Source organism: Panthera onca, chromosome B1 (genome assembly GCF_046562875.1).
Source record: "Panthera onca isolate mPanOnc1 chromosome B1, mPanOnc1 haplotype 2, whole genome shotgun sequence".
Lineage (NCBI taxonomy): Eukaryota > Metazoa > Chordata > Mammalia > Carnivora > Felidae > Panthera > Panthera onca.
The window spans coordinates 8,985,390-9,057,478 of record NC_138342.1 but is presented as its reverse complement, the minus strand read 5'-3'; the positions used below and the strand labels follow the sequence as shown (position 1 = coordinate 9,057,478).

General features: G+C 39.6%; 1 long non-coding RNA gene across 1 annotated transcript; it reads left to right on the top strand.

The window, feature by feature from the left end:
• The first annotated feature begins 22,153 nt into the window (after positions 1–22,153).
• On the top strand, positions 22,154–48,021 carry LOC132693360 (uncharacterized). Its single transcript, XR_009616758.1, has 4 exons — positions 22,154–22,410; positions 25,613–25,779; positions 47,120–47,178; positions 47,946–48,021. It is a non-coding gene; the product is annotated as an uncharacterized LOC132693360 (long non-coding RNA).
• The last annotated feature ends 24,068 nt before the right edge of the window (positions 48,022–72,089 follow it).

The window sequence follows — 72,089 nt, the reverse complement described above, 5'->3', positions numbered from 1 at the left end:
CTCTCCAGTCGTGGAGTGTGAGCAGCAGTACGATATCATCCATCCTTGTGAAGGGACTCAGGGTGGACTTCCTGGCTAGGAGGACTGACTTTCTGAGCAGGAATCATCTACCAAGTTTCTATCATTAATCCAGGCTGCAAAGAGAACACCAGCCCAGGTCACTCACACGGACTGCCTTGCTTTAAGAGAGAAGAAGGTTGACAACCAAAGTTTCTTGATATTAATCACCTCCTAATTAAAGCTCTAACTTTCCAGCTGACATAGTACCTCATTATTTTTCTAGTTATGTCTCTTTGCCTCTCAACATCCCCCCCCCCACCCCATCCCCATCTCCAGCTTCAGAAGTCACTCTACACTCTGTCCCTGGAATCCCAGTGAGAATGAATGATGCTTCAGTGTAGAAAATGAGCAAACACGAGGATTCAGTAACTAAGACATATTATTCTAAGGAGACCGAGTCAACAGAGTCTGTTTCCTTAAGCTAAAAAGCTTCAAGAGATAATTAGCACCCTAAATTGAAATAGAACATGATTTCTAGAGATTATCATGCTGGTGAGGTTGCTGGAACTTGAAACATACATTCAGCGTAAAATTTACTCTTTTATGACTTATGGCTACTCAGAGATATTGTTGAAAAGACAATGAAATTCCCCAGAGCATTTTTATAAAGATGGAGAAGGAAATTCTCCCCTATTTGGGGTACACGGCTTCCTCTGTTTTCATCGCCTCCGATGCCTCCCGTTATCAATGAGCTTATGCTGTCACCCTGAAATGATCTATTTATAACTGCTTCCCCCACTGGTCTATGAGTTAATAGGACCCCATCTGATTCATCATTGTGTCTTCCGCATCTATCTCAGTTGCTGATATAGAAAACGTGTCTACATAGTGGCTGTGATATTGAACTCAACTGAAGCGGCATGAGGGGTGTTGGGAAAAGAGGTCCTTCTCGGATTAAGAACATTATAAATGCTTGTGGCAATCCCACTGGCTGGGCAGGTGTATACCCACTGCATATCTCTAGGGCTTATGATTATTGACTCTCGTAGTAGCTCATGTAAGTACTCAAATGTCAGTTATCCAGGGTCAGGCTGATGGGTGTGCAAATTCTCGCTGGTTAACATAGAGATGTCCTTCCCATTCAAGAAGGTGGGTGGAGTCATGATTAAGCAACCTCTCATTTCCATTCTCTCTAACTTCCATACACAGTCCCCCCTACCCTGCATCACCCATCTCCACATGCTACTTTATTTTTTAAGGTTTATTTATTTATTTTGAGAGAGAGAGAAAGAGAGATAGAGAGAGAGAGTGAGAACGAGTGGGAGTGGAGCAGAGAGAGAAAAGGAGAAAAAGAATCTCTGGCTCCGTGGCTCTGTGCTGTCAGGGTGGAGCCCGATGCAGGGCTCAATCCCATGAACCATGAGACCATGACCTGAGCCAAAACCAAGAGTCGGACACTTAACCAACTGAGCTGTTCAGAAGCCCCCCCCCCCATGTGCTGCTTCAAATCAAGTAGCTTAAACTGGGTCTGGTGTACAGTATTTAGCAGATAAGGAGCTTGGGTTTTCCAGATAATTAGGATTGTAGAAGGAAGAAGTTGGCATTTTAGCTGATGGGGATCAGGACGAGGGGAGGCATAGAAGCCTTCATTGACTGGGGTCTCTCCATATGTCTCCTCTTCTCTAAGCTTTGTGAGCATAGAAGACAAGCATGACATCGGGAGGTCCTTAGATGGAAAAGAGGAAGAGAAGAGAATCACACCCACAGTGGGGGAGCGGGGCGAGCTATCAACAATTAGATCAGATTTGGTGCCAGCTCGGTCATCCCTGCGGTACCCCCCGCTGGCATAATTTTGGGTTATTCATGTCCGGTTCCCTTTCATTCCTTTGTTATCTGAGAGTCAACTATCACTTTCAGTATAAACTCAAACTTTCACGAACCTTGATGGTCAAGGCCTATTTCTCACATGCAAATTAGATACCTGGGAGATCCTTTTCTCTTCTACTTTTGAAAAATGTATCTCATCTTTTCTTTTTGTCAAAGACAATAAATTAAGGACAAACTCGAAACTGTCAGCTCTGATCCAAATTTTTTCTTGACCCCCTGATGAGACTAAATTCAAAACCAATTAGCGATTTCATGACTTTCACCTTTGATGGATGGCAGCAGTTGCCTCTCTCCCCCCTGGAGTAAAATAAGAGGCAGAGAGCTGAAAGGGATAAAATAGCTTTTGGATCAGAAATCCTCAGTGTCTACTGTTTTAGTGATTACCTAGGGCAACGTTGTAGCATTCTTCTGGCTGGGGATGGCCTTGGAGAGCAAGCATTTCTAGCACCTCTCATAAAGGATGAGAAAGTAGTTTCAAAGTTAGGTGACAGGCTCCAAGTCACTGATGCAGTGAGGGAAGAACGATGGATGAACTAGAAATCTTAAGATTCCCCATCCTCCATCACTGAGTTTCCTCTTCCCCAGAAAGCTGCCTCCTTGGTGAATAACACGCAGAACTTCTTTGACACTATGGAAAAGGGTTCCGTTTTGCGTCTTGAATTTGTAGTATTTACTCCGAGCCCACAAGAAGTCTTTCCAAGGCCCCCTGTTGTCTCTTTTGTTTTGGGAGATTCCACTGCCTGCCGTGAACCCTTTCCCCAAAGGTGCTTCTCTCACATTCAGCGGAAGGAGGTCACCGCTGGCAGTATAGTCAATGAGGAAATATTGTGACTCACCACTGTCTCAATATCGCTGTTGGCCTTTGCTCATCCTGGAATTCATGACTTTCACCTTTGATGGCTGACAGCAGACCCATCCACAGGTAATTTCCCTCTGCCTGCCTGGGATTCCCTCGTTCTCTTGTTCTTTAGGGCTCCAACTTTGTCCACTTAAGACTTCCTAGGTGTGTCTGAGTGGCTCAGTTGGTTCAGTGTCCAACTTCGGTTCAGGTCATGATCTCGCAGTTCGTGAGTCTGAGCCCCGCGTCAGGCTCTGTGCTGGCAGCTTAGAACCTGTAGCCTGCTTCAGATTCTGTAGACACAGAATCTCTCACAGGCATCTCTCTCTGCCCCTTCTCTGCTCACACTCTATCTCATAAATAATTAAATAAACATCAAAAAAAAAAAAAAAAAAAACCAACCTTCCTAAATATACCTAACCCCTGGTCCCTGTAACTCCGGTGGTTGTGGTTTATTGACATCTATGGAACACCCCAGTTAGCATGATATCTAGGGAATGATTTTTGCCTGGGGGGGGGGGGGGACATCAGGCTGAGCAGTGGACAGAGTTACCATATCCAACATCATGTCTCAATTATGCTGATCCAGAAATAATAACAATAGTGACCACTCATCAATCACTTACTTAGTAGAATGTGCTATCTTAGATCCTATGGTGAACACTTGTTAGACATCATTATTTAACATTGCAGCATTCACGAAAATGTGACTTGGGGACCTTCAAAAACAGGGTGCTTACTTGACCAAAGGCCCTACCTACCATGCTCTGAAGTCTATTGTCACATTTGCACTGAGGCCACTCTTTTCGTGGACACACTCTTAGCCAGTGACTGAGATGAGTCCACTTTTGGAGACATAGCTCTCATCTGATGGCTGACCTTGACTGGAGGACTCCTTGACAATGGCCTTGCTGAACATTCCTGAGACTGCCTGTTAGTCAAGGATGGTGCCAACAACTTTCCTTTCCTCTTGCCTCCACTAGGATTAGGGCTGTTCCAGATCAGTTCCCAGTGTTTCCAGCTTCTATTTTTCTAATGGAGTTTCTACCTACTAAATCCTTGGACATTTATTCCAGTTGTGGCATCTGCAACTTGGAGTATCCAGACTAATACAAACCCTTACAATGACTCTGTGAGGCAGGTGCTATTTTCCTCATATTTGGATAAGAAAACAATAAGCCCTGAGAGTCCTGCTTTCATATTGGTTAAAACAAAACAAAACAAAACAAAAGGACTAGTTGTTTTCATAAATACTACACAGGTAAAAGACTCAAAACTTACTGTTGTCGTTGTTTGAAAGTTTAGTAGAAGAACTTTCTAGTTTGTTTCATTTGATTATTATTATTATTATTATTTTTAATTAAGTAGGTTCCATGTCCAACATGGGGCTTGAACTCATGACTCTGAGTTGTATACTCTACTGACTAAGCCAGCCAGATGCTCCTCATTTGATTATTTTTCAAGTTAAATATTCATATTACTGGGGAGCCGGGGTGGCTCAGTCGGTTGGATGTCCAACTCTTGATTTAGGCTCAGGTCATGATCCCAGGGTCATGGGATCCAGCCCTGAATCGGGCTCTGCACTGAATGTCAAGCCTGCTTGAGATTCTCTCTCTGTCTCCCTTTGCCCCTTTCCCACTTACTCGCTCATGCTCTGTCTCTCTCTCCAAAATAAATTTAAAGAATTTATATCACTGACACATTTTTAATTTTTACAAATTGAAATATACGTTACATGTGACAAAATTTACCCTTTTAAAGTGTACAATTCAGTAGTTAAGTGCATTCACACAGTTGTACCACCATCATCATTAACTAATTCCATAACATTTTCATCAATCCCAAAAGAAACCCATACTTAATAGCATCGCTACCCATCCTCCCCTTCCCCTAACTTTTATCAACCAATGTACTTTGTTTTCAAGGTTCCTATTGGTAAAACTTTAATTGTAAACTTTCTTTCTATCAATCTTTGTCATAGAAAACTAGGCATGTTTCCAAGTCTAAATACTTTTTTATATTTACCCTGAATTCCAATGTAAGTAAGTAGCGGACCAGTGCACAAATCCAAATTAATGGTGGTTACAGTCATCAGCTTTTAACTCAGAAAACTAATTTCCCCCCTTCAACTTCAATTCGACTTTTATCAACAGTTTGGGGAGGAAAGATGAAAGAAATCACTGATGATAATTACACAGAATGAATATTTCTGTGAAATTAATAGAGCTGGTCATATCTCCCACTTTGCTGTACGTTTCAGGAAGCTCAAATTGCAACTTGAATGTATATTTAGCAATCAATTAAGGCATTGTAATTAATATATTTAAATTATTTATTTTTCTCTGGCTTTGGACACATTAATATATTATCATTATTCTTGTTTTGACAAAATTATCTGGTTTCTGATTTTCATGTATATTTCACTTTTCATTCCATTGTACAGATTTTTGTAAGCTATTTGTTACAGTTTGAATCTTGAGGTAAGGTATAAACACTTTCTAGTAAAAACATCCTAGGGAGAGGTGAATTGGGGCTAGAAAAAATAGTATATTATGGCTAAGTGTGTTGTCGAAAATTATTTCTCTTTAATAATTTTGTTTTTCTTACCTAAAGTACCCTACTGAGTTTTTGGTGAATGTGGCTGATAAGAATTGGAAAGTGTTAGAAAGAGAATGGAAAAAAGCAATTTCTTTAGAATGGTCAGCACATTCCATTCAATGTTTTATCCTCTAGACCTGTCATTATCTCAGACCATGGGATGTGATCAGTCAATATTTGTATAGGATTCGATACCGGTTTCTGTTTTCTTTCTTTTGTTTAAAGCATTTTTATTTATTTTTGAGAGACAGAGAGAGACAGAGCGTGAGCATGGGAGGGGCAGAGAGAGAGGGAGACACAGAATTGGAAGCAGGCTCCAGGCTCCGAGCTGTCAGCACAGAGCCCGATGCGGGGCTCGAACCCATGAACGGTGAGATCCTGATCTGAGCCAAAGTGGGACACTCAAGCGACTGAGCCACCCAGGTGCCACTGATACCAGGTTTGATTCCGGGGTCTGGAGTAGACTCCAGAGATTTTGTTTTTTTTCTTTTTTCTCTAAACCTGATTGTCATCCTCGCTAACTGTATTTTCTGCCAGCATTAGTTGAGAACCTGTCACTGCTAAGAGTTTCAATGGTTCTTACTGGGGGTCATTTTGCCCTTTGAAGACGTTTTTGGTTGTCACAGCTGGGGGTGGGGGTTATGACTGATGTCTAGTAGGTAGGATGATGTTAAAAACATCACTGGGTGCACAGGAAAAGTCCTCGTAATAAACAATGGTCTGGTTTACATTTTCAATAATGTTGAAGTCAAGAAACTCTAGGCCGAAGACTTATTTTAGACGATTGGTAGGCATAGTCTTGGAAATGATCTGTCATACTTTCTCTTGGATCACTTCCTCTGTGGAAAGCCAGGTCGATAAGAACACTCAAACAGTCCTGTGGAGAGGAGGAACTGGTACCTCCTGTCAACAGCCAGCATGCCCTTAACCGCTAGATATGTGAGTGCACCATTTTGGAAGAGGGTCCTCGAACCCAGTCAAAACTTCAAATGACACGTCTGGTTAATACCTTAACTGTAACCTCATGAGAGACCTTAAGCCAGAGACACGCATTTAAGTCACTCTCAAATGCCCCACCCACAGACTCCCTGTGCCATCATAAATGTATTGTTGTCTCAGGCTTCCGTGTTCTGCAGTAACTTGTTTTGCAGCAATTAGTAGCTAATATTCTGCTCCAATGACATATTTCCAGCTTCCTCACTGTTCCTTCACCATCTCTGGGAGGTGACAATTGTTTAAATTTCCTTCTGAAGTGTGGCACGAAGAATCTAGGCAACATTCTTTCCATAATCAGAAGGAGTTAAAAGAGTTGTGGAAAGAGCGGAGTTTCCTCCCACGACCGCAAGATAACGTTTTGGAGAAGTGAGCCCATTGTTTTCCTCAAAAGCATCTGGAATTGTGGATGATTGGATTATCAGCTAACTCAATCAACCTGCATCGTGGAGAAAGCCTATTTTAAAGAATAGATCAAACTTTGTTATTCCACCAAAAATTAGCTTTTTATCTTATCCCTTGTGGCTTTGTCTGTTCTGAACAGGATGCCAAACCTTGTAGATATTTCATTACCTCAAAAGCTATGTTACTGCATAGGCATTTTTGTTCTCCTGGAACTTTAGTTGTCTAGAAAAAGGGATTCTACTTTTCCTCCTTATCTCAAACAGTAAGTATTTTCATTCAGATGACTAGTTCTTATTTTAACCACCTTCAAATGAACCCTTCTGGGATACGGCACATTGTTAACATTTGTAGTATAACTTATTACTTAATTAACAACCAACACATTGCTGATAATTACAATACACTGGGGACAAGATGACAAGACGATAATAGTGATTTGATGAATGCTGTGGTAATAATAAGACGAGAATTGCTTAAAAGTCAGCAGGCCAGTTTAAAAAAAAACATGAAAACATAGACTTATGAGGAAATGATTTCCTTGTATGAATCATGAAGGACAGCTGTCTGAAAAATATAAGAAAGCGTGTCAACCATAAAACACGACCAAAGGATTTTGACATACAATTTGTTTAGAATTCCCTTAGACAGTCTACAATTAAGATAATGCCATTCAAAACTCCCTGAATTGGAATACCAAAAGCTCTGCAATTGAATTGCTGGGAAGATATGGAGGCTGTCAGATTTCAGTTTCATGTTGGTGACATCAATCTGGGCATGATTTAAGTTGATCTGACTCTTTATTCAAGTATTTCTGTCTTCTAGTAAATTGTGGTTTCCTGAATGGTAACAAATAATGCTTTATTCATTATTTTTTTTCCCATATTGCATTGTTGAACAAATAGAAGGCACTCAGCTAATATTAAAGTTAGAAAGAAGGCAGGGAAGGAGGGAAAAAATGGAAAAGAGTGTCATCAAATAAGACATAAAGTGTCCAACTTCGTAATAGATCTTGAGGGTGTTCTGTCACTAATTTAGCAAACACTGAAAGCTTACAGTTTCAGAATCCAAGTACCAAAGAGAACTTTCGATAGTTCCAGTCTTGAGTAGTTTACGGTTAGACAGAGGTAATAGAATATCAATCAGTATGAAATCATGGTAGCAATTTATTAATTTCATAATAAAGGCTTAGGAAAACAATTTATGGAAAGACAAAGAAGGTACCAAATACCTTCCTCAGGAAAATAAGATGGAGAAACTTGATTGTGGGGATTTCATAGAAGATGCCAGGTGTCAAAGCACAGGAGGATATTAGAAAGGATATCCTTACGGAAGGAAACAGGTGGTATATGAAAGGCAGGAAGATAAGTAAGAGACGGGTTCTTGTAGAGACAGTAGCATGGATGTGGCAAGTTGTTTTATTTTTATCTTTTCTCTCCTACTGTAAGAGAATCTTCAATGCCGTGTGTTGACATGTGACTTCTGGGGCCACTCGCCAGCATCTAGAGATGGCTGCACATCACTGATATCAGGACTGGCCCTATGCCTTGCTGCAGGAAGGAGAAGGAAATAAGCAGTGACCTTATCCTACTCACACAGAAGCTTTCAGATCCTTGTGTGGTTTGGATGTCGTTTTCCTTTCTTTTTATCCTAAGGTTGAGGTAAGGGCGGATTCTTAAGGCTGCGTTGTGGAGTGCAAAGAGGCTCTGAGCAGAGCCACGGCAACCTGCAGCTGCTGACACGTAACACAGGAAAGAACTAAACCTTTGTTATTGGAGGCCGGTGAAATAGCAGATTGCTGTTGATTACCGCAGCATAACCCAACGAAAGCTTACAAAAGTGGTAATCAAAATGATTAAACTTGACATTGCCAATGGCTGTGATCACTCTAAGTATACGATTCTGCACACCGTGGCCTTCATGATCAGTGTGAAAACTCACAAACACGCACACCACCTTTGGAAGTGATGTGCAGTGAAAGTACAAGCCAAATTTCTTGAATGCTTCATTCAGATCTCTCTCTGGGATCTCATGCTCACATGCTGTTTGCTCTGCATGGACTGTGCTGGTCCCACATAAGTTGTTTCTGTTATTTATTAAGAAGCATCACGTAGCGGTGCCTGGGGGGCTTAGTCGGTTAAGTGTCTGACTTCGGCTCAGGTCATGATCTCACGGTTCGTGGGTTCGAGCCCCACGCTGGGCTCTGTGCTGACAGCTCAGAGCCTGGAGCCTGCTTCGGACTCTGTGTCTCCTGTCTCTGACTCTCCCCCGCTCTTGCCCTGTCTCTCTGTGTCTCTCCAAAATGAATAAATGTTATAAAAAATTTAAAAAAGAAACATCATATATGGTAGGAAATTCATTGATTTACACATTTTTAATAGAAGCATAGTTAATATACAATATTGGATTTGTTGCAAGTGTATGACATAGTGACTTGACAGTTACATATAATGTAGTTGAGGCCACCATGATAAGTGTGGTTATCATCTGTTACAATACAAAGTTATCACAATATTATTGATTATAGTCCCCATGCTATCCTTTTTATACTGATTTTAAACTTAATTTCTCTTATCCTCAATCACAATATAATTATGGATTAGATCATAACGATATTTATTTTAGATTATTTTAGGCCAATAACTAAACTTGATGACCGTGAACATCATATTAAGAACAACGGTTAGGGTATGCTGTGTCATCAAGGGGGACGAGCCGAGGGTATCCGACTACTGGCTTGTGATGGTCAACCAAGTTCATGGAACATGATAGGGTGGGAGCATAGGAGCAAGTTAGTGCCAACAAGGAAGATGTCACACACTCATGTTTATGGCTTGGGTGATTTGAATTATTTCCAATAAAAATAAACACATTTTCCCTGGACAACTCATTATGTATCTACTAATGTGTATCCAGATGGTGCATTCCATAAGTAAGTGACAACTGCCCTCATGACAGTCTGTTGAGAGGCCAAAGCTGACTGAAGCAAGAGGTGAGACAAGCAAGTTCAGGCATGATGTGACAGGCGGTATCCACGGCATTCCTAGAGTATATGACATGTGGGGCAGATCCTTTTCTTCTCTTTCTCTTTCAATTCCCACAGAGTAATATTCACCCTTTGAAAGTGTAACCATCAGTATAATCTAATTCTAGAAACTTTTCATCGCTCCAAAAAGAAACTACAGAAACTACTACATAGTCATTGGTTGTCACACCCCATTCCCCCCTCTCCCAACTCCTGGAAACAACTAATCTACTTTCTGTCACTAAGGATTTGCCTATTCTGCACATTTTCTGTGAATGGAGTCATACCAGGTGTGACCTTTTATGTCTGACTTCTTTCGCTTTGCATAATGCCTTCATCGTTCATGCACAAAAGCAGGCACCAGGACTTTATCCTTTTCTATAATGGAATAATACTCTATTTTGTGGAGTTTTTTATATGTTGTTTATCTATTACTCCGTTGATAACTATTAAGATTGTTCCACTTATCGGCTATTATAAATGATGCTTCTATGTGTCTGTGTACAAGTTTTGGTGTGGATGTACGTTTTCATGTATTTTGGATATACACCTACAGGTGCAATTGCTTTCAGATAGTACCTCTATGTCTAGTATTTTGAGGAAATGCCAAGCTGTTTTCCAAAGTAGCTGCAGTTTTCATTCCAAAAGTCTTTACAAATTTTATTTCAAATTCTTTACATCCCCTCCAACACTTGTTAGTGTTCATCTTGTCCATTGTAGTCATTCTAGTGTTCATGAAATGGTATCTCATTTTGGTTTTGATTTTCATTTCTGTAGCAAATAATGATGTCAAGCATTCTTTCATGTAGTTCTTGGGCATTTGTGGATTTTCTTTAGAAAAATGTCTATTCAACTCTTTGCCCACTTTCTAATTGGTGATTTGTCTTTTTATTCTTGAGTTTTAAATGTTATTCATATATATTCGGGACACTAGATGCTCATTAAATATATAAGTTGAAAATACATTCTTTAATTTTGTTTGTTATCTTTTTGCCTTCTTGATGTTATCTGTTCAAGCACTTAAGATTTTAGTTTTGTTAGAGCCAATTTATCTAGTATTTTTTTTCCTTTTTGTTTCTGACGCTTTAGTATAATAATTAAAAATTTATTTCATAAAACCCAAAGTCATAATTGCTGTCTAGAACTTCCAGTACAAAGTGGAATAGAAGGGATGGGAGCAGAAATCCTTGTCTTGATCCTTATGGTGGAGAAAGATCTCAATCTTCTACTGTGAAGTCTGATGTTAAGTGTGGATTTTTCATAGATGCCCCTTATCAGGTTAAGGGAGTTTCCTTTTATTCCTAGTTTACTGAGGGGCACCTGCGTGGCCAAGTTGGTTAAGCATCTGACTCTTGGCTCAGGTCATGATCTCATGGTTTGTAGGGTTGAGCCCCATTTGCGGCTCTGCAATGACAGTGTGGAGCCTCTCTCTGTTCTCCCTCTCTCTCTTTCTGCTCTTCCCCTGCTTGTGTTTTCTCTCTCTCTCTCTCTCTCAAAGTTAATAAATTAATTAAAAAATTTAAAAAATCCTAGCTTACTGAGTATTTTTATCATGTATGAGTATTGGATTTTTCCAAATGCTTATTCCGTGGGTATTTATATGATTGTGAAAGTTTGTCCATCTTTCTCTTAATATGGTGACTTCCATGGGTTGATTGACTTTCACATGTTGAACCAAACTTATATTGCTAACATAAATCCCACTTGGTCACGATGTATACTCCTTTACATATGTTGCTCAGTTTGGTTTCCTCCTAAATTTTTGAAAATATTTGCATCTATATTTATAAGGGTTATTGGTCTGTAGTTTTCCCTTATGTGATACGTTTATATATTTCGGTACCACAAAAGAAGTTGGAAAGTTTTACCTTCTCTTCTATATTTTGGAGGAGGTAGTGAATGATTGATGTTAATTCTTCTTTAAACGTTAGGTGGATTTTTACCAGTGAAACTGTCTGATCCTAGGCTTTTTTTTTTTTTTTTTTTTTTTTTGGTGGAAAGATTTTGATTAATAGCTGACTCTTTTTTGCTTGTTATAGTGTATTTTTATTTTCTGTTTATTCTGGAGTCAGTTTTGGTAGTTGGTGCTTTTCTGGGAATATGTGTGTTTTACTTCAGTGCTAATTTGTTGACGTTCAAATGTGTATAGAATTTACGTGTTGAGCAAGGGTCGCCTGTTGTCTTCCATAAAGAACATCAGCCCCAGGATAATAACCCAGTGCATGGCTTGCAGGTGTCAGGGTCACCAAGACAGACATGACTCACACAGGCACTTGATGGAACACATAGAGGGGACAGAGAAAGATCAGTGAAAATAACAAAAATTGATCCTCCTGGCCAATGGGTCCCATCTTGCCTCTATGCAGGGAGATAGCACTGTAAGAACCCTTTTTGTGCTGCAGGCAAAGAAGCCCTTTCCTTCCCCCCAAGAATAGATGCCTCAGTGGGGTTGGCCAGGTGCCATATGATACATAGACATTGACTAGAGCAGAGCAGTATACATCAAGTCCAGAACAGGGACTGATAGGCTCAAACGTGGCAATGAGCACAACATAGATGTGAGGGTTCCTGTGTCCATGGACAGAGTTATTCCAGGTCTGAGGTTCACTTCATGCAGCTATACAATGGCCAAACAAGTCTCACATAACTGCTTTTCATAAAACTTTATAATCCTGCCTCTTTCTGTAAGGGTCCTAACAGGGGATCATCTTGTATGCCTGATTTTAGTAATCTCTTGTTGTTGTTGTTGTTGTTGTTGTTGTTGTTTCCCCCTTAGTCAGTGTAACTAGCTTGTCAAATTTTTAATCTTTTCAAGGAACAAATTGGGTTTTTAACCTTCTCAAGGAATAAATTGGGTTTTGTTGATTTCTCTCTACTATTTTTCCATTCTCTATTGTGTTTCCATTCTAATGGTTATCTCCTTCTTTTTGTTTGCTTCGAGCTTAGTTCTTTCTTATTTTCTAGTTTCTTAAAATGAAAGGTTAGGCTATTGATTTGGGTGATTTCATGGGCCAGACATTTCTATGTTAAATCCTATCACTGCCTGCCTCAGATGTGACTGTGTTTGGAGAGATCTTTAGAGAGGTAATTAAGTTAAGATGAGGTCATCAGTGTGGGCCCTGATGTAGTATGACTGATGTCCTTACAAGAAGGACGAATTTGGACACGAGCACGTCCATAAAGAAGACAACGTGAAGACACAGGGAGAAGGTGGCCATCTACCAGCAAGGCGAGAAGCCTCAGAAGGAAACAACCATGTGAACACCTTGAACTTGAAGTTCTAACTTCCAGAGTTGTTGAGAAATAAATTTTTGTTGTTTGAGTCACCCAGGCATGTTCTCATGGAAGCACTAGCAAACCAATCCCGGTATTATTTTTTATCATTTTTAATATAAGCATAAGGACCTATATATTTCCATGTAAGCCCTGTTTTCATTATGGTCCATGAGTTTTATTTTTAATATTTTTATAGCCTATGAGTTTTTATATGTTGCGTTTCCTTCTTCATGCATCTCAATGTATTTTCTAAGTTCCTTTGTCATTTCTCTTTTGACCCATTGGTCATGTAGGAGTGCATTGTTTCATTTACACATATTGGTGAATGTCCTAAATCTCCATCTGTTGTATATTTCTAATTCCATACAATTTTAGTAGGACAATATACTTTGTGGGAATTTAATCCTCTAGCAGTTATTGATTTTTTTTCATGGCTAATATATGGTCTATTTGGGAGAACATTCCATGTATTCTTTTCAACACTTTGGATGGCATTACATTGCCTTCTGCCCTGCATATTTTTGTTGTTGTCAAAAAAATCACTTGTTAATCTTACTGAGGAACACTTGTACATGATAAGTGCTTTTCTCTGGCTTTCAAAATTTTCTCTGCCTTTGATTAGACGTAATGTGTCTAAGTATGGATTTCTAAGTTGAATTTCACTGACCACTGTGGGTGTGTAGGTAAGAGTTTTTCATCCAGTTTAAAAAGTGGACTTTATTTCTTCACACATTCCCTTCATTTTCTTTCTCCTTTTCATTTCCTATGAGACTCTGGAAACTCCTTTCTATGAATGTGGTGTGCTTGATAATGTCCCACATGTTTCTGTGTCTCTATATTTTTCTTCATCCTTTTTTTTTCTTTCTGTTCTTCAGACTGGATAATCTCCATATAACATCTTCATGGTTGTGGGTCCTTTCTTTCACTTGCTACAATATGTTGTGGAGCCCCTCTCGTGACTCTTTCATTTCAGTTACTGTATTTTCAACTCCAGAATTTCTGTTTAGTGCTTTTTGTTTTCTAATTCCTATTTTTTTAGTGATTTTTTATTTGGTTAAAACATCATTCTAATACTTTCTTCTAGTAATTTCTTTATTTTTTTAGAGAGGGAGAGGGGCAGAGGAGAAGAGCAAGAGGGAGAGAGAGAGAGAGAGAGAGAGAGAGAGAGAGAGAGAGAATCTTAAGTAGGCTCCACACCCAGTGTGGACCCCAATGCAGGACTTGATCCCATGATTCTGGGATCATGACCTGAGCTGAAATCAAGAGTGGGACTCTCAACTGACTGAGCCTCCCAAGCACCCTTAACTAGTTCTTTAGACAAGGTTGCCCTATGTCATGTCTGTCTAGTGAGTCCAATGCCTGGACTTCCTCAGGTACCATTTCCACTAATTGATTTTTCTTTTCTTGTGGATAGGCTATGCTCTGTTGTTTCTTTCATAGCTCATAAATTTTTGTTAAAAAATAAAACAGATGTTTAAAATAATATAAGATGGCAATTCTGCAAATCAGACCCTCCTCTCCCCATGATGTGTTGTTGCTGTTGTTTGCTCTTTGTTTGTTTAATGATTTTTCTGAGCCAATTCTTTAAAAAAAAATTTTTTTTAACGTTTACTTTTGAGACAGAGAGAGACAGAGCATGAACGGGGGAGGGTCAGAGAGAGGGAGACACAGAATCTGAAACAGGCTCCAGGCTCTGAGCTGTCAGCACAGAGCCCGACGCAGGGCTCGAACTCACGGAACGTGAGATCATGACCTGAGCCGAAGTCGGCCGCTTAACCGACTGAGCCACCCAGGCGCCCCACTGAGCCAATTCTTTAAAGTCTGCATTCTTTGTCATGTATGACCACTGAAATTTCTCTTCTATTAACTTAGTAGTCAGCTAGTTATTGTACAGAGATATCCTTAAAGGCCTGTAACCAGTGAGTATCCCAGACTTTGTCAAGAAGCTCTGTATGCATGTTTGTGCATACCTTAAATATTCAGTTAGACACTTGACACTTTTGCCTTATAAATCACTCCCTTACTTCTGCAGAGCCTCAAATGTAGGTAAGATGAGAGTTGGAATCTTTCCAGAAGAACATGTGGAAATTTCCGAACATGAACACAGCCCTACACATGTCATTTCCAGGAATATGTCAAAGCTTTTCAAGGCCCCCTGCCTATCTCATTCACCAGTCTTTCCTTTTAAAGCTTTTTCATTAGTTTTTTGTTTGCCTCAACTGTTACCCACTGCCCTAGGAAACTGTGAAGTTAAATGTAGGAACACTTCCTTAGGAAGTTACACAATTTCCTGTGTATGTTTTTGACAGTCCTCAGGGAAAAGACTTTTTCACACTGAGGAAGCTCTGAGTGCGGTCAAATGAAGGCAGTTCACGTAGGGTCTTCTAAGGAAACAGTAGACTAGTCAAATGTCAATACTTTGAGAAGGAGGTTGAAGGAATTCCAACCCAATTCCACTACCACGATAGCAAGCTGTTGATTTTTAAGATCATCATAGAACTGGACAACAGAAAATAGGACAAGGGCAAGTTAGGACACCATGAGTCTCACAGTTCCTAAAAAGAATGAGCCCTTTTTCTTGAATAAACAATCTGATATTCCTGAAAGCTTTTGGTTACTTTCCAGAGTCCTGAAAAATTTGATTATGACAATTTATGCCAGTTTTGTGTTGCCTTAATGAAGGAGTGAATTTTGGAAATCTGCCATTTCCACTGACATCATCCAGAGATCATTTTCAGCATCGTATATCCTCTCTGCAATTATTTTTTTCCAGGTAGAGGTAATGATCATTAAAAATCATTATTTACTTTTTTTTTCACTGAATAAAAAAAGTTCTTACCAATTTTAAAATCATACACTTCAGTGGAAGAGATAGTTTTCATTCACATTCTGCAAAATAATTTTCTGCATGAACTAAACTGGATTTACCACATAAAAACATTACACGTTGTGTTTCGCTGTTTCCAATACAAACAAATATCCCAAATGTTTACATGGAATGATAGGATTGAAATGAGCCAAGTGGAGTTTCTGCAATTTTATAATCCATGTGCTGTTGTTGTTTATTTTGAACATACCTTTTTGTGCAGAATTATGAAGTACCAAAGACCTTGGAGGCCCAAAGTCTCCCAGGTGAGCTTGAACTCTTCTGCACCCTTATGAACTTTTGTACTTACTCTCAAATAGAATACATTTCCCTAAGTACGCATGGCAAGGGGCTGATGGTACCAACTGGTGTTATCCAAATTAACTTCTATGAGGAATATAATGTTTACTCAAGGATAAGTGTTAACGTACCAACTTGAATCTCACATACAGGCTATTAAAACTCAGTGATAGCCACAGCAATTCTTTGCGCTAACGTTGTTCACAGTTCACAACTTTATTGTCTGAATGTGGGGTGGACAGCTTCCGCCATCTTGCCCTGCCGTGTCGCTATGATACGCATTTTCCTTTCCATCTTTTAGGCATAATATGGGCATGCTGTCTGTCATCTGAGCTCTTCTCCCTACTCTTGTCTCCGCACATTCTCCTCATTATAATATTTGTCTAATTCCTACTAGCCTTTCATGCTTCTGCTACAGTATCACATCCTCAGAGAAGTGTTCTTGATCTCCCTCACCTCCCTCCCAAACCTGTTTAGGCAACTGTGCTTTCGTACCAAGCATCTTGTATATACCTGTATTCTAGCACTTGCCATGCTCTGTTGTCATTGTCTGTATGCTTGTCTCTCTTCTGCAGGCAGGAAGTAAATCTTATTCCATTTTATTACCCACAACCAGTGGCGCTTGTCACATATCAGTAATACAATAATTATTTTTGGAAGGAAGGATGGGAAAATGACCACTGTGTCTCACTGAAACGATTTTATAGCAATACAAAGTGGAGGGACTTGAGTAGTTGATGTAGCCAAGTATTGGTGGCCAGCATACAAAACCAATTTCTACTCTTTCATTATGTATTTATTCCCTAAGGGTGACTTTATCATTCAAAGGCATTTCTCAAAGTGTGGGCAATAACTCCCTTAAGGAAATATTTCTTCATAAAATGTGTAAGATGCATGAAACTTTTATAACTCTGGTGGCAGTAGGCAGACTGCCACACTAGAAATATAAGGAGATTATTCAAAGATGGGGCATTAAGTGGAACACAGTTTGAATTATCTAAGGCTGATGGCATGAATATCTTTGTACACTTAAAATAAAACAATAAGTAATACTTTGAGTATATATTATTGTATTCTTATAATATGGTTACATTAAAATGCTTATAAAATTTTATTCAGATCATCAACATGTGTAAGATACCATTCAGATCATCAACATGTGTAAGATACCAGAAATGTAAATATGAAAAGTTTAAGATACTGATAGCCGTAATATTCACTGTTAAATTTTCCTTTTTTTAATTTCAATTTTCCCTCTCTTTGTAACTAGACATTGTATGTATATTTTAATTTAAATTTGTATATATATATATATATATATATATATACACAAATGTATATATATACAAATGTATATATATATGCATTTATAGTTTATTTAAAAATTATATCACATTATATACATTAGTTTGCTCCCCACTACCACATTGTTTGCATTTGTATATATTACTTAATATTCTTTTTATTTACTTATTTTTTTATATTACTTACTCTTCTTGAAAAATATTATTTAACTGTTATCATTAGCTTGGTATAATACAATATGTTCAATATTTCCTCTTTTGCAGGTTATGGATTGTTTCTTTTTTTCTTTACTTTTAATTTTGCTAATACAGGCAAGCAGAAATATTATTTTATGGTATATTTTGTATACATATATGTGTACACATACATATGATTTAATTCTTTTTAATGTTTTAATTTTTTTTTTTTTTTTAAGATAGAGAGAGATAATCCTGAGCAGGGTCCATGCTCAGCGTGGAGCTCAACACAGGGCTTGATCCCACGACTCTGGGAACATGACCTGTGCTGAAATCAAGAATTGGATGCTCAACTGAGACACCCAGGTGCCCCTCGACTGCACGATTTTATGTGCTGTCTTAACCTTGATGATTCCAAATGTAGATCACAAGTCCTACTTTCTCCCATGAACTTCACACCCATTTGTCTGTCTGTGGCATCTGTCCACTGCCTCATATACACCTCAAGCTTAACATCCCCCAAACCTAATGTTTGTTTTCCACCTGCACTCAAATCTGCTCTTGTCTAAGTTATCCCCATGTCACTAAATGACGAGTCAAAACTGTAGCAGGTGTGTGGGCCCAAAACTTAAAATCATTCCTGAATAATTTCTCTTCCCATGTTTACAGAGAACCAATCACCAAGTAAATATTGTTATAGCTTTAACCTCAGACTTCTCTTCACAGACCCATGTCCGTAACCCTCATTGTCGTCATCTAAGAACAAATACCACCATCTCTCAACATACACACACAATTTCCACACAGTTGCATGACTATGATTTTAAAATAATCACACCTGTTGAAATCTTCCAGTGCTGGCTTTTCTCACTAAGAGAAAAGCTAAAGTTTTTACAATGTTCTGCAAGATCCCACAAGTTGTGCCCCTAACATAATAACATGTTACCACACATACTTCTGCCCTAGGCTTTTTCACTATTTCTGAGAACAATTTTATGGGATCTTCCTGGTTGTGGAAATTGATTTATAAAGAATTGGCATATTGACATTACAATAGTCCCCTCTTATCCACAGGAGATACTTTCCAAGACCCCATTGGATGCCTGAAACCAAGGGTAGTACCATGCCCATATACACTGTGTTGTTTTCCTGTACATTCATATGTATGGTGAGTTTTAATTTATAAATTAGAAATTGTAAGAAGTCAACAATAATTAATTATCAAATAGAATGATTCTAACAATATATTGTAATAAAAGTTATACGAATGCACTCTCTCTCTCTCTCACCTTTATTCTTGTGATAATGTGAAATGATAAAATGCCTATGTTATGAGATGAAGTGAGGTGAATGATGCAGGAACTATGATATAGTGTTAGGATTCTACTGACCTTCTGACATTATTCAGGAGGATCATCATCTCTTTCTGGAGGGCAGTTGACCACGAGTCACTGAAACCGTGGAAAGCAGAGCCACAGATATGAAGGGGCTCCTGTGTTAAGTTTCTCTATCCTAGAATGAGCTATATTTTTTTTCCCTCTTTCTTTCTTATACCTACATTTTATAAGAAAATTAATTATACTCTTTTTTTTCCAAAAAGAATTCTGCATATTTGTTTCTATTTTTCTCTAGGTAAATGGCCTTGGTTGTTATTCTTAACGTGTGCGCAATTTTCTCCAATTACATTTTATAATTCATTATTATCTGACTGTAACAGGTTTTTCCAACTTTGGCACAAGTTGGCATTTTGGGCCAGATAATTGATTGTCTTGTGCATTATAGGTTATTTAACAGCATCTTTGCCTTTATGCATGAGATGCCAACAGCATTCATTTCCCTCCCCCCCCCCCCCATTTTGTTATTAAACTTAAAAAATGCCCCAGACATTGCCAAATGTCTTGGGAGGCACAAAATTGCCCCTGGTTGAGAAGCACTCACCTTTATGAAGGTACAGACTGGTTTTTAAATGCCGCATACAGCCCATTCTTGTTTGGTCCAAATATTCCCCATGCTCCCTTCATCTTAATCAGTTCTTAATTTAAAAACTTATGGTACCTGACACATTGTCTATAAGAAAGAGCCATGGCAAATGATTTCCTCGGAGCCCCACATAGACTGAGTCCACAATTCCAGGTAATCAGAAGTCTACAGGTTAATATGCTTTAGCAAGCACTAAGTTATGGAATGTGTGTAGACGGGGGGGGGGGGGGAATGATCACCCAGGTGTCTAGCAGGTACATGGCTTTGTGCCCATGGTTTAGCTTCTCCAAGCCCAAGTCTTCTCACATATAAAAGGGATGTGGAAGCAGCTGCTTTGCACAAATGTTATGAAGTTATAAATGAGGCCTGTGCGGCCCAGAGCACAACTTAGACAACTTATAATTGTAGCTATTATTATTTCCCCGAAGTCAAAGAAGTGACAATGAGGAGACTGTCCTAAGACCCGAGGGAGGGGCTGCAGGGGTGGAAAATACATACTCCTCCATCAACACTGCCCTGGACAGTACACCATTGTCGCCTGAAACGTTTATTAAATGCCCTGTCTAGGAATTATGCTAGCACTGAATTTTTGAAAGTGTAATATCCAGACTCTGTCTGTAAGAAGTTCCCTACGTTAGAAAGAAAACATAGTGAAAATGAAGGCCTGTACTATAACAAATGAATGAATTAGACGAGTACAGGGGACAGAATCAGAGGGGCATTTCTGCAATGCCTCAACTCAAGAGAAAGAATTGACGTGGTAAAAATGATTATCCACGTACCGTATCTATACGACAATATTAATTTGTTAAGGTAAGAATTCGTTTGCAATGACAAAATTTCCACCAGCAGTCCAAGAGTCTGGAAATTTCCTTTTGGTGTTAGTGACTTGTGTTATGCAATGGGTCCTCTTTACCCAAACTCAAGAAATGCCTTGGAGGGAAACGGGCAAGCAGTTTCTCCCTTAGGCTGTTAAATTGCATAAAATAATTAACCAGAGAGCTAAGAGGGATTTGCAGTTGTTTGGCAAAGTTAGGATTAGTAGCAGAAGAAAATAAAATAAGCACTGATTTGCAGAGAGCGACTCCGTCCTCCTGTGGGACCCAGCTTGCTGAATGCTGAATTCTGGTCTCCAGAAAGGGAAAGAGCTATAATTCACAGCAGAAATCTATTTATCCCCCAAGTAATAATGTGTAATCTTTAAAAACGTTTCAAAATGTGTTATACGATAACTTCATCGAGATTGTTCTCAAAAGAAAGTCTCCTTATGTCAAATCAGACATGTCACCTGTTCAAGTTCTTTTTTTCCTTAGTTTTGTTAAGCAAATGGAACCCAGAGTAATGAAATGACTTGCTCAAGTTCACACAGATATTTTCTTTTAAAGCAAAAGTTAGAGCACATTTCCTGGTACTGAGCCCAGTGTCTTTCCCCACTACACTTTATTTCCTCTCCACATACTTCACTTTGTCATCTTTTTCAAATAAATGGTGCTTGGAAAAGTTCCAGAGGCAAATGCACCTTCAGCTCCATTTCGAGAGTTCATCCTGTAATTGTCACACCTGATCTCTGTCCCAGTGCCTGAACCCAATCACTGGGGATAATTTGAATCGACTGAAGCTTCTAGAGTCTGTGCATGTTGCCGTTGACCCTCCTCATTCAAACCACGCTGTTGTGATGGGCAAGGTTGGCCACTGCCACTTTAAATTAGTGGTTTATCTTGAGTCCTGGAGAAAGGAAGTCCTTTCAGGAGGAGAGGATGATGAATCACACGGCAGGGAACAAATGTAACTGTGATTAATGGGACATTACACAACAACAAAAAAATAGAGCCAACTGTGTGCGGAGATAACTGGAACCACAAAGACCAACTTATTGTCTAAGGTGATGTAATTAACTTCAAGCTCCTCCATAGCTTGGATGGCTGATTCCAGTGAGCTTTTCCATTGTGCTAGTAATAATGACAAGTTTGTGCCTTCTTATTTTGAATATTAGCCTATTAAGGACCATTTTTCTCCAATGCATGGCACTGATAAAATGTCAAAGACTAAGATATGGCAATTTGAAGTAGCATGATTTTAAGTAACTGCAGATTCATTCAACTTTCCCTCTTTCCCAAGGAAGACAATGGAAGAAAAGACCAAACATTTGGTTTATGATATATGAGCTTCTTCAAATATTTCCATGCAAGAAGGACTCACTGATTATCTTTTCCATTTTTATTTATTTATTATTATTATTATTATTATTATTATTATTACTGGTTGCTCTGGGTAAAGTGAAAAGAAGTTTTCAGAACATGTTATATTATAGTAACTGTGATGAAGAAAGATTTCTTTTTGCTTCTCACCACCTGCTAGGGTACCTTGTCCTGTTCATGCAAGTGCATTTCTCTCATCCATAAGAAATAAGTAATTGCTTTGTCTATCGGACAGAATGGTTGCCTTGGATTTTTGTGAAAGTATTATGGATTCAAAAATTATTCTCTGCATTTTAAATAAGGGAAGAATCAGTATTGTGGGTATTTTCACCCATTGCAATCTTGTCCACATACTTCAGTTAGCAAAGTTGGAATGAAAGTCTGAATTTAAAAATGCATGCCAATCCCTTTGCCAAGTTTGGAGGCTTTCCAAATATTTGATACCTGTTTCATTTCATGTTTTCAGAATCATTTGGCTACTCCCACAGCTCACAGAGTAGCAAATCTTCCGCTAAAATTCTGAGATATGATATATTTGGAAGGCCAACTCTGTTCCCAACCGTCAGGTGTGTTTTCCTCTTCCTGACTTTGAAGTAATAATAGCATCTTTTATTTTTACAGTGTGTCTATCTTAACAAGTAACATTCACCAGATCGATTCTACCCCGATAGATGTTAAGAGTAGAGATGTGCCGTGGGTGAAGCAGTGTGGACTCTGGTGTCACCCGCCCAGGTGTGGCTTTCAGTTCAGGCAACTATTCACATAGATATTACATAACATATTTTCTCCCTCTGAATCTCACTTTTCTTGTCCATTAACACAGGGTAATAATACTTCACACAAGTGTGTGAAGGCAGAAAGAGAATATGTATGCACGGTCTTTCCACAACAACTGCCACCCCATTTTTTACTAGAAGAAAGTACAGTTTTCTGCTTTATTTACATTTGTGTTTCCCAAGCAAGGGGAAAGAAAGGAGGTAATATAGACCTTAGTAAAGACCTACCATGGTTCAAGATCTGTCGGAGCTCATTTCAGATACTTCAGAGTATTCAAAAGGTATTCTCTCAGTATTTGCAAATAAGGGAAGCAGATGTGGAGGTTATCAAATAAATGGCCTGAGATACTCAAGTGCCCAGGCCAGTGCCTTAAGTTTAACACATAATTTTTGCAGTGAACCATGAAATTCAAGTCTGACTTCTAAGACACTGGGGCGAGCATTCTGGAATGTGTCCTGCTGTCCAGCCGCCATGCCGCCCTTCAGCGCAGGCATGAGACCTGGTGGGAGACTCTGGCCACATGTGTGTTGCCCTGACCTTATACACACACTCTCTCCTCTTCCCTCCTTGAATCCGATTCCACTCCATCCTGGCCCCACTGCCATCAATCTTGCTCCTCATCCTTCATTTTCCATACTCACCTGCTCTTTGCTCTTGGCAATGACCCCCAGCTATCACTTTTATTCCTACCCATGATTCTGGTCTTCACCAAACTCTCTGCATCAAGGACTGTTAGAGACCGGCATCTTTCCAAACTTGAGGGGTTTTGACATGCTTCTTATCTTCACTTCTTCGTTAATTAAGATTCACACCTAATGCATCCTGGTCACGTAAAAAGGAACTGGTGTCGGGGAGGCTTGGGTGGCTCAGTTGTTTAAGCATCAGATGCTTGTTTTCAGCTCAGGTTCATTCTCATGGCTCATGGAATCAAGCCCCATGTCATGTTCTGCACTGACTGGGTGGAGCCTGCTTGGGATTCTCTCTCTCTCTCTCTCTCTCTCTCTCTCTCTCTCTGCCCCTCTCTTGCTTGTGTGCTCTCTTTCTCTCTCTTTCTCAAAAGTAAATAAATAAACTTACAAAAAGGAACGAGTGTCAAAGAAAAATTATTCAATGGCACCCGTTAAAGCACCGTTTAGAAGACTGTTCAAGGTAGGGGACCATCATGGTAGGTGTAAGGACAGCTGTGATGGAATTTTGCAGTGAGTTTGCAGCATGTGCAAGAGGGAGTTCATAGTCAAGGGGCAAGGTGAGGGTCAGTGAATAGAAAATTAATAAGAGGAAACTTCAAGGGTAGGGTAGGATTCTGGTGCGAGCCATCTAATAGGATTCTTGCTGAAGATAGGCCTGGGTCATCAGACATCACCTAGAGGATGGTGATGGTGAGGAACCCTATTAGATATCGAGGGTGATCAGATGTCGAGGGTGTGAGTTCTGGCTTAACTGACTCATCAGGATTCTTGCTGAAATTGGGCTATGCAGAGTCCAAACGTCGGGACTAGTTGCAAAAGAATTCAGGGAGCCTGAGTAGACCTTGGCCAGTGAGAGAATGTTTGTCACTAGACAGATGAGGAAGGGGCGTGAAAGAAAAATGGCTTTCAAGTCACACCCTGAGTTATGGGACTAGATCTGTTGTCTCCTGGGGCCTGATCTACTGCTGTTCCCTTTAGACCAATGGTTTTTAGTAAGGGGTGATTTTAACCCCAGACATTTGGCAATAGCTGGAGACATTTTTGGTTGTAAGGCTGTTGGTATCTAGTAGGTAGAGCTCAGAGATGCAGTTAATATCCGACAAGGCACAGAACCCCTCTGCAAACAAAGAATTATCTGGCCCCGAGTGTCTACAGTGCCACAGTTGAGAAACTGTGGATTAAAGTTGTGAATCCTGAGGAAGCAGGATTCAGTCTCCCTCAAGTGATTTCCTGCTTTTTTTTCCACGTGAGAACAACTTTGTGTAGCCATGATTAAAAATGGAAGTCATGAGTCTAGAGTTCTATTTACATATTTACCATTGATTTACTTTGTGGCTTCCCATCCTTCCCTTCACTCCCAGCCACAAACATTTGCTGAGACGCTCATGTGTGTAACTATAAAGAAGGTGTCAGGAAACAGGAGTTTTCCATATCAGCACTGACCACTTGTGCACTGGCAAACACTATTTATTCACTCCAGTGTTCATTTGACCTTTGTAGATACAAGGAAAAGTATAAATTCTCCAATTTCCCTGTTATGTTGTAGCTATAACATCCACAGAAACATGACCTAAGTGCTATATGTGCTGTTGGCCAAGTATTAAATAATGCAGTGTAAATTAATAATGTATTGTAATAAAATGTTCTTTACTACCACTATATTTATATTCCTTTATGAATCTTTCTTTTGCTGGCTTTCTTTATTCTTTTCTTTCTGCCAGCCACCTGGTCACAAATATTACACTGATTCCCTGCCAAATCTCAATTACTCTCCTTCACTTCTTGCTTTTCTCACTTTCTTTTTCTTCTCTTTTCTCAGTTCTAGCTCCCATATATATATATATTTAACGTTTATTTGTTTTGAGAGAGAGAGTACGTGAGATCACGAGTGGGCACAGGACAGAGAGAGGGAGAGAGAGAATCCTCAGCAGACTCCACAATGTCAACACAGAGCCAGACACAGGGCTTGATCTCATGAACCATGAGATCATGACCTGCGGCTCCCTTTTATGTTAATCTTAGGTTGCCTTTGTTTGGCGTCTCTTTCGTCATCTCTTCAATTACAGCAGTTCCCCTTACCTGTGGTGGATACATGCCAGGACCTCCAGTGATGGCTGTGGCTGTAGACAATAACAAACCCTCTGTGTACTGTTATTTCTCCCGCCTAGGCGTATGTGTGATTAAGTTTAATTTAGAAATTAAGTACTAGGAGATTAACCGTAGCTGATAATAAAATAGAACAAAATTATGACAACACGATGTAATAAAAGGTACGTGCCTGTGGCCTCTTTCTCCCTCTCAGAATATCTGATTGCCCTGCATTCACCCTGCGTCTTGTGCTGATGTGAGCTCACGAAATGCCTGTGTGATGAGATACAGTGAGGCAAATGAGGCAGGCATTGTGATGTCGTGTTGGGCTACTACTGACCTTCAGAAGGTAGAGTGTCTGCTTCTGGACTGTGGTTGACTGTGAGTAAATGAAACCATGGAGAACACAACTGTGGTTAAGGGAGGGGAGCTACTGCAATCTCCTCTCTCTCCTTTCTTGCTTTGACTCTTCTCCTCTCTTAAAAACATGTCCCCAGAGCAGTTATAAAAGAGCAGAGGGAACTGGAAAAAAGAAGATGATTGTCGATCTTAGAGAGCTACTTCCTTTAGCTCTCTTCCGCAAAATTATTGACCTTGTTTACAAGAACTAGACAATAAGGGCAACGTGGCAGCCCACACCTTCAGGAAGAGGGGCGACTTACAGAAACGATGTGCCTCTCAGGGCACACAGCATAAGGCCATGAGGCTGCTGGGTAAGGGATGCCTTTGAGATTCAATAGAACATTTACTTAGGAGGATGTAAACACGAAAGTTAGTCTTGCCACTGCTGGGCTCCTCACTGCCTTTGGAATAAGGCTATTCAAGATTTGGTTCTTACCTCTTTATTCTGATCCCTTCTATCTTGGACCCAAACGCTCTTCTTACAAGCCAGAGGAGACATGTGACATCCTTGAACGCACCATGATGGTTCTCTGTCTTTCTGTCTTTACTCCCAGTGTTCTTCTCTCTTAGGACCCCCTTCTCCTGGTTCTCTGCCTAGAACCTTTCTGCTCATTCTTAACAATTTAGCTCAGAAAGGTCTTCTCCCAATCCATCTTGGCTTAGGCAGGCAGCCTCCACTGCGTTTCCAAGTGCCGGCTACTTATTTTAATTAATTATATGGATGCATTTGTCCGTTTTATCTTCCTTACCACTTAGTGAATTTTTAGTGAGAAATGGGACTGTGGATTTCTCCTTTTATCTCCTGCACTAGTCCCATGGTTTTGCAAACTAGATGGACAATGGATACCTGCTTATTGAATAAGTGGATGACAATAAAATGGGTAAAATAATGTCAAGAAGAAAGAGGCCCCAATGAGATGCACTCTTGGTGTACAAATATTGCAGTCAAGGAAAAATAACAGTATTGGTTTCCTACAAGATATCTTCATTTGCATGGGAAAAAATGATACACTAACTAGCTAGAAATTATGGAAATAAACTTCTATCATTTTATTTTTTTAATTGCCAGCTCTCAGACATTTAATAGTTCATAGTTTTTTTTTTGTTGTTGTTGAGTAACATCATTGCTTCCTTTAAGGTAATTTCATTATCATTACTAAACATGGGTCTTCTAAAAAGAATTAGAACTTAAACTCTACTTATGTACAAGTAAAATTTATTGTTTGAGCTGGACTTGGTCCTCTATCACTTTATGCTTTCCCACCAATGTCTTTCCAAAGCAATTTACTAGAGTTGCTTTTCTCTAACCTTGGATGAAATTAGAGGAAAAAATAAGTTTTCTGGTTAATTTCAAGTAATAAAAAGTAGTATATTTTTTTCCAATATATTTAAAGGCAGTGCCTCTCTACATAGTATCAAGCCTTACATTACTCACCCCATTTCAAAAGTTTCTTACTCTTTAAAGCTTAGGCTTGACTTACACCAGAAAGCATGGAATGGGGAAGGAACTGTGGTCTGCTTCCCTCTTTTCCACTTCTTTTCCTCTCCAATCCCTAAGTGCTGTTTGCGGTTCCCTCTCAGCAGGAAGAAATGAAGGGGAAGAATTAGGAAGAGAAAAATCTCTTACACCATTTAAAGTTTTAATTTGACCCAAACATTCAAAATACGTGGCTAATTCCTTCCTTTATGCTGTATTTTATTGGGGGCTATTTGAAGTGCCTATCCAATATCCTCAGTCCTACTTTTTTCTTTTCTTTTTTTTTTTTTTATCTAGGCCATAACTCAGCTTTCAGCCGCTAACAACTCAATCCTTCACCTTCTATTACCCTTCCCATAGTTGGGGACACCTTGCTCCTTGAGGTGCCCTCTTGGGTGAACTCCTCAGGACCACTCTGTATACCCCCCTTCCACAGGATCCACACCTGGCCCAACTGCAAATGTTTTTTGCTGTCTTATCTCGTACAGGCTGTTTTTCCTCCATGTAACCCGTGCCTCCTCTATACTGCTGGCAGAAGGGACTTCTCAAAGCAAGGGCCAAATGGCATTTGCTATGTCTCTCATCTTCCTGGCAATACACATTAAACTTTCTAAGTGGTCACTTGGCTTAAGTAACAGGAATACTCCTTATCTCATCTTCTGTGTTGGTATTGGCCAACAGGCAATGGCGTTCTGGTGATTAATTTCAAAGAAATCCTGTTGTCCTAAGTCACTGACGTTCACCCTTGGATGCAAAAAGATGTTTCCTTATTCTCGGCTCTACCCTTTATAATTCTACCACTGAGATGATCTGACTCTAACGGATCAACCTTTGCTGGTGACCAGCGAGTGACATAGTTTGTGTTCCGAGTGGCGCTAACGTAAGATTTCAACGTGAGCGGGAGCTCACATCTTTGAAGGGCATTGTTCAGTTGGACAGAGCCTTCCATGCTAGTACTGGTCACTAATGTCACAAACAGGAAGATTTTTTATTGGTGCTGAAGAAGACTGGGTATCTGCTAACTGCTGCCACATAACAAACTCCCCTAAAAGTCATGGTTTAACCAAACAACTATTTATTTGGCTCGCGATTGCAGATTGGCAATTTGCACTGGGCTTCGCTGGGCAGTGTTTCTAGTCCATCGGGCTCGCTCATGCAGCTGTGACCAGCTACCAGTTTTGTTGTGGCATCTCAGTGGGAATGGCTCATTCCTGCTCCATGTGACACGGCATCCTCTGGAACTTTCGACTGGACTTCTTCACGCGGTGGGGACAAGAGTCCAAGAGAATGAGCAGAAAGAGAGCGGATGCATGCCACTCCCTGAGAGCCACGGTTCAAAACTGACACGTTGTCTCCTCCATTGCATTCTTTTGCCAAAGCGAGTCACAAAGGTGACCTGGGTTTTAGGGGGAAGAAACAGATGTCCCTTGGTGATAGAGTGTGGATACAGGAAGGGGAATAACCGCAGCTCATCTGTAAGCTGTCTGTTACGGATTGTCCCAGATTGTCTATGATATCTCTCTCTAGCCTGTCTTGATATCCGTATACTCCTTTCGTATCAGATATGAAATCGACTGGCCAGAATTATGAATGGGTAAGTCATGTTTTTATATAGGAGATGTAAAACTCAGATTAGCTGAGGGCTCATTGGACAAAATAGGGAGATAAAAGCTCAAATGGGGGGTAAGATCTGACAATCTCTAAACGTTCCGTTGTAATGCTTTCTGTGAGTCCAGCTTTGAAACATTGGATCTTGAATATTGCTTTATGGTTATTATGTGGTTATTTCCATATCTCTCCCTCTAAAATGGAGCAATTTTCTTACAATTCTCAGATTATGGGAATTGGTTTGACTCGTCCTGAGAAAATGTTCAATGTATTGTAACTATCAAATATAAGATATCAACATATCTATGGGGTTTAGCAATTGAAATATGGCTGTAAGTTATCTTTTTTGCTGCTCTTTATAGCTTAGATTTCAAAAATCCCCAAAGATATGATTTTACATCCACATTCCTCTGACTGTTCTTTTGTTTGAGATTTCTGTTTTTTTTATTTTTATTTTTTGGTTTATTTATTTTTGAACTAAAGAGAGTATGTGTGTAAGGGAGGGGCAGAGTGGGGGTGGGGAGAAGGAGAATCCCAAGCAGGCTCCGTGATGTCAGCATAAAGCCTGATGTGGGGCTGGAACCCACAAACCGTGACCTGAGCCAAAATCAAGGGTCCGATCCTTAATTGACTAAGCCACCCAGGTGCCCTGAGAAGATTTGTTTATGCATTTTACATGTACCAAATTGTCCTACAATAATCCATCACCAATAAACCACTTACTGGCAATATTTCTGTGCTGTAGTTATTGCATTATTAATTGATAAAAGATTATAAACATGATTTATGAATTATTTAAAAAGTATCTACTGGGAAGGAAGAAATCTGAATGCAGGTAATGCAAAAGTGTGTATGAGTTCCAGTTTGTACAGGTTACCATTTGGGGAACATCTGTTTGAAGTATACAATGGGTAGCTTGACCTTTTACTAGATAGAGATAGCTGGTACATTCTCGGTATTATGAAAAAGTCCTTAGAATTCGAATCATGGTAGAATATTGACAAGTAATGTAAGATTGGCAAGCACACTGCATATTACTTTTCCTATCAAATTAGTCAAGTGTTTTTTAAAATGTGAGGTTATGGACGAGAGATGCGTTATATTATCAGTGTGTTTGCACTTTGAAAGATGGAAAAATAGATTATTATCATCTGGACATATAGGTAAAACCCTAAGAACACTGTTGATATTTTGTTTTTGTTGAGGGAATCACAAATAAAGGCACCCATCTTCTCTACCAGGATTCTGAACCAACTTAGAAGTAAGACAATGGATTCAACAGATAAGGGACAAGATATTTCTTAGACTGCTCTCAGAGGCTAGGTTGAAGACATAGTTTATATGTCTAGGCAAATAGTCTTCTTCATGCTTGATGATATTGAAGCCCAGAGTTATAGAGCCTTATCAAGCCAGTCACAGGGAAAAAGCCTTTCCCTGTAAGATGGGAGGTGAGGGCAAGAATTTATAGAAACCTAGGGCATTATCCTATCGAAGCTAACTCAAGTTCGGTGTATGGTCAAAGAGTGTGGGACATGCACGCTGAGCTGACTCTAGGAGACCTGCCTTGCAGTAAGCTCTGCGTGGGTGAGATGGTCCTACGGCAGCTGGGAAACAGAAGAGCCGCATGGAGGAAATGTCAGACAATAATGTCTATACCTTGCAAAACTGAATCTAGTGTGAATGCCAGCAAAGCCAGCAGGAATAAGTAGCTGAAGGCAGAGGCAGGGGGCAGAGAAACTCTCTGAGAGGCTAAAAATTGTTATTCAGTGGTTCGAACGTGAAATATATGGAACACACTGACATGATCAAATTGCCCTGTGTTTCATACTACATTAGATAATGATTTGTTTTATAGCCTTTCAACATGTAGATGAGTGGCTTAGAGTGGAGAGAGAATAAATAAACAGTTCACATGTATAAAAACAACAAATTTGAAATATGAATTAAACTTTGGGGTGCTACCGTGTTAGGCTTGTGGAAAGAGTACTCCCTTAAAACCAGGAGCCTTGTGTTTAAAATTTAGTTTATCTACCAAATGGTTGTGTGGTCTTGGGCAATATCTTTAACCATTATATCCCAAAATTTTCTCTTTTTTTTTTTTTTTTAATTAGGGAGTTAGCCTAAATGATCTCTAAGGACTTTATCCTACCCTATAATCCCAGATATTATTTTTAACCTATCTTTAATAATAGCATATATCATATATCTATACATCATATATATCTCTCTATATATCATATATCTATATCTATATCTCTCTATATATCATATATCATTATATCTCCTTTACAGTGGTATAGTAAAATAGATGGCAATTTCTGAATAGGAAACCAACCCATATTTCTGCAAATTATTTCTTCTTGAGAAGACCTAATTAAAAATTGTCAAAAGGGGCTTGTCAAAATCTAAACCAAAAGAGCCTATTTTTATTCCTCATACAATGGTTTCTACTAAATCACTTATAAACTAACTTGTACACCTGTCCTTCCATCTCCAGAGTCCCATGCACATACACTTAGAAGAATTAAGGCATTGAAAAACCTCCATTTAGGAAATAGTAAATAGAACAGATCAGACAGTTCCAACTATGGGTTTAAAGCTCATTTCCATGTTATTGACTTGTTTAGGTGCCTCTTGTTTAAAACAGTTAGCATTATGGATTATTTATTGTTTTGACTTTAAAAAACTGACCAAAACCGCAGTGTCTGACCACTGAAACTTGACCATTGTCTTCATCTATAAGTATTACTTGGATCCTCAAGTGTACTGAAAAATCTTAGTATCATCTGTTGCATGATACTGCTGGGATCTAGGCGGCTATCAAGAAATGATGCTTCCATATTCTTCTCTATTTTGATCCAGGTGACAGATACCTGAACATAGAAATCCTTAATAGTTCTTGGAACACAGAAATGCCATTGATCAGCAGTAACTGGGAGACAGAACACACAAAGGTCTTTCCATATCAAATCCATGGAGAGTCTTGGCATGATTCAGCCAGGGAAGGGGGTGTTTCAACCACATAAACATTTTTACTAGGATGGAAATTTTGGGTCTTTGCTGAGTGCATAAATTCATTTTGCCTTACTTAGGATATCAAAGAATGCATGATTCCATAATTCACGCCTGTAAAAATAAACAAGATTGCAAAACAAATATATTTTAAACAAGAGGTTTTCTAATCAGAAGTGTTCTACTCCATTCTACATTTGGAAAGATTTCAGAAACTCTGGCATTCATTCCTAAAGACCAAAGTTTATATTCCATACGTCTTATTCGACCTTGTGAAAAAGCACAATCATTATACAGTCAGAGGTGTGAGGCTCCATTTGGATTCTTTCCCAGATTACTTCATAATATAATATCGAGGTAGACTTTCTTTCTACACAAAGCATTACTTCTCACTTGTGTAAAATCGCGTGTCTCTTAACCTGTGGTTGCTTTCGGGAACGTGATAACTCAGGAAATGTGGTCGTGCCTCCTTTTGGTAGCCTCCCTAATTCCAATTTTGGAAGATTTGACTTCATCTTGGAGAAATGCAAGTAAACTTAGATACAGTTATGATTATCAGCACTAGAGAGGTCCACAAAATTCTCAGCATCGTATTAATCCAACAACAACAAACCCCTTTTGAGTCTGCATAGGTATGTTTATCTAAATGTATTAGCTAATTAGGTTGCATTATTTAGATAAGGGAACAATTAATTACAATTGCACATAAGGACATTTACTCTGTTCAAGATGTGTTGAACTATGAGTATAGATATATTGATAAGACAAGAAATATCCTATTGAGGAGTACACAGATGAATCAAGAGGAAATACTTATATACGTATCTTTAATTCCAGGTGGGCAGGGATAGGGTACCTAGTTAAATAAAACTCTTCTTTACTATATCAGAGAAGCTGCTTGCATTTTTAAAAAATGTTTCTTTATGCTTATTTATCTTGAGAGAGAATGTGTGCCCAAGGGGTAAAGAGAGAGGGAGAGAGAGAATCCCAAGCAGTCTCTTCCCCGTCAGTGCAGAGCCCCATGCAGGGCTTGAACTCATGAACCACGAGATTGTAACCTGAGCCGAAATCAAGAGTTGGTCACTTAACAGACTGATGCACCCGGGCACCCCAAACAGTGTGCACCTCCTTCAAGCTAGAATGCATTTTTGATGTTATATTTTACACCTCCCTCATTTGCTTTGTCCCATACCTGAGAAAGCTGATATGAAAACCCAGGTGGTCCCTCCTTTGGTGCCCAAGGGAGATTCAAAGTACACAAGCCCCTGCCCACACATGAGGACCCTCCCCCCTGCCTGTGCCCCCTACATGCAATGAGGCACACCCTCGTTTCTTTTCCTGATTATCTCATGCAATTAATGAACCTGCTTAAGAGGACTGCCCTGCCTTTCCCAGAGACCTCAGCTGTGGATGTTAGAAACCTCCTCAGACCTCTTCATGCGTGTGTCACATCACCATTCTCAATCTCCGAACTGAACTTTGGGTGGGGACCAACTGTAGCTTTGCAGGGGTGGAGACAAGATCCCCCTATGTTGGAACCAACTGAGATTTAGCCACAGGACTCAGATTTATGGAAACTCAAATATCAGCCTTCGACCTGCTAAAATGCTGAATGGAAGATGTGTTTAAATATGGGCAGAGGAAGGAGTTCCTTGTGCTCTACCCCATGCATCAGTCAGGATAGGCTGGCGGTCACACTGGGTAACAAACAGTCCTAAAACCCACGCCTGGCAATTAAACACTCCCATCTAGTTACAGGTAGACTTGAATAACCACAGGCCTCTGTCATGGAAGGATCCTCACCTAAGAGCAGAGAACAGACCAGAATAATGAAAAAGGAGCCAGATTGGGGAGGGAGGGCAGGGGTGAGTCTGGGAAAAAAGACTTCCCTCTTCTAAACTGATCAATCAGATAAGACTCCTGCTCCTCCCAGAAGGAGCATAGAACTGGCTGGAAAGAGACTTCCAGGATCACCAACACAGGTGTCAGGAAATCACAGGCCTCAGGCCACAGGAGCCTGCCCCCTGCTTTTGTGAATAAAGCTTTACTCAAGCACAGTCAACCTCATTGATTTACATATTGGTTATCATTGCTTTCATGTGACAATGGTAGAGTTGAGTTGTTGAGGCAGAGAAACAATGGCCCGCAAGGCTAAAAATATTGAATCTTTGGTCTTTTAAAGGAGAAGTCTTGTGACACCTGCTTTAGCAATTGTCCAGCCACAAGGATGTTTAAGGATGAAAAATTTAAGTTAAACAATGAGTAATGTCACAAAGCAAAGGGAAAAAAAAGAAAGCAGAAAAATTATTTTTGGTCACTATTATGTAGTACCTTTGTGAAGATCTGGTCAAGCCTCCCAGCCATATTTCTAGTACCGCACACAGAGCTAAATAAAGCTATTAATAGCAAAGGCAGGAAGGCCCGGGTTTTAATTCCATGTCTCCCATTTGTGGCCTTGGGCAAGTTCATCAGCCTCTCTTAGCATTAATGGATATAATAAATATGCAGGGCTGAGTACTGTGTCTGACCTGGCGGCCATTTAATGAGTGTTGCTTCTCTGTCATATGCCTCTGGGTATTTCAGAATCCATTATACAGCCTTCGGTGGAAGCTTCCAGGGATATGGAGACTACTTTTCAGCAAGACAACACTTGTTTTTCTAAGTTTATTTATTTATTTTCAGAGAGAGAGAGAAAGAGAGAGAGAGAGAGAGTATGGGAGCACGAGTGGGAAAGGGCAGAAAGAGAGAGAGAATCTGGACGACTGCACACATTCAACAAGGAGCCAGACGTGGGGCTGAAACTCACGAACCATGAGATCATGACCTGAGCTGAAACTAAGCGTCGGGTACTTAACCGACTGAGGCACGCAGGTGTCCCAAGGCAACACTTTTTAAAAATCAGCTCTCCTTTCAAAAAAAAAGCACGAATTATTTTTCTAATTATATTTTTCTTCTTTAGTCAAATTTAGCCTTAATTTACCTCTCTTTCACCTGTTTCTGTGACTGTCCTCTGCACTTATCAAAGTGTCCCCAACTGTCATTAAAGTTCTGGCCCAGGTCTATGATAAAGTTGTCACTGATCATTAAGAGAAGTTTAGGTATATTATATAAAGCAAAATGGGCTCAAAATGTGCTCACAAGGACTATCTTTTATTCCAAGGGTATGTAATTCCTATCATTCTCACATTCAAACAACTCTTAATTAGTTACTGAATGCCAAAATGAAAATAGCTGTTAGTCTCTAGCTTTTAATTTATAATACAGTGGTTGTACATATGTATGCATGGGTATATATATATATATATACATATATATATATATATATATGAAATCAAGGCAAAAATTGATACTTGTAGCACTTTTCCAAGTCAATCATTTTGCCTCATGCCAATGATTCACAGGTTGTAACATTCAGAGCCCCTGAGATACACAGTTTAAGGACACGTCCTTCCACAAGTCTGACTTTGAAATTCAATATGAAAACCATGTCATTAGGTCATTCCCCCTTTGTCTTTCTCCAGGGAAAACATACCCCATTTTCTCATGAGCAGCTTTGGTATGGAGTTTTCAGTTCTACACCAACCCCACTTCCCATCCGGACTTAATCCCAGACCCACTTCAGCCTCCTGGATTCTCTCCCTTTGCCAGACGGTGTGATATCCCTGATTCCTCCCAGCGTCTGCACCTTCTCTCCTACTGGTGTTTCTTTCAGCTGCTTGCTGCTCTGCCCACCATACCCTTCCCCCACTCATCCTGGCCAGTCTTCCTCAGCCTCCATTAATACCAGAAATGTCATTGTTCACGTTAGGACTAGTCACATACTCTTGTGCCAAAAATCGGGTGAGAAAATTCCATACCTGAGAAGTTTCTCTCTCTAATCAACCATTTTTTTTAACTTAAATTCAAGTTAGTTAACATACAATGTGGTCTTGGCTTCAGGAGTAGAACCCAGTGATTCATCACTTACACACAACAGCCAGTGCTCATCCCAACCAGTGCCCTCCTTAATGCCCATCAACCATTTAGCCCATCCCCCCGCCCACCTCCCCTCCACCAACCCTCAGTGTGTTCTGATTTAAGAGTCTCTTATGGTTTGCTTCCCTCGCTGTTTTTATTTTATTTTTCCTTCTCTTCCCCTATGTTCATCTGTTGTGTATCTCAAATTCCACAGATGAATGAAATACGATATTGTTCTTTCTTTGACTGACTTATTTCACTTAGCATAATACACTCTAGTTCCAACCACGTTGTTGCAAATGGCAAGATTTCATTCGTTTTCATCACCGAGTTGTGTTCCACTGTATATATATATCGCACATCTTCTTTGTCCATTCATCAGTCAATGGACATTTGGGCTCTTTCCATAATTTTGCTATTGTCGATACCACTGCTATAAACATTGGGGTACACGTGCCCCTTCAAGTCAGGATTTTTACATCCTTTGAATAAACAACTATTCCAATCAACCATTATGCTGACGAGTAAAGCAAGACTTGTCAATTGACTACCAAGTGCAAACAGCTGGTGTAGTAGGACAAAGAAGTCCATTTCGATTTTGTGTTGAAGCCTGTGTTCTTTCCTTTGAATCACCCTATGGCCCGGTGTCTACCTGGCAGGTCTGCGGAGCAGAAGCAAGTAGTTTAGAGGCAATATTTGAGCCCATCCTGAAGCTGAGCTTCTCTCTGACATCACATGGATCCTTCATTGTCAACTCAATCAGAGTCAGTGGGCGTTTTTTGTTCGCGTGCAAGGAAGGTGGCTATACAGAGCCTCCCACTGCTTCTCTGGGGTGCAAACACCCTATTCCAAGTGTCTCTGGTAGTCCCTAGAGCTGAAATCTACCATCCTTGTTTTCATAGGCTCTCAACCCTACACTCTTCATGCATGCTCTCCCCAGAGAGAGCCTCAGGTTCCGCAGAACAGACTTTTAGGCCACTTTGCCGATGTCAGCTCCATTCTGCTCTCTTATCAGTTTCATAGGAGTCCCTAGAACCAGAATCTGCCATTCAGACTGCATTTGGTTTCCACTGAGGGCAGAGATTTATTTATTTTTTAATTTTTAATTTTTTTTTAGGTTTGAGAGAGAGAGAGTAAGCTGGGGAGGGGCACAGAAAGAGGGAGACACAGAATCCGAAGCAGGCTCCAGGCTCCGAGCTGTCAGCACAGAGCCTGACAAGGGGCTCGGACTCACGAACCGAGAGATCATGACCTGAGCTGAAGTCGGACGCTTAACCGACTGAGCCACCCAGACACCCCAAGAGGGTAGAGATTTAAAATGAGCAAAGGAGAAATATGATTTCCCAGTTAAAGCAGAAATGTCCAGAAGAAGCATATTGAAGACAGCAAGAATTATCTCCAGTGAATGTGGTGTCCTTACAAATCCTTTCAAATTAAAAAAAAAAAAAAAAAAAAAAAAGCAGATTAAAAAAAACTACTCATACATATTGGAAAATTATTCTTAAAATTAAAAAGAAACAGGTATAATCAGGACTACATTTTTATACATTTTATATATTTATATTGCAGAGTACATATTATATAGTCCTATGTCATGTATGGTTTTGCATGCATTTGTACATACTTGCATCCAACATTTTACAAATTATAACCATGGAGTCGGCACTCACCTGTATCAAAGGCACACGGGAAGCCTGTTTAAAAATGCAGATTCCTTTTCAAATCCAGTGAATCAGAAATTTTAGGACTGCAGACCAGGAATCTGCACTTTGGACAAATTCCTCACTACACTCAAGTTTAAGAACACATGATGTAAAAATATCCATTTATAAAAATGTATTTTGGAGGATTTCCATCTAAGTGCTTCCATGCGTGTTTCTCACAACTATATCCTGTGTCTGTCACCTAACATGGCAGGAAAAGTTATCACATGACTGACAAGTCACTATAAACACCGTTTTAAGGCTGCATAATATAATATGTGGAGATACTCTAATCATTTTGAATATTTATTCAACAGCTAGATACTTCCAGGTTTTTGCTCTATAAATAATACTGGTATGAATCTCTCTGAGCATATAATTTTTTCCCCCCACGTCAAACTCTATCTATCAACTCTGGTGATTCTTAGTCTACCTACTGTATGTTAAAACTCTCTTATTGCTCCATACTGGCCGGAGACAAACGTATTATTTTAATCTGTCATCTTTTTTTTTTTAATTTTTTATGTTTATTTTATTTTTGAGACAGAGAGAAACAGAGCATGAGTGGGGGAGGGGCAGAGAGAGGGAGACACAGACTCCAAAGCAGGCTCCAGGCTCCGAGCTGTCAGCACAGAGCCCGATGCCGGGCTCGAACCCACCGACCGTGAGATCGTGACCTGAGCCGACGTCAGACGCTTAACCGACGAGCCACCCAGGCGCCCTCAACCTGTCATCTGTAAATGAATATGTAATGCTCAATATTATCAACACTGATATTTCTTATTTTATGAAGTGCGTATGAGCCATACCAAATACCAAACAGTAGTCACTGTTTTTTTTTCTTAATATTTGATCTAAAGAGCTATTTATTTATAAGAATAATAAATCTTTAAGTATTTAAAATATGTGGATGCACACTTATTTCCTACTTTCTGTCTTTGAATTTCATTCATTACAGCTTTTGAAAAGCATATTTTCTTTAATTTTTTTGGACTTAGCTTTTCAGAATACTTCTCTGTTTATTTCATTACATTTCACTTGTATTCAGATCCAAATATTTGCTAGATGTTACGTTATCTAATCTCCCGGGTACTTTGTGTGTGATTTTTTCTTCTCTTTTGTAGAATTCTTTGGGACTTATTTTCAGTTACATTGGAGGGAGGTTATCAGCGGGTGGGTACTATTATGGTGTGGCCCTGTGAAGGGGGAATATAGCATCTGTCAACGTGAAGTACCCCGGCCAGACCTACCTCCCGGAACCAGTGCCCTAGCCTCAGGCAAACCCAAAGGCAAGATTGCTGGAGTGTTCAGGTGCACCGGGCATACACATGGGTAACTTAGAGGGTCACTGGGCACCCAAGGAGGAGAAACCTCAGATGGGTCTGGTCCAAGCTCAGGGCAGCCATCTTTAGAAGGTCACAGGGCACTGAGTAAATTTCAAGAAAGAAGACCCTTTAGATTGGGGCAGGGAGAAATGGTCAATGCCTTAAGATTGTTCCATTTCACAGTAGAACTATAGAGGTTGGGGATCATGTGCAAGACAGAGCATCGGTGAAGAGGTTGGTACCGGTATGCTTTTATCGAGTTTGTTTTAGAAGAGTGTACCCTCCTGAAACAGAGCCCCATGCTTCCCCAGGTCAAACCGCAGCAAGTTACAAATGTTTTATGACAATTTGGAAGAACGTTCTATCAAACAATGTGCATTTGCATACAAAGATAAGGAAGGAACATAGACACGACAGCGTCTACGTTTGGGAGATGAGAATATATGTAATTACCTTTTTTCCTTGTTTTTCAAATATTTTCATCAACTTTTGATGATGTTTCTAAAATTGAAAAAACACACAAAAATAAACAAAACATGTATATTAATAAAGACATGTTAGTGACATTACCTCTTGTAAAAGTGAATGATTCCCCCCGCCCCCCGCCCTAATAATTTAATGGTATGTGTAGCCAACTGTTCTGGAACTTCTAGTGTTTCTTTTCACCAATTTCCTTAGCCTCCCTCCCATTCTCTTCTGTGCCAGCAAGAGACGGCCTCTTCTTTTGTGTAATAGCTGAAGCATTGTTTCTGGGAAAAGCTGATATAAGAGCTTTTTTCCACTTTAATTTTTCTCTCTATTTTCTCCTTTCAATAGTTTCCTTCCCCACCATTCACGAAGGTTTCTAAGGTAATGTCTGCCGCTGGATTGAAAAAAGACCACACTTTGCCAGACTTTGGAAATGGGTCCCGTGCAGGATTTGTAATTAAGGGATGGCTGAGAGGCCCTCCTGAGAAGGAAAGAAAGCAACTCTCAGCATGAAGCTGTGCAATTGGGGAGAAGAAAGAACTGATGTTGCCAGGAGGGGAGTGGGTGAAAATAAGGATTCTCAAAATCCATTCTGTAAGCCCTCTGGACCCATCTGCTAGTTACAAGTTACTGGCCACTCAGACCTTCATCCTCAACTGTAAAATAGCATATGATTTTGCATTTAGTCTACCCCATGTGGCTATGGCAAGGCTCAAAGAAAATAAAGCATTTAAAACAGAGCTGTGATCTCCCAAGGACTTCAAAACATAGGTAGAAAAGTACCCCCAAAAGGCTGGCCACCGTATGGACATGCATACAGGTTGAAAGTCGATGACTCCTGACTTCTATCTCTGCTCAGCTGACAGGAAATAATGAACAGGAACAGGACTTTGACCAGGAGAGAGATTTTTGGAACCAGTTCTGCGGGGGCAAATGAGCCAGCTGACGGCACTCCTAGATCTAATTATAGTGTTGATTTCTCTATCAACAAATACAAAATGACATCTTGCAGCCCAGGCTTATGTCCCTGAGCAACATGCCTGTTTTATAGTGTGTAAACATCATAGAGTCCTTACTTAGTCTAAACCAAGCTGTGCCAAAATTAACCTTCAAAAAAATGCTCTCGTAACTATTGTTGGCTGAATTACAGCTACGTGAACAAAATCGTCTTTTAAAGAGAACTTGTGAGGGCAATTCTTAAAGTCCCAATTTTCTTTACATATAAAGAAAATGTCTAGTAAATACCATTACTTGTCACATGTAGCCATGATTATCGAGTTTCAGTGAAGAAATCAAATACATTGTACTTCTGGTCAGTGTGTTTTGATTAACCGCTTGTTTGAATAATTAAATGACATCAATTGCTATCAGCCTCCGAGAGCTATCGTACAATGATCAGAGCTATTATTCCAGCTAATTCTTTTTATATGCAATTTTTTAAAAAGAAAATGCACCTAGACACATAATTTGAAAATTAAATGGTCAGATGGTCCCAGCACACTTCTGCTGTGCTAACACGGTCTTATGAAACCTGTGTGCCAAAAGCATTCATGTAACATTTATTAGAAACTTTCCTTACATTGGACATTGTGATCTGCTCTGGGATAGTTTATTTTTATGTTTCATTTTCTATTTTATTTTTGAGAAAGAGAGAGAGAGAGCGAGAGAGAGCACATGAGCGAGGGAGACATAGACTCCAAAGCAGGCTCCAGGCTCCAAGCTAACAGAGTCTGACACAGGGCTTGAACGCACGAACCATGAAATCGAGACCTGAGCCGAAGTTGGACACTTAACTGAATGAGCCACCCAGGCGCCTCACACTCTGGGATATTTGGTAGAGGCATGTTGTCTCATTACATCTCCAAATGGCGCTATACATCTTGCATTCCGTTGCCATTAACAGCCTTTATTGGACCCTGTTAATTTGTATATTTATCAGAAATAGAGATTTTTGACCAAGGGAGGGTTTGTGTGGTCAGTTCCTTGAAACAGAGACTGTGGTTTGTTCATCTTAGCAATTCCTGCAGCAAACAGTCAAATCTTTTGCACATGATAGGTGACTATTAGTGATTATTAGCTTAATTAAATTATTAGCTTAATTAAATTAAGCTAATATTTTTAGCTTTTATTATTAGTGATTTTTTATTAGTGATAATTAGCTTAATTAAATTAACCAGGAGGGCTGGTAGGGCCCAAGTTTTATACAGTTTCTTTTACTTTCTTCTTTCTCTTTCCTTCTTTTTTCTTTTCTCTCTTTCTCTTTCTCTTTCTCTTTCTCTTTCTCTTTCTCTTTCTTCCCTTTCTCTTTCTCTTTCTTTCCTTTCTTTTCTTTTCTTTTCTTTTCTCTTTTCTTTTTTCTTTTCTTTTGTTTTCTTTTCTTTTTTCTTTTCCCTCCTCTCCTCTTCCCACACCCTCTTCTCCCTTCTCCTTTACTCTCCTCTCCTCTTTCTCTCTCTCTCTCTCTCTCTTTTTTTTTTAAGGAATAGTGTGCTTTCTTAGTCAAATGACAACTGCTTTTTGTCCTCTACCAAAAAGGATGCCTATAGAGAGATAAACCATCCAACTCTGAAAGGCAGGAAAGGTGGAGTGAGACCATGGGGCTGGAGATAAGGGAAAAGGAAGAACAAGGGGTATCTGCTGAGTGCCCTCCTATGGCCTAGGCTCTAAACGGTGCTGGGCTTAACATTGTGCCTCCATCCTTGGCTGACACACCCTTGTTTGGTCACCCTGCCCCGCACTTTGGACACTTTTTGTTTATTTAGCCACATTTAGAAGCTCCTGTTTCGTACCGGCCTCCATGTCACGTGTTTTTTTGTGACCTGGCCCTTGATGATTTCTCCACCTGCAGTCTATTTTGGCCCCTGGTAAGTTGATTAGCTGCCCAGGTATTCGCCACTCTCTCCACATCGTTGCCCTCGTTGCCTCTTCTTGGAACATAGATGAATAGTAATCTGCAGGATCGTTGCTTTCACGTCTTTAGATTTCAGCTAAGGTGTAATTTCACACAGTAGAGGTCTTCCGTTTCTATTGTAAATAGTAAATACTTCCCTGTTACTCTATGTCAGTCACTGGTTTAACCACTTTGGAAAAACTCACCACGCACAGATATTTCTCTTCTGCCTTGCTTCAATTGGTTTTGACTGGTATTCATTTGCACCACGTCCGCTCCTTAAATTGTAAGCACCATGAGGCCAGGGGGAATAAGAAACTTGGCAGAGGACGTATCTGAGGAATTGTCCCTGTCACAAAATGGAAGTCAATGCATATTTGACTGAGTGAATGCATGCAAGACATTTAAGTCACAGTCCTCGCTATCAGAACCTCCTAATCCATTGCAGACAGAGTTACCAGAAGAGGAGACAATGAGCTAAGTGTCTGAGAGATGTAAACCAGAGATCCATGGATGCCCAGTGGGAAGGGGGGGCCAGAAACCAGACCTGGGAAGTCAGAGGTAAAGGTGCAAAACTGACCGCAAAAGACTCAGCCTGACCTGAATTTCCAAGGAGCACAGGACTCAGGAATAATAACATAGTTCACAATTTAATGTTTGAAGTATTGCTACAGATTGAATTGTGTCCCACCTCCCCAAATTCCTAAGCCAAAGCCCTAACTAATCCCAAAGGCGATTCTATTTGGAATGAAGGCCTTTTGGTGTTATCTCAGGTTAAATGAGGTGACAAAGGTGTGGCCTTAATCTTCTAGAACTGGTGGCCTTATAAGAAAAGGAGTGCGCTCTCTCTCTCTCTCTCTCTTTCTCTGCTTGCTCAGAGGAAAGGTCATGTGAGGACAAGTGGCTGTTTGCAAGTCAGGAAGGGAAGTCTCACCAGAAACCAACCCCTCCAGACCTTGATCTGGGATTTCCAGCTTGCAGAACCGTGAGAAATAAATTTCTGTTGCTTAGCTGCCCTGCGGTGCTGTGATATGGTTGCCTGAGCTGACTAGTACAACTATGAACAGGAGAGATTTCTTAATTAAAGTTGCTCCGGTAAAATTTCTTAATCCGTGCTGAGCGTGAATAAGCTTTTTTCTCTACTTCTTTTCACTTCCTCTCTTACTACACCTCGCTCTGGAGATTTAAATCATCTCTCCTACCTACCGTTATACTATAACTTGCCTCAAATATCATTTGGAAATGATGAGGTTATTTATAATTAAGTAGATAGTGATAAAGCTTTCCTGGGCTAAATACCAGCAGTGAGCAATCTATATACATATTAGCATTTTTAGTTAAAGGAGAAGAATATTCATTGATTGCTGCCTCTCTGTCTTCAGTTTGCTTCCTGCCCCTGGCAATATTAAACCTGTATCTTTAGACCTGCTCTCATGAGAATTTATTTGAATTGTGTGGGCAGCTGGGTTCTGACTCTCTCCTTTGTTGCGCCTTTCTACACCTTTCTACACCTACCTGGCTACTTAACAGTTAGCACTGGGGCAGCTGGATGGCTCAGTCAGTTAAATGTCTGACTTTGGATTTTGACTCAGGTCATGATCTCACTCTTCATGAGATCAAGCCCCACGCATTGGGCACTGCACTGGCCGCGTGGAGCCTGCTTGAGATTCTTTCTCTCTCTCTCTCTCTCTGTCTCTCTCTGCCCCTCCCCTGCTCATGCTTGCTCCCTCTTTCTCTCAAAATAAATAAAGTTAAAAAAAAAAAACCATTTAGCATTAGTGTTGTTTGGCTTCTAAATCTAAATCACCGTGCACTAATACCCTGAGGTCTGGGACAGTGCCATATTTCCCAAATGACAGTCGCGAAATCTGCATCTCAGTGACACAATCAGGAGGCAAAAGAGTAGGATTCCTCTCTATGGGCTTCAAAAACATAACCGATGAGGAATCTCGTAGTGTAATCCCTTTTATAGAGAAAGCCAAGAATTTACAACATTAGGTCATGTCTTCAGGTCAACTAAGGAGACGGTAACAGACGAAAGGGTAACTTTCCCTAACATTTTTCTATCATTGCTTCAATGTGTTTTGTTGTTTTTTTTTTTTTTAATTTTTAGGAGCTCGACTTCTATAGGTAATTCGTTCCATAACCGGTGGAAAGAACACAGATTTTCAGGCAGAAGATGTCAATAACCAGTTCTACCTGCATGGGTTATTTAATCATGCTCGGTCTTATTTTCCATAGCTAGAAAGAGAAGATGCTTATCATACCTTCTGGAATGGATGAAGCAATGCATGAGATAATACATGCAGCAAGCACACAGAAAATACTCAAAAATGATCCTATAGCTGGAATGGTGTGACTTCTTAATATAGTATGGTATTGGGATGCTTAATTTTATGTGTCATCCTGGCGGGGCCACACTGCCCAGACACGTGGTAAAACTTTCTTCTGGATGTTTCAGTGCGGATGTATTTGAATGAGATCGGCATTTTAATCAGTGCCCTTTGAGTAGAGCAGATTGTCCTCCAAAATGGCTGTGGGCCTTATCTAATCAGGTAAAGTCTTGAATAGAACAAAAGCCCCACCTGCCCCAAGGAAAAGGAATTCTACCCACAGACAGCCTGGGAATTTGAACTACAGGTTTTGGATTTGCCAGCCTCTGTAATTATGTGAGCTCATTTCTTAAAAACATCTCTCTCTCTCTTAATGTATCTACACAGCTCCTCCTGGTTCTATTTCACTGGAGAACACTGAGTAATACCTATAGGATTTTATTTATTTAAGCTCCGATGATATATATATCAAATACTTAATGTATACCATGCACAAGTCCAGGCAACAGAGATAGAATGACACATAAAATGGGCCTCATGGAACTTACACACTGGAGTGGGATAGATGCAAATAATACAATGGGTAGGTTCATGTAGTAGCCAAGTGCTGAAAATTAAGAGAAACAGGGAGGGATGATAGCGAATGCCTAGGGATGAAATACCAAAACAGAACGTCCTTTATTTGTCCCTACATATTTGCTTATCTCTATGCTACCCTCTATTTGGAAGAAAGCTGACTCCGGGAGGTTACATCATAGGTGCCCTTGGCTTTCTTGACCATTTGGTCTCCTGTAGAGATTGGAGGAGGGAGGAAAGTCAAATCAGAATATTTGTCTCCTCTGCTCCCTCTCTGCAGGGTCACCTTGGGCTGACTCTGTACGAAGGTTAATTTTCCTAGGACTCTACACTCCTCTTCTTCATTCTGGCTTCTGGTCACCACCACTACTAAGGGATCCTGATATATCTCTCCCTTGTGGTTCTCCTATACCTACATGGTCATAAATAGTCACCTTGACAATAAATCGTCAAATTACCCTGCTCTGAGTGTGCCATCTGTTTTCTGTTGGTATCTGACTGATACAAAGCCATCACAGTCCCCGTGAAGGGTGATACTCAGCTGAGCCCAGCATACTGAGAAGTGGGCTCTGTGAACATTTTCAGAACACTTCGAGTAGGAAGAACCGTGGAAACTTCCCCAGAGACAGGAACAGATATGATATGTGAAGAGCAGGAAGAGGGTCAATGTGGCGGGTGTGTTCAATGATGGAGAGTATGGGAAGAGGTCAGGAAAGGTAGGTTGTGGCATATATATCAGCTGGAGTAAATGAGATTAAAGCCTTTGAAGTGTTTTAAGTAGAGGAGTAGAACGATATGAGGAGTTCTTTTTATGGTAGAAGACCTCTGCCATGGGTTGAAAGGAAGGCTCCCAACATATATGTCCACCTTGACCCCGGACACCTGTGAATGTGAACTTATTTGGACAAAGAGCCTTTGTGGGTATAATGACACAAGGGACCTTAAGATGAGATTATCTTTGATTACTCATGTGGGCCCTAAATCCAATAACAAGTATCTTTAGAAGAGAAAGGGAGGGAGAGACATGAGATACACAGAAGAGAAGACAGGGAAGACGACGTGAACTTGGGAGCAAAGATCAGTATGACAGGCCAGGAGTCGCAGAAGCCAAGGATTGCCCAGAGCACCCAAAGTTGGAAGAGGGAAGGAGGGAGGGATTCTTCTTTATGTCTTCAAGTTTATCACATCTTCCCCAAACCTCGATTTCAGACTTTCAGATTTCAGACTCCAAAATGGGGAGGATACGGGAGTCTGAGTAACTCAGTCTGTTAAGCGTCCAACTTTGGCTCAGGTCACGATCTCATGGTTCATGAGTTTGAGTCCCATGTAGGGGTCTGTGCTGATAGCTCAGAGCCTGGAGCCTGCTTCAGTTTCTGTGTCTTGTGCTGTCTCTCTCTCTCTCTGCTCTCCCCTGCTTGTCTCAGTCTTTCTTTCTCAAAAATAAATAAACATTATTTTTTTTTTAAACCGGAAGGATAAATTCCTGGTATTTTAAGCAACACCATTTGTGGTGATATGTTTCAACAGCCCCAGGAAGCTAATACTAGAAACTCCATGTCACTCCCTCTGCACTGCTTGTTCTTTGGGTCGGTTTCCCTAGAGCTTCTGTGTTCAGTTCCCCAGAGCTTCTAGAACTCTAGCTAACAAGCTGTTGAACTTTGGTTTTATCTTGCAGAATCCCAGAAAACAAATGAACCAACGAATCAACCAGCTTGGTTATACTAACCAGCAAAGTATAAAACAGCCACAAAGACAAACTCCTGAGTGTCATCGTTTTTCTTAGAAAGTTAACCTGACTATTTTAGAATGACTCATAAAAGGACAGTGGACTAAAAACATAGATAAATGCCAAATTGTATAATGATGTGGTGAAATGTATCTGTAAGATACAGAAAGATACTTTAAAGTTTTGATTAAATGCTATGTAAATATTGTCTGAAAAGTGTCTTTACAATCTGATCCATTTTAAGGAAAATTCAACTGGAAATTACAGATGATTCACAGTGGCTGTGCTGTGTCCAGGAAAGAGGTAAAACTCCAGCAGGAATCTGGTCTACAACACAAGACCAGTGAATTCATGTGCATTTATAGTTTCAAGTTAAAATAACATGTATTTGCAAGCTATCTGTGTATCATTTCAGTCATTTCCTCACATTAACAAAAGATTTGGGGGGCACCTGGGTGGCTCAGACAGTCGGTTAAGCGTCGGACTCTTGATTTGGGCTCAGGTCATGATCTCACAGTCGTTGAGTTCGAGCCCTCTGTTGGGTCCTGCACGGACAGTGCAGGGCCTCCTTGGGATTCTCTCTCTCTCCATCTCTTCTCTGCCTCATCCCCACTCTCACTCTCATGCTCTCTCTCTCAAAATAACTAAGTAAACATTTAAAAAAATAAAAGTTTTTGGGATGCCTGGGTGGTTCAGTCGGTTAAGTGTCCACTCGTGATTTTGCCCCAGGTCAGGATCTCATGGTTTGTGAGTTTGAGCCCCAGTTGGGCTCTGTGCTGACAGCGTGGAGCCTGATTGGGATTCTCTATCTCCCTCTCTATCTGCCTCTGTCTCTCTCTCTCTCTCTCTCTCTCTCTCTCCCCCTTTCTTTCAATAAATCAGTAAGTAAATAAATAAATATTAGAAAAAATATTTTTCGTAAATTGACAAATATTACTTCTTAAAGAAGTCTTGTCCTCCATCAGGTGCTGACAGAATATTGGGTTATGAACACTTAAGCATTTTTTTATCGTGAAATGCACCGCAATTTTTTATTCTTGCCTCTTTTTTCCCCAAATTACCACCCTTAGTTTTCGTCAAGAGGAAAGACACCGATCTGCCTTAATGTTGGTAGAGTCCGGCACCTACCATGTTGCCTGGTGCAAAGTAAGCCCCGGCAAAAGAGTTGTTGCTTTAAATTGATTTGGGTATTAGCCACCCGGTTTGTTCATTCAGTGATTGTCCAGTTGTGACACAGTTGGTTTCAGCAAAGGCTTCCTGATCTTTCTTCAGTCGATTCAAAAACGGCTCAAGTCAGAGCCAAGGCTAATGAACAAGAAGTGAGATCTGGTTAAGGAAACGTTGATTTTAATTAGGCAGTAAGGAACTCTGAAACAGGAGGGCAACACATCCTGTTTGTGAAAACTGAATGTCATGGTGACTTGAAGTCATCAAAATTTAACCGTGGATGCAAATAGGTATTTGCTCTTCCCTACTAAGTTCCCAGAGAGAAAGAGCTGCCCCTATTTATTTAATAAATAAATAGAAGTCTGTTGAGTACTTACTGCTTGTCAGGTACCGGGAAAGTAAATGTCAAGGGTCATTTTATTTAATCATTTTAAAAAACCTTGAGCATGTCGAAGAAGCATGGACTATGGGACTGGGAAAGTCAACCGGGGATTTCACCCCCAATCACAGTGAAATGTACTGAGCTCAGAGGGTGTGCTGGTCACTGTCCTAAGCAATTGACTTGGATTTCCATTTCATTCCTCACAACGTCTCCACGAGGGAGAAAATTTCATTGTACCGTGTTCCATGAGAAAACATGGCCAATAGTAACAAATACTTACTTCTTAGATCTAATAAGTGACAGAGTCTTGAACCTGGCCAGGCTCCAGGGCTTGGGTTTGCATGTCTGGTCTTCCTCTGGGGTTTTATTTTCATCCTGTTCCTATGCGGTTTATACTTAGTTTCTCAGTTTCCTCAAATGGAAATTTGAACAAGAAGCAAGAATTTGCAAATTAAAGCACCTTGTGCCTCAGGCCAGTGAGTAAGTGGCAATATTCTGCCAAGTCCATTGTACTGTGATGGTTCAATCTTTGCATTCCTGGGAGAATAGCCCCGTATTGGGAATGTAGTACGTGCTCAGTAAACACTTAGGAGAGCCAACTATTTAAAACTGTTCTGGTTTTCCAATCCAGGAATTTTTATGTCATTTACACTCATATGCATTCATATATTCTGAGGTTTGCTCAAAACTGCTTTGTAGTTTTACTGAATATATGCAAATTTATTAGAAAGACGAGACTTCGAAGTCAATCTTAAGCCACAGCTGACATTTATGTTGTCACAATATTTACCTTATCCTTTTAGGTTACAGTAGGTTTTTCATCCTTTCTGTTTCAAAAACAAAGTGCAATAACATGAAATCAAGATATAATCTCTGTCTAGTTGAAGGCAAGGCCCTACACCTCTAAGGCCTTCTATTTCTGGCCACTCAGCCTCATTTCCAAGCTGTATCACTAAATTTCAGAGTCCTAGACAAAAGATTAAGGACTAAAGGGAAAGCCTTAAAGATACAGAAGAACAGAGAGTATTTTTTAAAATGACAAATTGGATAATTTAGTAGAGAAAAACAAACCTTGAATACAAAGGCAAAGACTGAAATACCAGAGAAATAAAACACACACACACACACACACACACACACACCCACTTTCAAAAGCACCTATAAAAATCAATGTACAAACCTATGAATTAATAATAACAAGAAATTTTTTATTCATGATCATTTTTAATAGCTAAATTATTCATAACTGTGTTTCCAATGTGGGACTTAGTGAGCTTAAGTAACATTCAAAGCGTACAACTGTTCATCATTCATTCTTCCTTCCTTCATCAATAAATATTGAATACCCACCTATACTAGACAGCGTTAACTCAGGCAAAGAGTTTTTGTGTTTGCCATAAACACAAACACACATTTGTGTGTTTGTTGGTGTTATTTGGGTTGTCTGGAGCAAGGGTCTGCAAAATGGGCGTGTTTGCCATAAGTAGTATTTAGCATGCCGATGAGCACGAGAAATCTTGCTTGACATGCCAGACACTCTGATTAGGGACTTGAAGTGGGTTGCATCAATGGCCCTGGTCTTGCACTATACTCTACCCAGGTCCTCCATTGCTTTGGCCTCATACCTCTTGACTCTGGCTTGGCTGCGTGCCTTGCTTTGTCAAACGGGATGTGGGTGTGGGGACAGTGTGCAGGTCTGAGTCTAGGTCTGAAGAGGGCTTGTGAGTTGCCATTCTCTTTCTTGGCGTCACTTCGAGGAGAATGTTCTTTGTCTTTGCTGGGCCTTCAGGCTAGGCCCCAGAATAAATGCATAGGGATTGCAGTTACCTTAGCCCACACGGCAAGCCTGTGGGTTGAGGCACAGCAACCCAGCACTGCCTCACCTAGAGCATCCAAGTTTATCTGAGTTTCAGATCAGTAACGATCCATGACCGTTCCCTTTAGCCATCGAGTGTGGACATGTGTGGGGACCCATTCTTTCAGGGCCAATGGCCAAGTGGTTACGAGTTAGCCTAATGCTTCTGACCTCTTCCCATCACCTCATTTCTTCTCTTTTACTGAGGGATTACCCGACGGTTGAGTTTAGAAGAAGAAATCAGAGACACATTTCTCCCTCCATTATTCTTGGGTGCATGGAGCTCTCAGGGATACGTGTTCCACTCTACTTCTTAAGGTAAGTTTTCACAGAGTGGAATAAACACACACACACACACACACACACACGCACAAACACACACACACAATATGTAGTGAGATCTGTTCCAGTTTGAGATGATCATGCTGAGTGGGTAAGTTACTTAAATTATTTGAAGTTTTGAGGGCACCTGCGTGGTTCATTCAGTTGAGCGTCTGACTCTTGATTTGGCTCAGGTAAAGCTCTCATTCTTTGTGAGATCCAGCCCTGCCTTGGGCTCTGCTCTGACAGTGCGAAGACTGCTTAGGATCCTCTCTCTCTCCCTTCCTCTCTCCCTCTCTCTTCCCCTCCCCAGCGCTTGCTCGCTGTCCCTGAGTGGAGTTCCTGGGTGGCTCAGTTGGTTAAGCATCCGACTTCAGCTCAGGTCATGATCTTGAGGTTCATAAGTTCGAGCCCCACATCAGGCTCTTTGTTGACAGCTCAGAGCTTAATGCCTGTTTTGGATTCTGTGTCACCTTTCTCTCTGCCCCTCCCCAGCTCATGCTTGCTCGCTCTCTCTCTCTCTCTCTCTGTCAAAATAAGTAAACATTAAAAAAAATTTAAAAAAAAATTGAGTTTCTGTACCAGCCAGCTCATAGGAACATAAATATAAGCATTATCATTATTATTAACTTTATTAGTAAAAAAAAAAATTGGTATTTTAGACTCCTCTTCCTTATCTTTGTCCTCAATTTGTTCAGATGTAAGGAGAGAAAGAGGAATGTGAATCACTGAGCGTTTTCAAATCCTAACGTGGGCCAGATGGACTGGGACAGATGTTCCATGCACTAAGCTTAACGGTCAAGCTTCCATGGTGTTGGTGATGGCAGTGAAGGAGCTGAAGTCTGGAGATTGACTTCATTTCACTGGGTGCATTAGCCCATGGGTTTTGAGAAATAGGCTGTGATAAATTAATTAAGGTATGCATATATGCTTAAACACTTACAGAGCACTTGTGGGCCTCACATATATGAACTCACTTCGTCTTTAACACTATATCATAACATTGTCAGACTGTTACCCTCATTGTAATGATGAGGAATTTGAAGCATAGTGAAGGGGAATAAGTTGCCCAAGGTCACATTCTTAGTAAAGGGCAGAGCAAGGATTCCAACCCTGGGCCTATGTCTCTACTATTAATGTTTTTAACTCTAAGCTTTATCTTTACAACAGATATTTACATTAAAAGAATAATACATGGGAACATGCTTAGCGTTGAGTCTATTGTATGGAGACTGCATTTGAAGCTCCGTTTTTCAGCCGGGCTTATGATGGGATACAAGCTTATTTTTCGTCAGTTGGATTTTAACCACTGTCATCTGAGCACCTACATTAGGCCTTAGAGCCCATGGGACTTTGAACTTAATTGACTTCTGCATTGTCGGGCAATTCTGTGCAAAGGCAAACATCACGTTTTATAGAATCACCACCATATATACAGATTCTGATGTAATAGGTGATTAGATCTTATTTGTTTCATGCAACCGTGAACCTCAGAAAATATGTAGGTCATGGAGCCCAGTCAAATGACAGCCCCTGGACTCAGTAATGGAATAGATGTTCTTGTTCTTCAACAATAGCACGGACATTAAGGTCTGGTAAGCAAATATTGGCCATATTACCCTCAGAAAAGGTAGAGAGTTCAGTAAAGTTATGGACTCTAGACTCCATGGTGAAAGGCCTGAGGTAGCTGTTAAAATCCTGACCACACGTTACAAAATCTTTGGCCATAGCACAAATGCAGGTTGCTGTGGAAGCCCCAGTCACACACTGTCCTTAATAACGGCCCCAGCGGAGGCTTGCTCTGTGGACCATTGCCACAAATCAGGTCAGGCTACAAATAACCTCAGCAGGAAGGTAGGCCAAATTTCTATGACTTGATCTTAAACTATGACAATGCAGCTTTTCTCAAGAATGATTGGCCAAGGCAAACATCTCACCATAAGAGAAAGAGCCTTCTTGGCCTTTCAGATATTCTCTAGCAAATGGCGCATGACTTACTCATGAACTAGACAAAGGTAGCGCAGTTCTGATTTCAAAGTGTTTGTACTGAGAGTAGTTATGTGGTGTTAGATTAGGGTCTCCAAATTCCATTCTGTTAGGACCGGGGGCTACCCTTGGATTCATGAACGCACCTCTCCATAAGTGGCGTTATGGTGAAACCGATAAAGCGTAGGCTTTAGGGTCCCCTTTGTGTAGTTTCCCCCCAAAACTCTGTGAGGCTCCCCAGCAAATGTGTTCATAGGTCCTGTGCTTTTTAAAGTTGGCAAAAGTAAGATATTTTAGCCACAGTCAGTTATGACATTGTCATTTAGACCCTGACTCCCCCTTCATATCTCTTCCCCAATTGATGGGTGGGATGGGAGTTGCCATGACATTTTTTTGGGGATCCAATTAAAAGGAAGTTAAAGTGGGGGCACATTTATTTTGAGTTGGGTAAGATAGATGTTTGTGGATATAGTCACCTTACTGAAGGGCCATAGTGTTAGCCATCCTGGCATAGGCCGTGATTCCAGGAATATCCCTGCTGTCTCTGTGCAGATGCGCCCCAGGCACTACACACGGGAACAGGACCAGAGGGCATAGTTGGTTTTATCATTGAAATTCCACATTATTTTGTTTGTAAGTGAATATTGTGAGTTGTACAAACTTCAGACCCCACAAAACCTGAATCTGACCCCACAGATTCATCCTTTTCAAATGGTCTCCAAGGGCGCCTGGGTGGCTCAGTCGGTTGAGCGTCTGACTTCAGCTCAGGTCATGATCTCACAGTGTGTGAGTTCAAGCCCCGCATCGGGCTCTGTGCTGACAGCTCGGAGCCTGAAGCCCGCTTTGGATTCTGTGTCTCGCTCTCTCTCTGCCTCTCCCCTGCTCATGCTCTGCCTCTCTCTGTCTTAAAAATAAATAAAAACATTAAAAAATTCAAATGGTCTCCAGTCAGCTCTAGATTTAATAATTCCTCATGAGGGTAAAAGCATGGCTAGGACAAACTCCACAGAAAGTGGGAGAAAGTGGCACTGAACCAAAGGACTTAAAATGGTTAATCAAGAAAGAGTGGACATTATATTGCTAGAAGGAATCTGTGCATCAGAAATTGTTTTCAAAGATAAAAGGAGAAATGGAAAATAAGAGGGATAAGTATAGACCCAGTTATAAATACGGATATAGATATATTTTTAAATAGACACAAGATAGTAGACAAAACTACTCAATGTACCTGGTGACTGGAGGTACTATTATTTCATGTTCTTAAACCTTGCAAGAGGATAGTAATAACTCACATGATATTCTCTGAGTCATGATATAACTCACATGATCACTGGTGCTGCGATAGGGTGAATTATATTTAAACTCTTTAAAAAGTCAGATACAGATGAAGCCAAGTGAGAGGGAGAGAGAGGGAGGGATAGAGAGACAGAGACAGGGACAAAGAGAGACAGAAACACAGAGACAGAGAGACAAAGAGTCTGCTGGGTGCTATAAAAGGGATGCTGACCCAACCAGACATCAAGAGTGTCTTGTTGAAACTGAGCCAAATAAGAAGTTGCAAAGGATGAATTTTAGACTTGAATTTTCTTGAACTTTAATTTACAAGGAAGAAGAATTTTACTTTAAGCTTTAATTCCTTTGGACTTTAACTTGCAAAGTTGTTTAATTTTTAATTTTGGGACTTTAATTTCTTCCTGAAATTATGGGACACAGTTTAAATTAAATGTGGGGGCATCTTCATATGGTTGGCATTTTGAGTGTCTTAACGGCATTTAATCTCATTGCAGAGTCACCAGGACGATGTACTGTTCAACGTGGCTGGACTTCATTCAGGATGGAAACTAGGATATGGAATGAATTTTTAATTTCATTTTGTGACCGTGATGAAAAGAAAAAGTGCAGAATTACTGTCCTGCCATGTAAGCTAAAAAGAAATGGCTAAAATATAGGAACATTTTAACATTTTAACCATGTTGGGCAACAGGCAGCAGAAAAAACAAAAACAAAAACGAAAACAAAAATAAAACCCTGATGTCTGAAAACAAAACAAAACAAACAAGGTGAGGCCTGTGATCGTCCCAGCTTTCTGACTAGAGGAAATTACAGAATGAAGTGCAGTCAGGGGAAGCCAAGCAGAGACCAGCAGTTTTACTGAGTAGAAGAGGGAGAGAGAAGGATAAGGAAAACCACAGCAGCTAGAATATGCAGACCTTCTCATGCAGGAGATGTGTAAGAGTCCTAGATGTCTTCACAGGGGTCCTCTTGAGTCTATTTTTTTTTCATGTGTATTAATTTATTTTGAGAGAGAGAGAGAGTGTGAACAGGGGGAGGGACAGGAGGGCAGAGAGAATCCCAAGCAGGCTCTGTGCTGTCAGTACAGAGCTGGACGCAGGGCTCATCACATGAACTGCGAGATCATGACCTGAACCGAGATCAAGAGTTGGGTGCTTAATTGACTGAGCCACCCCAGCATCCCGTTTTCTTGAGTCTTCAGCTGAATACCAACCTGCCCATGAATGGAGTGAAATCCCACAAAGCTGATAATAACCCAAAGGAAAAAACATTCCTTGGGAACTGTCAAATAGTTCTACGATCACACAGAATTGGGCATTATTAGAGATCCCTCTGGGAGATACCTTGTTGAATACACAGAATAATCACTAAAGACAAAGGAGAAAATGTGCAGTGGAGGTAAATACAATGTTTTCCTATAATACATGCTACGTTAATTTCATCCCTTCCGGAAAAACCCTTTAAAAAACAGTCTTCATACTTTTTAAAATCTAATGCTTACTCTGACTTATTATGCTCAACATTTATTTCATCATAGAATCACCCAATGTGTCAGAGCCATAAAGTAATTTTTATTTTCTAGGAATTGAATATATCATATTTAAATATCTGTTTAACAAGACCAGTTTACCAAGCATTAGATCAAATCTCCATTTACGTTCTTCTATGAAGCTTCTTCGGCAAGGACTATGATAAAAATAACTTCAGTAGGATGCGGCAAGCCATTTTTCAGTAAATTACCATTATATCTTACTTTAGAGAATAAATATGCTAAATGAAATCTTGATTTAAAAGCACAAGAGAATCAGATAATTTAAAGAAACTTGTAATTTTTTTAAAAACTTGGGAGTCTTTCTATAAAATAAAGAGTAGTCATTTTCTTTTTGCTTTAAAAAATCCTTAAATTATTAAACCAGCACAAAAGTAACTAAACTACCAGCCAGATAAAGCCTAACTCTTTTGGGGCGCTGGGTGGCTCAGTTGGTTAAGCATCTGACTCTTTATTTCAGCTCAGGTCATGGTGGTACAGGTCATGATCTCACAGTTCGTGAGTTCGGGTCCCACACTGGGCTCCATACTGACAGTGCAGAGCCTGCTTGGGATTCTCTTTCTCTCTCTTTCTGCCCCCCACCCCCACAATGCTCTCTCTGTCTCTCTCTCAAAATAAATTAAAAAAAAAAAACAACAACTAAAAACAAAAGCCTGACACTCTTTAAGGTATTGAAATCTAGCAATCAAGGATGTAGCATTCACAAACTCCAGCATTCAATTAATAAATCCCTAGATTACGAGAAAGCAGGAAAATATGACCCATGGGAAAATTTTTTTTCAGTAGAAACAGATCTTGAAATAATGGAGATCATATAATTAATGGAAAAAAGACATTAAAACAGACACTATAATAAGCTCCAGGTATTTTAATAGGCATTGAAAATATAGTAATGACTTGAAAAATGGAATATATATACATATTATATATTTTATTATATTATATATATAGTACACAATATATTATATTAATTATATTATATCATATTGTATTATATTATATTATATTATATATACAATATATACAATATATTATATATAGAGAGAGTGTGTGTGTGTGTATATACATATATATATATATATATACACACACACACACATATATATAAAACAAGAGAACCTATAGAGATTAAAAACATAATGTCTGAAATAAAAAATACCCTGAATAGGGTTAATAATAGTTTAGACACTCATGAAGAAAAGATCAACAAACTTAAAGACACAGCAATAGAAATTATCTAAAATGAAATAGAGAAAATAGATCCTATATGAGTGAATATAAAGTAGCTCATATAGTATAATATATATGTATGCATATGATTGTTAATTTTATTTCTCAGCTTGGGTGGGCTATGGCTGCCTGATATTTGGTCACATGTTACTCTGGCTGTGTCTGTAAGAGTGTTTTGGGATGACTTGATATCTGAGTTGGTAGACTGAGTAAATCAGATTATTGTCTTCCATCGAATCAGTTCAAAGCCTGAACAGAACAAGAAGACTGATCTTCCCTGAACTCCTCCTACCTGACTGGTTGAACTGGAATATCGGTTTCCTCCTATCTTTGTATGCAAAGTGAAACATCAGCTTTTCTTGGGTCACCAGCTTTCAGAACTCAGACCTTCCACTCTCCTGGGTCTCCACTTGCAGGTCTTGGGACTTCTTGGTCTCTATTATCATCTAAGCCGATCCCTTACAGTTAATCTATCTCTCTTTGTCTCTATCCATATATTTGTGTGTGTGTGTGTGTGTGTGTGTGTGTGTATCTTCATATATTTATTATATATAAATATCTTATTATATATTATATATTATATCATATATATTATACAATATACTATGTGCTATATAAACTATACAATAATATACTATATATATATAATATTATATAATATTATATAATATTATATATAAATATATTTATATATTTATATATAAATATATAAATATATAATATTTTTATTATTTATATAATTTATATATATATATTTATATATATTATATATATATAAATGTTTTCTGGAGACCCTGAATAATATACTAATATACTCTGTGTGTGTATATGTATATATATTTATATATTTATATATAAATATATAATATTTTTATTATTTATATAATTTATATATATATATTATATATATATATTTATATATATATTATATATATATATATAAATGTTTTCTGGAGACACTGAATAACATACTAATATATTCTGTGTGTGTATATGTATATGTATATAATATATACACATAGATATATATTAGTATATAGTGTATATGCATACATATACATAATACATATAATATGTATACATATTATACATAGATATATATGTACATAGATATATATGTATATATCTACACATACACATATGCATATATGTAGTAAGATATATATGTACATCGGTATATATGTATATCTATGCATAATATGTATATGTATGTATATATGTATACACACAATTGCATATATTCATCTGTATATATACAATCAAATATGTAATTTCATAATTGTACATAATTATATAGACATAATTGTATATAATTACAATTATGTATACATAATTATATATACATAATTATATAGTATATAATTGTATAATTATATAATTTATATAAATACATATACCTAATTGTGACCTGCAAGACAATATTAAGTGATGCGGTAATACATTCAGTTGGAATACCAGAGAGAGAACAAAAATATTTTTGAAGAAATAATGGTTAACATAAGTGATAAAGAGAAATCTTTTTTTTTTTAAGTTTTTAATCTTAATTTCCGGAAGGGGGATAGGGAGAGAGAGAGGAAGACAGAATCTGAAGCAGGTTCCAGGCTCTGAGCTGTCAGCACAGAGCCCGACAAAGCGCATGGACTCACAAACTGCAAGATCATGACCTGAGCTGAAGTCGGACGCTTAACCGACTGAGCCACCCAGGCGCCCCCAATGAAGGGAAATCTTAAAACATCCAGAAAAACCAGACAGACATTTTATGCAGAGAAACAAAGATAAGGAGTAGAGTAGACTTCTTACTTCTTTGGTCTGTTTCTTTTTCTGATTCAGACTGGAAAGGGAGACTCTCTTTATTAAATCTCCTGAAATATGACTAAATTAAATGCCAATGTAATATACAAGACATAGTAGAGAGATAGTAAAAACTAGAGTTTGCATATATCTCTTCTCTTGTTGGCATTCATTCTGCTTACCTTGGCTTCAGGAAGTTTATGCTGGCCCGGCTAAGTGGATTTTCAGTTGGTATGATCTAGTTCATGCAAACTAATTGTCACGTGATGAACAAATGGCTTAGAAATTCCAACAAAGAAGCTGGTAGAACTAATGTTTCTCTTCTTTCCAATACAAGTTCATATTTAGTTACGACACATTTAAAATCATGATATAATTTTCTGTAAAAAGTGAACTAAGAGAATTTCGAGAGTGTCGAACAGACTTGAAAGATGCTTGGGACTGATCTTTCCTAAAAAAGAATTCTGTTCATTATTTAAATCATGGTTATAGTTAACTAATGTCCATGAATCTGTATGCAATTTTTGTGTATGCATAGTATCACATACACGTATCAGGTAGGTGTACAATTAAAAACAGCTGGTGCCCAGTGGCTTCAATTACTCTTGTGAGATCAAACAGCACTGGGTTCAAATCCAGCTTCTGCCACATAATGGTTGAGAGATGTTTCGCAAGTCCCTTAAGTTTTCATGCTTATTTTCTTATCTCTATATAAGGAATAACAAAGGGGCACGTGGGTGGCTCAGTCAGTTAAGCATTTGACTCTGATTTCCTCTCAGCTTATGATCCCAGGATCCTGGGATCCATCCCTGCATTGGGCTCTGCACAGAGCATGGAGCCTGCTTGGGATTCTGTCTGTATCACTCTCTCTCCCTCTGCCCCTCTGTCTCTCTCTCTAAAATAAAATTTTCAAAAAGCAGAACAAAACAAAAAAAACACCGCTTACAAAGATAGTTTAATTATCAGCTAAGACTAGGTAAATATGTTACTTGTCATACAAGATACAGTCTCTCGTAATGTTCGTTTTCATTAAGAACACGTAGACCATTTTCCAAGTCAATAAATACAATAACAAACCACATCCTCAAATGAATGAAGATGATTTTATTGTTTGGATTCGCCATTAATCAGTTGATTAATTCCCTGTCGTATGATATGTCGACTGTTTTTAAGAGCTTAACATGTATAAATGATGTTTTATAAACATCCACATTCTTACATTCTGATTTTTTTGGCCAGCTGTTTTAGGCAGCTCAGGCTGCGATAACACATTTCCAGAGACCGGGGAGTTTAAACAACAGACATTCATTTCTCACAGCTCTGGGGGCTGGGAAGTCCAACACTGAAGTGTTGGCTGATTCCTGGTGAGAGCTCTCACTGGCTCGTAGATGGCCAGCTACCTTCTCACTGTGTCCTCGTATGGCAGAGAGAGCTGTGAGATCTCTTCCCTTTCTTGTGAGGATGCTAATCTCATCATGAGGGCCTTATGGTCAGGCCCTCATCTAAACCTAATTATCTTCTTTTTAAAAAAAAAAATTTCTTGAATGTTTATTTACTTTTGAGAGAGAGAGAGACAGAGTGTGTGTAGGGGAGGGGCAGAGAGAGAGAGAGAGAGAGAGAGGGAGACACAGAATCTGAAGCAGGCTCCAGGATCCAAGCTATCGGCACAAAGCCGGTCATGGGTCTGGAACCCATGAACCATGAGATCATGACCTGAGCCCAAGTCAAACGCTTAACTGACTGAGCCATCCAGGCACCCCATAAACCTAATTATCTTCTAAAACCTCGATATCTAGGGGTGCCTGGGTGGCTCAGTTGATTGAGCCTAGCCTCCAACTCTTTTTTTAAAAATGTTTATTTATTTAGGGGCGCCTGGGTGGCTCAGTCGGTTGAGCGGCCGACTTCAGCTCAGGTCACGATCTCGCGGCCCGTGAGTTCGAGCCCCGCGTCGGGCTCTGTGCTGACAGCTTAGAGCCTGGAGCCTGTTTCAGATTCTGTGTCTCCCTCTCTCTGACCCTCCCCTGTTCATGCTCTGTCTCTCCCTGTCTCAAAAATAAATAAAACGTTAAAAAAAATGTTTATTTATTTATTTTTGAGAGAGAGAGAGAGAGAGAGAGAGAGAGAAGACAAGGGGAGGGGAGGGGCAGAGAGAGGGACACACACAGAGAATCTGAAGCAGGCTACAGGCTCTGAGCTGTCAGCACAAAGCTTGACTTGGGATTCAAACTCACAAACTGTGAGACCATGACCTGAGCTGGAGTCAGATGCTTAACCGACTGAGCCCCCTGGGTGTCCCATAGACTCCAACTCTTGTCCCAGCACAGGTCATGATCCCAGGGTCATGGTATTGAGCCCCAAGTCTGGATCTGCACTGAGTGTGTAACCTGCTTGATTGTCTCTCTCTTCCTCCCTCTGCCCCTCTCTTCTGCTCTCTCTCTCTCTCTCTCTCTTCCAAATAATATTGCTCTTAATCCCGATGTTATAACACTATGTGACTCTAGACAAATAACTTAGCTTCTCTGATTTTTCATCACGTAAGGGGGTGGGGGGTCGCATAACAATATGTATCTTATAAGGAGGGTGAAAGATAACAAATGTAAAATGTAAAGCACTGAACACATGGTACATACTGAAAAATGTCAGTTTTCTCATTAAAAAGCATAAATTAACTCTTTGTAATTGGAAAGAGCATGCTGTTACCCAGTATACCTTCCAATATTTTATAATTTGAAATTTCAATTAGGATGCCTCCTGCTTCTTTCTTCTTCCCTCTACATCTGAAGGGCCTGATGACAAGATAAGAGAGATGTAAAAAAGACAAAAAAAAAAAAAAAAAAAAAAAAGAACGGTTTTTAAAAATCTGAGTGCTGGGAGACCAGTTTCTCCATTTGGTGAAGGGAGAGTCTTTCATTAGAGGCAGATAATAGCATTCTTTATAAAGCATTTCACATTAACAACCGGCCCTCAAAAGCAAGCTTTCGGATATGCAGTCCCGTTACCTGAGCCAACACTCAGCCTCCTGCAAGCTGAAAGTTTTACGTACTCCAGGAAGCACCAAGCCTTAGCAGTTTTGACTGCCAGTGGAAAATCAGGCCCTGAGCATTTCCAGGAAACTAAAACAGTAACGTGGAAACGGACAGTGGAACAATTCATGCCCCAAAATCTACAAAGGAGCCCTTGGTGGGGAGGGAGGTGAAACGCTGGCTTTCTTTTCACTGCTGCCATTAAAAATGAAATTTATATTTTTACTTTAAAAAAAATCATGGCATTCCAAGCTGAAGTTTTTGACATTTGGCCACACACCTTTAGTTGTACAAATAAACACATTAATCTCAATGGAACTGTAGATTTGCTTTTTTTGTATTAGTGCCAACCTCGGAATGTGCTCTGATTGCCTGGTTTGAAAGAAAACAGGATGTGAAGATTGGGTGAGGTGAGGCTTGCATGTTAATGTAATTCTTTGGAGTTAATGTTAGAAAATTGCTCTTCTATTTAAGGCAGTACCTGATGTGAGTGTTTTTTGTAGTTTTCCATAAGGTTGTTTTACAAGTAAAACTTGACAAGAGACCTTGATATTCTTTGAGGGAACAGTTGCAACTTACACAAGCTTCCAGTTATATGGTGCTGTGGATACTGTATTTTCCTTTGGGTTGGGGGCAGATTTTCTAAGATGGGTAAGTCACTGCCGATGTCAGCTTATTGGGGAGACTGTCATTTCTCATGGTGGAAACCACAACGAACAAGGAGCTCCACGTAGGGGCGACCTTCTTGGTTCTTGATGAGGAAGGGGGCATGATGACCAGGATGGAGCTGGTGATGAAGCTGAACTGCAAGGTTGGGAAGTTGCCCTCAGATACGTGCACCTGTTAGGGTTCCTGATTCTGGTAAGATCCCGGTCAGTGTGTAGAAGAGAGCAAGTGACCTCTGGGGACTTAAAAAGGTTATACTTTGAAATCGTGTTGCTTATCATCAATGATAAGGACACCAAAGTGGACTACCCAAGCCCACGCAGCTTAGGTGAAAGCTACTGCATCAGCAAATCTTGACTCCTTGGCCCAGCACTATTCCTTCCAGCAAAGATTGCCTTTCTTATTCTTTCCTTTGCCACACCTGGCCCAAGTCCAGCTTCCCAGCATGATTTTTTGTTTCTTTCCAACAAGAAGGAATTTCATCATGGTTGATGAGTATTCTATGAGCCCTTGGTTCCAAGCGCACTCCCTTGTTTTTCAGAACTACACAAGGAAAGATGATAGCATTGACAAATTGAGTTTGACACTAAAATAAGGCTCATCTATCAGGCTTGCAGTGTAGGCAGAACAGCAGAGGTGGGGTGAAGAGGCAGAGTCAGCAAACATTCTTGGGCACTGGAGCAGGGATCGTCCTTGAGAAACAGTAAGCACGTTGCCTACTGAAATTCGGGGCTGGATGGGAGCTAATGGAAACAAGTTGTCTTCTCTAAGCCCAATGGTTCTTCTTGTGAGAAAGGACAGAGAGGGCAAGAAAGGTACCTTTATTTATCACAAAGAAGCAAAAAAGGCAACGTAAGGAAAATGACATTTACACCGAGATCAAATCGACAAGCATTAGAACACTGACCCTTCAACATCCCAGGTAAGTTATGGGTCCTAACTGAGCCCCAGTTTCTTAATCAATAAATTGAGGTTAAGAGTAATACCTTAGATGGGCACCTGTAATACCTTAGATGGGCACCTGGGTGGTTCAGTTGGTTAAGCATCCAACTTCAACTCAGGTCACGATCTCACGGTTCTTGGGTTTGAGCCCTGCCTCAAGCTTGGGGCTGACAGCTCAGAGCCTGGAGCCTGCTTCAGATTCTGTGTCTCCCTCTCTCTCTGCCCCTAACCCACTCGCATTCTGTCTCTGTCTCTCTCAAAAATAAATAAACATTAAAAAAATATTTAAAAAAAAGAATAATACCTTAGAAGTATCATAGCTCTCAAATGAACTCAAACGGAAGTCATACATCCGGTAACCGAATCTCATCACTGCCACCTTCTGTAAATAAAGTTTTATTAGGACACAGCTATGCTCACTTATTTACATATCATCTATGACCGGGTTGGGTAGTTGCAAGGAGACTGACCCTATGGCCTGCAAACCCTGAAATATTTACTATCTGGCTCTTTACAGAAAATATTTGCCAGCACTTGAGCTAGACTATCTTCGCTAAACTTAACTAAGTGAAATGCTTACTCCTTATCCTGGCATATAAGTGGCACTCACTTCTGAGCAACAATTACTAATTTTGCTATTACTATTATTACCTATAGATGGACACTCTGTCCAGGTGAGCAAAGCAATTGTTTTTGTGTCAATTGTTGACTTAAATTCTAAATCCTAAATCTCAGGGAACTTGATTAGCTTGTACCTTTGTGCTCATTGCAAGACCTATTTAAGCATATGGGCAAATAATGTCCTTTATTACTATCTAACATGCAACTCTTTCTATTAGTTTCTATGAGAAGCAGTTTCTACACGACATGCTGTCAGTAAGAATAAAATATTTTGCGTATTATTATTAACAAAAATTCAGTATTAATATTAGTCTCATTAAGAATACCATTTCTTCTTTCAGCACAAGGGCCACATCTGAGTCTGAAAACCCTTTTTCTCTATTTCTTTCCTGGTTCTTTCTTGCCAAAATCTTAGACTGAGTGATGCCTAAGGCATAGCTTCACATCCCTATCTCCTTGCCACATATGAGTTTCGTTTTTTTTTTTTTCTTCAAATATTAATAGCTGACTGCATTGGGATAAGAGCGTAGTACGTGAGCACCACAAAGAGGAAGCAATGTTTGAAAAATTTTCTAATTTCTCTCTCTCCTCTCCCCACTTTTTACCTCATGTACCAAAAATTGTCGATCATTTCCATGAGGACATCACTGAGTGACCTCAGGGATCCCCCTGTGTCTTTGTCTCATACTTCTCTCCTCCCCAGTGATGGAATTGCAAATGAAGATTTGGAAATCTACCCACCCCAACCACCGCTTAAGTCAGAGATGCGGAAGCTGAGGCCCATTGCGTCACCAACCTGCCTTAAGCCACACAGTAGAGGATGGGTACAATTTCAAACTGTGTTCTTTATAGATGGTTAGCAACTATATTATTCTAATGTGCTTTATATGAAAATTAATATGCTACATTTGGGATACATGTTTATGAATAAAGGAAGTTCCCATAAAGCCTTATTTTTTTTTTTTTTTTATGCAAGGATGTTTTAGAGAAGAATGCTGTTTTTTTTCATTTCATAGGTATTGAGCAATAACCAGAAGGCAGGGACACCCAAATGAACCAAGCAGATAAAAGTATCTGCTTTTTTTGGACCTTATATTTGAAACAGAAAAGTTAGGAAACTAGCAAAGAGGTGAATTAAACATGCAGTATCTCTGATCGTGACGAAATTCGATGATAAAAAGTAAAGCTGGGAAGGGGAAGGAGCTTCTGGGTCGAAGACACCATGCAAAATGCAACAGAGTGGTTGGCAAAGGCTGGGAGGTGTTTCCGCAAAGGCCGACCGAGAGGGGATGAGCAGATGATGTGGATTTGAGGGATGGGATTTCCAGGCCAGGGAAACATCAGAGAAAGGACCCTGGGGCGGGAAGCTACCTAGTGTTTGAGGAACAGTTATGAAGTCAATGTGGTTGGATTAGAGTGAATGAGAGGGTAACCCCCTAAGAGATGACAGGATGAAAGGGAGGAGGTATGCGATGTCCTGTAAGCCATTTTGAGCTGGATTTGATTGTGAGTGAAATGGAATTCATTACAGGTCTTGCAAAAGTAAGTTGTCTGACTCCAACTGGCTGCCGTTTGAGAATCAATTTTCAGGCAAACATGTAGACCATGCTGTTCTGCTATAGGAAAAGAGAAAAAAAAAAGTTCTAAACTCTTACCTGGGCTAAAGGACTTTCCACATTCTGGTTCCAGCCATACATTCCATGTGGCCCTTTCCCCACCCAGATCACCTTTGAACTCCCCCAAGAGCACCCTGCCACACTGGTGCTCCCTCTGCCCTGTCTTGTTCGTCTTCTCAGCAAATGCAGTGTCTACACAGCTGTGAAGATTCAGTTCAGTGAATCTTGACTTTTCTGCTAGAAGATCTTTTTCAGCTCTATTAGACTTGGTCACCTTTTTTTAAGATGTTTTATTTATTCTTGAGAGAGAGAGAGAGAGAGACAGACAGCATGAACAGGGGAGGAGCAGAGCAAGAGAGGGAAACACAGAATCTGAGGCAAGCTCCAGGATCTGAGCTGTCAGCACAGAGCCGGATGCGGGGCTTGAACTCACAGACCATGAAATCATGACCTGAACCGAAGTCAGATGCCCAACCGACTGAGATACCCAGGCGCCCCAGGTCACTTTTTTCTAAGGGCTCCCGCGATACTATGGGCATCCCTCAACTCTAGGACTTAGTTCAGTGAATTGTTCTTATTTATTTATATGTCTGCTTCTGCAGCTGGACTTTGAGCATAGAGACAGCCAGTCTCAGGCTTGGGGTCAGCGTTCAGTATTTCTGCAGTAAGTAAATGAATAAATAATTGAAATAATGAATGAATGAATGAATGTGTTCTAAATCTGCTGTACGATATGGTTCTTATAGTTACAAGTATGGTGCTGTGTGCTTCAAACTTTGTTCTGGGGGTAGATCTCATGTTGAGCATTCTTAACACACACACACACACACACACACACACACACACACACAAATGGCAAATGGATACAGGGAAACAAAAGTATGGTTATGTCTATCGTTTTGATTCTGGTGATCATATCATGGATGTTTATGTATGTCCAAACTCATCAGTAAATAGTAATCATTAAACATGTGTCATTCTTTGTACATCAATTATACTCCATAAAATCTGTGAAAAATAAAATATATATATATATATAATGAATGAATGAGGCCAAAGTATGCCATCACATTCACTATCCCCATGACACTGGTATTCTTAAACCTCAGCATGACATGTTCTCCAGGCTCCGTGTTTTTTATAGCATCTACCTCCCTTCCCCACAGCCTTGACTAGGGAGACTCAGTCAATGAGCAAGCATTTTACAGACATTAACATGTTTTCCAGAGGCACCAAAAACATAGATCCCATGTGCAAGAGCTGTTTATGTTACCAATACAGACGGTGTTTCGTCTTGAAGAAGCCTGAGCTTCTTTGATGAGCTCTATGTGCATTTATTTTTGTGTCACCTGAGAGCCTTTTCATTTTTTATTTGACATTAGTTCCTAAGGTACCATACTTACTCCATCAAAGGAAACCTCCCAGAAAAAGGGAGCAGAGAAAGATAAAGAAAAATAAGGACGCATCAAGATGCATCAGTCCATAAAGGTTTGCTGCACTGGGCCATTAATGACAACCAGTTCAATTTGGTGAGTTTGGACATAATACAAACACCCATGACACTGCTATCACCGTAAAGTGACTTGAATAAAACTGTTTAAGAGAAAAAAAATAGATAGAAAGTGACAACCAGTACAAATGTCTCTTTCTCCCTCTGTCTCACCCCAAACTACCCAATACTAATTTTGTGGAATTTTCTAAGTACCATGAGGTCATGAGATCTTAGAAGAGCAAGACTAAAATTCCATGAAGAGTGGAGGGGAAAACAAAGAAATCAAAGGTTATTTTGTTTGTTAAAAGTCAGTCTAGCTGGGCCCCACACATTGATTTTCTTTGCTGCTACAGTTAAACAAGTCTCAAAAATAAATGTATTATAGGCAATGGTATGTTTGCAACCGTCGAGCTGAGCTTTAATTTGAGAATGCAATCAATAAGCCTTTGTGTTTCCATAACAGAACATGAGCAGAAAATCTGTGATGGGGGCATATGTGTTTGTACAGTTGCTGATATATCAGGCCAATGACTGCTTTGACAAATGATACCCTGCTTCCAATCAATAACTCATAAGCCACAATTTACTTTTTCTTTACCTTGAACTATAACCAAAAGGAGGCAAACATCACTATAATTTCCATTTAAAACACGGGCAAGGGTTGGTTGTGTGTGTGTGCATATATGTGTGTGTATGGCCCAAAGGGCAAACCATGGACCACCAAGAGCAGAAAATTCGTCCACTGGACACTGTGTGACGGCTCATAATTGTGGTAGGAAGAAATACTGCGAAAGAAAGTTGGCAACATGCATTGGGTTCTCAAGTATGTCTTTCGACTCAGGATTCCATTTTGTCTGAGACTGTCTATTCGATGGAAATAACTCATTGATTACATGAAGGCAGCACATATACAAAGCTGCCTATTGTAGCATTATTTATAGCAGGGAAAAATAAAAGCAATAGTCATGGTGAAGATCTTAAGTTGGGTAGTACACAGCCAGTATCAATGCCACGAGAAAATGCTAAAAGAAAAACATGAGAGGGGAAATTGGATACTTGGTATTATTTCAAATATGCAGAAAATATGCATAGTACAAATGTGGGACATAAATACTCTAAAACATGTCTAGGGATGGTTTTAAGGTTTTGGGAAAACAAAGGAATTTCCCCCCTAACACTAGGTATTTTCCAAATTTATTATAATGGCAAGGATTACTTTTTTTTCTCTTTGCCTCTATGATTTATAGAGATATAATTGACATATAACAATTTATTAGATTCAGGTGTACATCATAACGATTCGATATTTGTATATATTGCAAAATGATCACCAAAAGAAGTCTCATCAACATCCCTCACCGCACATGGTTACAATTTTTTTTCTTGTTGTGAGAGCTTTTAAGCTATACTCTTTTTAGCAACTTTCAAGTAGACAATACAGTATAATTAAATAGTCACCATGTTATAAATTCATTCCCTGGACTTATTTATTTTGTAACTGAAAGTTTGTATCTTTAAAAGTGTGCACTATTCTTAAAATGGAAAGTTTTACTAAATACCTTGACTTTTTAAAACACTGACATCAAAGGAAGGAACCGCAAAGGAAAGGTTCATAAAATCACCTTCTAAACATTGACAAGGGTAATTTCCTATGCTTCATTATAAATAGAAGCGAATGTCAAAGGGCAAACTGGAGGTTGGAAAGGGAACATAGATATTAATTTTGTTAATATTTGTTAACATTGAATATATTTTAAATATTAAAAAGTAAATATTCTTTATATATACATACATACATATACATACATACATATACATATATATGTATATGTCTACATACATACATATACATATATATATGTATATGTCTGTCTGTATGTATATATACATATTAACATTCTTAATATAAGGGTGCCTGGGTGGCTCAGTCAGTTAAGCATCAGACTCTTGATTTAAGGTCAGGTCATGATCTCCTGGTTTGTGAGATTGAACCCCATGTTGGGCTCTATGCTGTCAACACAGGATTCTGTCTCTCTTCTCTCTCTGCCCTTCTCTCTGCTAGTGCGCTCTCTCTCTCTCTCTCAATATAAGTAAATAAAGCTTAAAAAAATTCCTAATATATCAGATCAGTAAAACAGACCAATTAGTACAGGAATTAAACATTAGTTTCCAAAAAAGGAAACACAAATGTTCATATATATATGTATATATGTATATGTATATATATTATATATAATGTATATGTATATGTATATATGTATATATTATATATATTATATATAACATATATGTATATGTATATATGTATATATGTATATATATTATATATTATATATATTATATATATATATATACACACATGTATATATTCAGGATCAATAAAAATTAAAGAAATTCTTACTAAATAAAAATGGCTACTATGATCTGCCTATCAAAGTAGCAAATACATTTTTAATTACAATACTCAGTATTGAAAAGGTAGGCCTGAGACAGTGCCTTGCTGATGTCAGTTGGTCTAGTCACTCTGTCACATGCTCTTCTGTGATCAGGGGTTATGTCTAACAAGGTGTCAGTAGCTGGTTTCCGAATGGTGGATGATTCTCTGAAAAGGTATAGCCTCACCTTAGAACCCTGGAGGTCTCCACTGCGATTCTCCCGTAGGGCTTTGGCAAAAATTCCATACGGCATCTTTTCTAATCACAGCTACCTCCAATAGGACAGGGTCTGCAGGGTCATATGCCTCACGTGGCAAGGCTGCTTGTGTTCTAAACTGGAACTCCTGCAGAGTCTTTCTGTTTTGGGTCCCACACAAAGCTCACAGCCTGCCACATCACAGGGCAAGTGGTTTGGGACAACATTCCCGAGTGTGGACATCCTGCCTCAGGAACCCAAAGAATCTTATCCGGCACTGGGCTTCTCTCCTGGTAGTCGGAGAGAGAAGATTTAACAATTTGTTCGTTGTCCTTACTGAGATGGTAGGACCCTGAGTATTTGTTGGGTTTTCCTCCTACCATCTGGAGAGCATAAAACCTTTTTTTTTTTTTTTTAACTTTATTTATATATTTAGAGAGAGAGAGCCTGGGAAGATCAGAGAGAGAGAGAGAGGGAAAGAATCCCAAGCAGGTGCTGGCAGCACAGAGTCAGATGTGGGGCTCAAACTCATGAACATGGGAGATCGTGACCTGAGCCAAAATCAAGAGACAGCTGCCTAACCGACTGAGCCACCCAGGTGCCCCTGGAGTGAATAAATCTTGTCAAAGCTTCTAACACACTTGCCATTTGTTCATCCAATTTAATTACTATGATGTTGTTGATACAATGGAACAATATATTATTTTTCAGAATGTCAGTCTCTCCAGGTCCCTTCAGGCTAGTATAACATAGAGGGACAAGAGCATGCATATGTATTCGTTCCTACAGTCCCTTGTGACTGTGACATACTTGTGATTCTCCTTGTAAGAGATGGGAAAGGAACATATCTGCCTGGTCACCTGAGGCTAATCCTCTCTAGAGGCTGCAGAGAAATTACAAAGAGATCTAATCTACCTTGTGGAATATAACAATGCATTGCAGAAAGACCACTAAAGGATAAAGAGGATTAATAGCTAACTTGGAACAAAATGTGGAAGTAAAGGGACCTCCTTGGTGACATATTAATAAATATCAATTTCCTGTAGCCAAAATGTACGTATAGCTACAACTTAATTATTACTTTTTTTAAGTTTATTTATTTATTTTGAGAGAAACAGAGAGAGTGAGCAGGGGACGGGCAGAGGGAGAGGGAGATCGAGAATCCCAGGTTCTGAGCTGTCAACACAGAGCCCATTGCAGGGCTCGAACTCATGAACCATGAGATCATGACCTGAGCCGCAATGGAGAGTGGAACACTTAACCAGCTGAGCCACCCAGGAGCCCCAAGGCTATGAGTTAATTATAAGGGTTGCAACACTCCAGAGAGTAAATTGTCAATCCAAGAAATTCCACTACCATGATCAGGGACAGAGGGAGACAAAGTGGGGAACTCTAAGTCAATGCACTCAAGAACTTTAAAACCCAACACTCTCCCGATCCTTCTGGGTCTGCAGAAATGTCCGGCTTCTTTCTATTAATGGCTAGCACTCCTTATTCATTTAGAGACAGTGTAGATGCCTCTGCTTTACAGAAAAGCATGCATCTCCCTTAGGACTTACTTCTATCTTCTCACTTGGCCAATAGACCAATAATTCAGATCAAGCCATTACACAACCTGACCTGGAAAATGATGAGCCTGGGATAAAGCAAGGGATTAACTGACTTTTAGAATTGAAGAAACTGACATATAGGAGCTGACATTCACACTCAGAATGGCTATGACAATTTCACATGGTGAAATAGGAATAGATCTTGGTTTTCATCTTCAGTTTTAAATTGTTGAGCTAATAATACGTCTACCGAGATTTATAAAAGAATAGAAATACCACTCCCAAAGGTAGCAACAGAATAATTTGGAATTTCATGTTCTCTTTTGCTAAGATTCTTGTCATGATCTGTGATGAAATACATTTTTTATTTATGGAGGGTCCATGCCATAAATCACGAACTGTTGAATTTCTAAGGAAATTCAGAACATCAATGTTAAACTTTTAGTAGGTAATTATATTGTGTAAAATATAATTCTGGAATTCAATTATGTATTACTTTCATCTCTAAACACAAAGAGGTTACAGTAAATGCTAAAATAATGTAAAACAGATGGGAAAGGAAATTTAGTCAATATCTGTATGGAATCAATCACATTTATTGCGCCTTGAATTATGGTTTTATTGTATTTGTGATTGTTTCTCTTGCAATGAGGTTTTCCATATGTTCTTCATATTTCTGGCTGGATTCCAGTATCTGGCATGGTACCTTTCACATAGAATGTCAAATTTTTGTTCTTTGGACTGTGTTAGTGACTTGAAGGCCAATCATACGAAGTGCACTGTGAAATACTAGTTCAGATCCATTCACTGTTTATGAAACATGCACTGAGTTTTCACTCAGTGCCAAGAACCCTACCAGGTACTGAGTACACTGGGTTAACTAAAGCATAATCTCTGCTCACAAGGGACTCACATCTTTAAATGCCTTGAAACTGAAAGATGCGACAACCAAAACCTGTTTGATAGAAAAGGTCCTCTACGAATGCTGGCTCCAAGTGCTTAATACTAGCTTAGCTTCCCATTTAAAATCATTGTCTGGCTGGGGCGCCTGGGTGGCTCAGTCGGTTAAGCGGCCTACTTCGACTCAGGTCAGGATGTC